At 39.0% G+C, this 72,089-nt stretch overlaps 3 protein-coding genes across 3 annotated transcripts in view; 2 read left to right on the top strand and 1 right to left on the bottom strand.

The window, feature by feature from the left end:
- Positions 1-8,116, top strand: part of snrpa1 (small nuclear ribonucleoprotein polypeptide A') — an 18,294-nt gene extending 10,178 nt beyond the window's left edge. The window contains exons 3-9 of the mRNA XM_038306825.1: positions 967-1,045; positions 3,890-3,936; positions 4,034-4,136; positions 4,213-4,292; positions 4,383-4,458; positions 6,379-6,472; positions 7,809-8,116. Coding sequence (XP_038162753.1) covers positions 967-1,045; positions 3,890-3,936; positions 4,034-4,136; positions 4,213-4,292; positions 4,383-4,458; positions 6,379-6,472; positions 7,809-7,957 — 628 coding nt within the window. The 3' untranslated portion in view covers positions 7,958-8,116. The remainder of the gene's footprint in view (positions 1-966; positions 1,046-3,889; positions 3,937-4,033; positions 4,137-4,212; positions 4,293-4,382; positions 4,459-6,378; positions 6,473-7,808) is intronic.
- An 11,632-nt stretch (positions 8,117-19,748) lies between these two features.
- Positions 19,749-64,582, top strand: LOC119797664 (mucin-2-like). The gene is made up of 50 exons (XM_038306832.1): positions 19,749-19,788; positions 19,875-20,133; positions 20,256-20,370; positions 21,715-21,799; positions 22,037-22,143; positions 22,623-22,833; positions 22,952-23,077; positions 24,546-24,663; positions 25,696-25,834; positions 25,982-26,092; positions 27,353-27,422; positions 27,884-28,021; positions 28,139-28,303; positions 30,347-30,441; positions 30,528-30,654; positions 30,744-30,999; positions 31,933-31,982; positions 32,075-32,184; positions 32,282-32,433; positions 32,598-32,736; positions 33,256-33,366; positions 35,122-35,298; positions 35,460-35,699; positions 36,172-36,328; positions 36,541-36,669; positions 38,399-38,546; positions 38,941-38,984; positions 39,090-39,293; positions 39,375-40,217; positions 40,650-41,141; positions 41,358-42,416; positions 42,588-50,321; positions 50,593-50,837; positions 52,374-52,545; positions 53,556-53,800; positions 53,892-54,075; positions 54,662-54,884; positions 55,876-56,048; positions 56,128-56,197; positions 56,753-56,874; positions 57,014-57,045; positions 57,128-57,296; positions 58,369-58,464; positions 59,250-59,290; positions 59,907-60,116; positions 60,438-60,533; positions 61,448-61,576; positions 63,703-63,742; positions 63,828-63,948; positions 64,232-64,582. Exons 2-50 carry the CDS (start codon positions 20,024-20,026, stop codon positions 64,431-64,433), a joined length of 16,332 nt encoding a protein of 5,443 aa, XP_038162760.1. The 5' UTR covers positions 19,749-19,788; positions 19,875-20,023; the 3' UTR covers positions 64,434-64,582.
- Positions 64,583-68,330: 3,748 nt separating this feature from the next.
- LOC119797671 (toll interacting protein) overlaps positions 68,331-72,089 on the bottom strand; it is a 17,966-nt gene continuing 14,207 nt past the window's right edge. Inside the window, exon 6 of the mRNA XM_038306844.1 lies at positions 68,331-69,327. Within this exon, the coding sequence (XP_038162772.1) occupies positions 69,104-69,327 (224 nt within the window). The 3' untranslated portion in view covers positions 68,331-69,103. The remainder of the gene's footprint in view (positions 69,328-72,089) is intronic.

Raw genomic sequence — 72,089 nt, 5'->3', positions numbered from 1 at the left:
AAATCGAGATACCTCTGGTGAAAAACCCAGAGGAGATAAAATCTACTAATTGGCATGTGTCATATCTATACACATTCATGATTTATCTTGTGTAGTATTGATTTCAAAATAATGGAAATTGGTAGTCATACTTATATGACATTGGTGCTTAGGAAATCAGTTTCAGTGACACCAAGGACTCAGCCATGTTGAAAGTGAGTCAACAGTGCCATCTGGTGAGCTGGAGAGAAACGGTTTGTTGCAAATGCACAACTAAGTCCTTCTGTTGTACTTCTGAGTAACAAAAGCTCTCAAAATGTGGATGTGGAGTAATTAGCTAAGTAGCATTTAGCTGTTGCTAATCTGCAACATCTCCCTGGAGAGGGACGAAACACTGCGGTTTTTCGTACAGTGTGAGCTGTAGCTGCGTGCAGCGATTGAAAATATCGCACAGTGTATGCCCGGCTTTAGCAGTGATTTTAAACAGGTGGTTCTGGTTGCTCCCAGAGGAATGTATGAACTTGGCTCCATAAAGGTTAACTCCACTTAAGCCTCCCATCTACCATGCTAATTGCTAGCATGTCTTTTTTTGTATCATGTTTAACATATTTGATCACATAATCACCAGTAATCTGTTACCATAAAAAAACCAAAAGTTTTAGCACGCCAAATTGTTTTACCAATGAAAACAGAAGAGCTTCAGAAATAAACTGTCCTTCTGTTGGAGATGCATTTAGATAAAACTGAATATTTTTGCAGTTTTAATTCAATTTAAATCTTGTTTCCATTTCTGAAACGATTACAGAGGGTTAAAAGAGTTTAAAAAAATTCCATTTACATTTTGATCCGCCTCTGGTCATTCATACACATTCGCCTGTAAAGCAGAGTTTATTACAGCCTCTTTGAAAATGAATCAAGAATGATGATGATGTCAAAGTGATGAAATGTGGACCCTTGTTTTGTGTTTCTCATCACGTGTTCCTGCAGTCGGATCGGGGAGAATCTGGAGCAGGCCCTGCCCAGCCTCAGAGAGCTGGTTCTCACCAACAACAACATCCAGGAGCTGGTGAGGCATCTTTCTACATTCTTCTGACTTTATTTATTTTAAAGTATTCCGGCCACAGGCTGGATTTCCGTCTCGTAGCGATTGCCCATTGGTAAAAAAAATAATAACTCGAAAATAGACTTTAAAAAAAAAAAAAAAAAAAAAAAAAAAAAAATCAAATCCCCTTTGTGTTTGTCAGCCAAAGGTAGCAAAGGAGCGCTCTGAAACTAACAGTATTAGCCAGTCAGGAGAAGAAGGCGGCGGGTCTTAGGAAAGGGTGTACCTCCTCCTCTCGTTTCTTGCTCAAGTCGCCAGATAGATTGTGGTTCAGTGCTGAAGTTCTACATGGAAAGTAACCTTGCGCTGTTTATAGCTCCATTCAACAGAGAGCCGTGTAAAAAGTCAAAAAAACAAATAAATGAAACTTTGGCTACGTTCACACTGCAGGCCTTGATGCTCAATTCCAATTTTGTTGTGAAATCCGATTTTTTTTTTTTTGCATTGCCGATCACATTTCCAAATAAGTCTCTGGCAGGCGCAGTAGAGGATGCTATGACATCACAGGCCAGCGTGTTCTGTGTTTACAGAAGTAAACATGGATGGTAGTGCCGGAGCGCATCTAGCGGTCTTTCCCAACCTTAAAAACTCAATCTTTTCTAGATGGTTAAACATAAATACTGCTCTCCGCATCATCGTCTGCCATGGTTGTTGTTTTTCTTGCCGCTTCTTCATAGCAAGACCCAGAATAGTGACCTTTGTCGGGTATTAATGGCGTTCAGGTCGGATGAATGCGACCTGGCCGTTCAGGCACAGGTCGCATTTGAAAAGATCAGATTCATATCAGATTCAGGACCACAGAGCAAAGCGGCCTGGGTCGCATTGGAAAAAATCAGATCTGTGTTGTTCAGACAGCCATGAAAAGATCAGATCCAGGTCCATATGGGCCAAAAAATTGGATTTGGGTCACTTCAGGCTGCAGTGTTAACGCAGCCTAAATGTCCAGATGGCTTTAAACTTCTGCTGCTGATGCTGTGGATGTTAATGATCCATTTGCAGTAACCAGTCATGAACTGGGAGGTTTCCTCTCTTATTGTCTTCCAGTCTGTCTGAGCATCTTGACTGGAAACATCCAGATCCTCGGTCTGTTTCCTGCCTCAGAGGCCAAAGGCACCAAGCAAATGTGATGATATAAAAGGGGTAGAAAGATATAAGTTAATCTAAACAATAGGGCTGGGCGATATAGAAAAAAAGCTTATCGATTAAAAAAAAAAAAATGCATAGTGATCGATATCGATAATTATTGAAAAGATTTGAAACCATATTTTATGTGCAGCTCTGCCTGGACTTTTTATAATATTGCTAAATGATTTAATTTTAATAAAGAACACAAACACAGACTTCCAATTAAATCTTTATTTAACCAACTTTTTTCACCATAACAGAATTGTTTTAAAGAAAAATAACTTAAATGTTATTAAATACTGACAAAGAATAAACTAAAGTGATCAGAAAAGTGACCAAAATAAATATAACAAATAAATAAATGGACGCCCCCCTCCCCCCGCCCGCATTCTTCTAAGCTGAACCTGGTTCAGCTTAGTTTCCTGCTTTTACCTGAGTTATTATTTTGAAGTTTCTGGCCCCTCAGCATTTTTCTCTCAATCGTTAGAACTATGTGGGAAACTGCCCAGAACTGAAAATATATATATATTTTCCTGAAATTCCCGAAGATTCCTCGGAGGACGACGCAGATGCGCGCCGGGGCCTACACAGCTCGTAGTCCTGCGGATGTGAGCGTCCGAGATGATAAAAAAAGTTGGTTGTGTTATCAGACTTCGTTTTCACTGGTTCCCTACACATTTTACAGATGACTGTGATTTGTTTTTTTGTCCGACTTGCCATGACCGAAATACTGCCAAACTGGCGAACTACAAAAACCCTTCTTTGAAACAATTTCCTCCGCCTCTCCTTGCTGCGACATCTTCATGTGCTCTGTGTTGTGGTTTGAGAGGGCGGCGCTTTGTGATGGCGTGCCTGGGTCCACGATTGTGATTGGTTGGGAGGAAGTAGTGTCTAGCATAAACCTACATGCTAGGCTACAATGAGAAGGAAGGAAAACTGCATTTTTTTTTTATCGAACTTTTATCGACCCGCTTTTTTTCTATTGCGCCACACGTCTATCGATCGATATATATCGTTATTGAATTATCGCCCAGCCCTACTAAACAATGTGTGTATAAGAAAAATATATCTGCAAAATCTGTTATATTCAACAACTAAACATACTTAGTTAAGCAACTTGTGCAAAAATAGCAATTAAAAAATAGAAACCTTATCAGATTTATAGTCCCCACCCTGTAGATATATTAGAATTTGTCTTTAAATTACAGCCAAACTCATTTACACAGTAACAGATAAAAACCTTTAGATAAATCGAACATCACCGCCTCATATCTCACTCAATAACCATTAAAACGGCTATTTTTATTCATTTCAGACAGAACTATTCACAAACTTTTATTATATTAAACTGAACTTCCAATATTCACCACTGTTCAGCCCCAAGTACCTGTTTCCTCTGATCACGGAGCAGCCAGCTTGCTTGGACTCTCAATGAATCCTGGGAATACCAAAGATAGAGAGAATACATCTGACCCCTCCTTCAAATCGGGCAAAAAGAAGGACCGTTTAGGCCACATAACGAGGAGTTTTCCAATCCGAACAGGCCACAGTGCTGCGTTATGACATAATTGGCCTACGAACCTGTCCTTTGGAGGACGGAGCCCCTAAATTCGAATTCAGCCTTAATCGGCTCGTATTTCCTTGTTTAACTAATCCATGTTCTCCGTATGTTTTCCTCCATAGGGAGACTTGGACCCGCTGGCCTCGGTGAAGACATTAAACCTCCTCAGGTATGGATCTCTGCTGTCATTCTAACGGCACTAACCCTCTGACTCCGCTTGGTTAGCAGCAGACTGACATGTTTCATCATCATCTGTGTGTTTTTAGCCTGTTAAAGAACCCAGTGACGAACAAGAAGCACTACAGGCTCTACGTCATCAACAAAATCCCACAGATCCGTGTGCTCGACTTTCAGAAAGTAAAGCTCAAGGTGAGTTTTGATGAGTCCAAAGGTCAGCGATGGTAGGGAGCATTCGGAATACCAACCTTTGTTTTGGATTTTCCAGGAACGGCAGGAGGCAGAGAAAATGTTCAAGGGCAAACGAGGCATTCAGCTGGCAAAGGATCTGGGAAGGCGAACAAAAACGTGAGATTGCTTTGGGTTGCTTCACCTAAAGGAGCCTGTTGGGTGGTTAGAGCTGGTAGATGGTTGTCTAAATGACATATGATCCTCTAGATTCACTCCAGGAGTGGCTGCACAGGCTGAGAAGAGGAGGACGGGACCGTCTCAAGCAGATGTGGAAGCCATCAAGGTTAGTTTGGTCCCATTCAGGTTTCTACACAATCTGCCAAAGTTTGGAACTTGATTAAATATGTGGAAAAATTGTTTCCAGCATTTTTATCTGCTCTCTAGGTGCCTTATTTAAAGTCTTTTCTATATGGAAATATTCAGGGTAAACAGATGATAATCAGCTTATTTGTAATTGCTGATTGAGGAATTATTGTTTTAAATTTTTTTCTTTCTGACTGATGACTCATGCTTAGGACCGTCTTTCAGGACTGTTTTGTAGCCGTCCACTAGAGGACAGCGCTGTTCATCCTTTAGTGACGTAACTAATAGATGCAGAAGAATTAAAACTAGGTTCTGAACAGAATCCAAACAGTTTGATGACTGATTGTAAATAGAAACATTTATCAAGCTCCTTCATCATCACTGCATAGCAGAGCAGTGTTTACTTCTCATGTGCTGCTTGGAGACTATGCATTTAAAACATAAAGACAAATAATTTTTTTTTTCTAACCAGAGTAGGATAGGAACTATTTCTGTCCAGCCCTTTAGGTTTCAGTATTACACTTAAAATGGATTTATCTAGACAGGAACGAGGAAACCCTGGAGAAAAAACACCTGAAATATCCAAAGAGTTTATAAAATTATAAACTCAAAATAAAATTACAATTTTGGTTGGGGGGGGGGGGTTGTTTTGATTTTATCCCCTGAGGCTCAATCAAGATAGGCTGCTGTTTTTTCCCAAGTCCCTGAAAGTTGATAGAGGACCTGATGGCAATAAACATTATTGGTTTTTATTCTGATGTTTCTCTGAGAACAATCAGAAACACCAGAATAGAAGCGGCACATGGTGTTTCTTTCACCACTGGTTGGTTTGCTCTTAGAAAGTAGAGCTAACCCTAGTTAGCCTCCCCCCCCCTTGACAGGAAGTGGCAGTAAAGCCTGACAGGACGTCAGAGTGACATACCAGTCTATAAATGATGCTGTCAATGGGGGATCAGAAGTCTCATATTTCTTTTTTTTTTACTGTATTTTTTTAAATAAATAACCCCCTTAGTTCCTATTTTATTTGAGTTAGTCAGTATTTAAACCAACTTTATAACCTCTTAAAACCCACCAGAATGCATGAAAATTCCACTGCTAAAATGTTTACCAATATAGACATGTTAGACATCATTGGAAAACTTAGATTCTCCACAATCCAAGTTCATTTTATGGACACAGCTAGCACCAAAGCGCAGTTAACACAGATATAACAGTATGTAAACATGACAAAGCAGAAAGCAAGCATGTCTTAAATGATGCAGCTTGGGCTGTGTTTTACTTAACAATTTTCATCTATATATTCAGAAACTCGAATGTGTTAGCTTTCAAATAACGTATCACACATGTAATTTGGACTTACAGTTCCTAAGTTGTTTGCTTTTCCATTTGGGTATGCAAAATAGGCGAGCATTTCCCAAAATGAGGTGGATATTAAGAGAATAATATAGATTTAAGTACATTGATAGGCTTCTTTTTCCAAATATAAAATGTTCTCCTGATAAGAGAAAACTCTGGTTATAAGAAAATAGCTGCATAAGAATTAATCTTTCATCAATCAATAAGATCAATCAACCTTGAATTAATTCACTAATCGATAATCAGCATCCCCTGTTCCCACTTTTAAAAAACTTAAAAAGCCTTGGAAAAAATATTTGCTTGATACAATTCCTGCTGAGGCTGAAGCAGAAAAGGGAAAATCTGAGAGCAAAGTTCAAACTCTATCTTCCTTCTAATTTTTATTGCTTAAAATCACCCAAATGAATAATGAAGAGAGCAGAAACCAAAATGGTGCTGAAGAACTCTGGATCGTAGAAGCCTGGTTCAGATTTTGTTTACTGGACTCCAGAATCATTTGGAGCTGAAATGATGCGACTGATGTTGTAAACGCCTGTTTTTTCAGAACGCCATTGCTAACGCCTCATCACTGGAAGAGGTGGAACGGTTAAAAGGCATGCTGCAGGCCGGACAGATCCCAGGACGAGATCCAAGACAAGGTCGGTGTTTTCCAGACACTCTCAACCTTTTTATAGAAATTGATCCGTGATTAAAAGGTTCCTATGATTAATATTCAGCTTCCATAGACTCAACAGTCCTGTTTGGAGCAGCTGTTATGTTTTTGTTCATTTCTCAGGTCACTTTTAGTTGTAGATTCTGACTTTATTAGAAGATAAACCATATTTTCTCTCTATATGTGATATAAATACAGTGGTGAACTGTAACCATACACCCGGACGAGCCAGATGAAGATTAAAAGGCCTGTGAACGACTCAAAAACTTAACCAAAATGGTTAAAGGTATAATGAAGGATTTTCTCGATTTTTCTGAAAAGACCCGCCCTCTTCACGTAAAAAAAAAAAAAAAAAAAGCACTGGAAAAACGATCTAGAAATAAGTAAAAATTTCTTGAATTAAGTGTATTTACCCTTAATTTGAGTAGCTAAATAAGATGATCTGCCATGAAAGGGCAGTGTGGCTGCAGGTTTTCTTTCCAACCCAGCAATGGCACACCAGACTCCAGTCATCTCATCAAGTCATCATGTTCAGATTGGACTCCCTTGATGAAATGACTGGAGTCTGGTGTGCTATTGCTTGGTTGGAAAGAAAACCTGCAGCCACACAACCTTTTCTGGAACCAGTTTGACACTCCTGGTCTAGAGTGTTAGGAAACGGCTGAATAAAGCCGTTTTTCAATCATGCCACACCGCCCCCCTCAGGACACTGGTTTGTGCATCATTTCATGGGCATCACGCTGCCGTGCGTTATGCAGAAGTTAGGCTGTCATGGGTCATAAGTTCCGGACTCGATATCAATACTCTATGTATACGACCAAAAATAAAAATACACAGAAAGTTCAGCGTCGGCCAGCGTTATTAGTAAATTCTGGGACATCGGGCATACGCTGGATAAATTGCCTAGGTGTGGCAGGATCCTAAGCAGGTCTTATCCTGTACATCCACAGTTATTCAGCTGATCTAGTGCAAAAAATAAATACATCATTCAGCCCTAGAAAGAGTCTTGTTTAATGTTAAAGTGCATTTTTAAAGCTTGGGAACCTTACATATTACCAGTATTTTAACAAAATATTCTTTTGATTTTATTTTTACTGGAAACGGCTGCTTAGTCCGCTCCAAAACTCTGACACCCTATTTGGTCTGTAGGGGGAGCTAGAGTCTATACTGGACATGGTTTCATGTAGATCTCGGATGGTAAATGACCTTCTCCTAACAGCTCTGTTAATCCATCTAAACCTGTCCTACTCACTCCACTAATGTGGAGCTGCATGATTTAAGTTCTAACAGATGGACTCATTTATCTTCATTTGTTAAATCAGATCCCAGTGGGATGGAGGAGGAAGAAGAAGAGGAAGACTACAACGGTGGAGAGGCACGTATGGAGGAAGGTTACGGAGATGGCATGAATAACGGGGCCCAAGGAGAGGATGAAGATATGGAGGATCAGCCACATGAAAACGTCTCCTGAATCCGTCGGTTTCTGTTCGATTTTCTTTCAGATTCTGTTTTTGCAAAGATGTGCGCCATTTTATTTTGTATATTGAATTTGATTAAACAGATTTCTTGTACTCTGAGTGAGATTACATTCTTTTGTTGAATAAAGTCCTGCTTTATTTTTCTCTTCAAACATCGCTGCGTTCTGTTTGACTTTTTATCCTCATTTCAGCAGCATTGACTGAATGTTTACTGAAAACTTCAGGTTCAAACTCCTGACAGGAGCGTTCACAAGTTGGTTTGGGACCAGGGCAGGGTTTAAAAAAAATAAAAAATACCTGAATCTATTGTCAAATTAATTCCTAAAAATTGATTCATACCAAAGATAGATTTTTTTTTTTAAATGTAATTTTCCAACAGCCATTAAAACACAGCTTTATTCATTTGTTGTTGAGAGTTAATTTTCAGTATTTTGCATTACCACACAGTCATGCTTTCAATACCAGTAATTGCCAAGTTTCTTTAAACTGTGTTAAAGTTGAGAACAAATTAACAAAAAATTATCTCATATATTTTAGTTCATAAAAATTTTTTTAATTTGTTTTTAATTACTGGGAACCTCAGTCCAACCGCCGCTCTGCCCCACCCACCTCACGTCCGAAATGCGGAGCACAGTCGTGTAAATGAGAGTATCTGGCAGATACTGAATGCAGGTAAATGTGTTTGTGTCAAAGTTTCTCTTCTATTTCTACTTTAAATTTTGTTAAAAGTGAAATAGCCACTTTTTTTTTTTTTATCTGTTTCTAAAAAGAAAATTGAACTTAAGATGCAGTGACCTTGGAGGATTTCCAGATGCTGGATGAGCTCATTTTATGGTTGAAGGCTTTTTTTTTTATCCAGGAACCACTTTTTACACATGAAAAACAAAAAGTTGTTATAGCCTTCAGTCTGAATAAGGCTAAAAAGTGGATAAAGGTGACCACTGTTCTTTAATGCCTTGCTCAATGTCTCCCCCTGCTGCTGAGGGATAACCACTACACCCTTAGTAGACATGGTAAGATGATCCTCCAAACAGCTGGATACTAAACTCCTGATGTCCAAACAAAGCAGAATTGGATGTAACCTGGGAGAGGCATGTATTTATTGTGTAAATGTTTGTCTACGTCAACTAATGATTACCTTTTCTTTTTTCAATTAAGTCATATTATGGCAATGTTTGGTGGTTGAAAGTGTTTGACTTAGACACACTTTGTCATTTTGTATACACAGTATATACAAAACGAAATTTTGTTTTGTGCAGCTCTCATGACATATCCAAAGTGCAGCAGAGATCAAATGTAAACATTGGAGAGAAAAAAAACATGGTACAAAAAAACCCACATTGATATGGAAGTTTGATGCAGTTTCTGAAATGATCTGGAGTTTTTTAAACATTCAGCTTTTTTTTTTTTTCAGCTTTTTGCAATTTTTTTAAGTTTCTTTCAATGTTCAGCAGTCTGATGGCAGAGTGGAAGAAGCTGCTGGACCTGCATTGAATGCTGTGAAGCCTCTTCCCAGAGGGCAGCAGGGAGAACATTCCATGGTGGGGGTGGGAGTGGTCATTGATGATGTTACGGGCTTGGGACACACAGCGCTGGGATGAAATGTCTTTAATGGAGGGAAGAAGAGCCCCCATGATCCTCTCTGCTGTTCTCATCACTCTTCTCACCTTCTTCCAGTCTGCATCGCTGCAGCCTCCACACCACACAGTGAGACAGTGACTCCTCCATGTTGGAACAGCAATGTGTGTGTATCTGTTCCAGGAGAGATATTCTTCCTTGTCCAGCATACTCGTAGTACTACCCATGATTGATATTGATGAATAGAATCCTGTTATTTTTTTATGAACCAGCAGAAGCAGTAAATTATATCCGCCCCCCTCCCTGTCATGGGAAAGTGTATAAACAGACTGTTTCCCATTAGTGTCCAAAAATTCAACAGATTTTTTTGCAACACATCAGAATAAAGAGTAACATTGTTAAATCTGAATTATGTTGTATTCCTTTAACGATTGTCTATTTGCTTTCAGCCCAAGGTCTATAATTTACAGAACCACATTTAGTTGTAAGCACAGAGTAGCTGCAAATGTTCTGAATTAATTCTCCACCAGATTTTTCACATCTAGATTTTTACTTCCTTAGCAACCATTGCCCTGCAAATCTAAGCTGCCACCTGACATTTGCAGCACTCGTCTGACTGGCTGTGTGTTTCCTGGACGGGGTCGCCTTTTACAGTTGCCTTTTGTATCTATGCTTCTATTTCTATGTCTGCTCTTTCTCCTTGAACCCCAGTCTGCCTCGGCAGATGGCCGCTCACACTGAGCCTGGTTCTGCTGGAGGTTTCTTCCTGTTAAAAGGGAGTTTTTCCTCTCCACTGTCACTACAAGCATGCTTAGTGTGAGGGATTGCCTTCGAGTCAATGAGTCGATGCAATCAGATGGTTTTCCTTAGATAGAAAACTTTGAATCAATCTGACTGGATGATCTGGTGAACTGTAAAGTGCCTTTAGATGACATGTGTTGTGAATTGGTGTTATAGAAATAAACTGAATTATAATTAAATTTTAATAGGTCATGCAACGTTTTGAATCAGGTGTGCTGGAGCAGAAACACATCTAGAATATGAAGGGGACTTGGGTTGGGAACCACTGAACTAGAGCCTGAAATCTCTGCCTATTCACTTTTATTATTAAAACTGCTCAAGTTCAGACAAAGCATTTAAAAAGAATAATGGAGACTTCCAATTATTCATAAAAAGGCTAACGTAAAAAACAATCTGATTAATCTTAAAAAAAAAAACAATTATACAAAATTAACTAATGTTTTAATCACTGTTATAAAATATAAGTCAATATGTAATGCTATGGTGAACAAAAAAAAGAAAAACAGGAAATTTTAAACTGAACTTTGACTGTTGCCATGGAAACCACCTCAGCTGACTGGATACTGAAATACACTTTTCCTTTGAACAACCTATTCATGTGAGTCTGGCTTTTCAATTTTGAATAAATGTACATGTACCAATGAAACATGAAATAAATGCACGACCCATTAAATGTCCCATTAGATAATCACATGTAGCATTTATTAATATACTCAATACTGTAATACAAAAATTTAAAATTCACCATTAAATTAGGAAAAATACATTATGAATGTGATCTTTACAACAAAATTGGAAAAGACTGCAATATTAAAAAAAATTTTTTTTTTCAAAATATAAAATATAAAAAAACTGGGGAAAAAATTGAAGACATAAAAGGTTATAGTTTTTAATTTAAAAGAGGATTCTTTTGTTCATTTGATAAAAAAACAACAGCAAAGTTATTCTCAAAACAGTTTTTGATCAAGATGTTTTTAGTCTAATTTCTGTATTGAATTGATTTTTATTTCCATTTACAAAACAAACTTTCAACATGTTTGCTTTCAAAAATAATGGAGCAAAGTTCAGTCGATTAAGTTTGTTGAAAGGTTACTCAGTCCTAACATAGTAACACATTGAAAGTGTTATGTATTATTTTTATATGCAAACAGATTAAACAATCATTAAATGTGCATAAAATTAAGAAAAAATTCTATAAGCTGATTTTTTTCTTTCCATATTATGTGGCATTATAGAATAGTTTACATACAAAGGGGGTGGAGGGGAGCTAATGATGTTTTGGGGGTCATGACATTGAAAAATTCAGGAACCGCAGCTCCAACAATCAGATTGTGGCTCTGGTTGGATGTTCATCCCAAACATCCCTGCCTTATTCTCTGGAGCTTCTAACATCATTGCCCTGCAGTACTATGCAGCCACCACCGTGTCTTATCCTGGGGATTGTGTGTTTATTGTGATATAATTTCTCATAAAAGCCAAAACATTGAGTTTTGATCTTACTGAACCAGAGTTTCTTCTTCAAAACATCAGAAAATCATCAACAGTAGAACAATAAGGTTGTTTCCAAAAGTAAATTACGGTCGGTCATCTTTAATTTTTAAAATAAACTGCCAATGGGCCATTGCCCTGTTTGTTTAAAATGAAGTGAATGTTATCTAAATGACAGCTGTGGGTACACGTGTTGGACTCTCCCAGCTCCACCTGTGGTAATACTTGACATTTAGCTGAATCCCATCAGTCAAGCATTGACGTTGGACTGTTAAATCTTTACATAGTGGCTTCGGCCACATCCTGCTCCCAGATGATCTCCTAAACCTTGGTATTTGCGCAGGACTTTAGAGATAAAGGGCTCAAAGAAGCACTGCTCAGAAGCCAAACACAGTATGGAGCTGATCAGAACATGCTGCCTTTAAGCAAGGCGGTACCACACTGCAAACATCCCCAAGTCAGGCCTTTCATCGTCTAATGGGTGGAGAGAAGAGGAATCCGTGAGGTTCCTGTTGAACAAGGATGTTAAATATTCACATTTAATCCAAGCTGATTTGTTATGAAAACTTTGTTTTTCACCACTCAGAAAATAAATGCCTGATACAAAATGAATGTTAAAGGAAAAGTCCGGTCATATTCAGAAATCAAACTTCTGAAAGTGCTTTAAATATGAAATGATTACATATTGTTCAATAAATGATAAGTGTTTATAATTAAGAATAATTTTCATTTGAATGTGCTTTACTGGAGGCATCCATGTTTGTCAAAGAACACTACTGCCACCTACCGGTTTGTGACGTCACGGTGAGGTATCGGCTGTTGATCAAGTCCCAGTGCTGTATCTCGTATTTTTCACAATGCGCTATTATCAAAGCCATCTACAAAATATTCTTCTTCCAAATGTTGGCTACATATTACGTGTTTTTTCTCTGGTCAGAAGTTCGATGGCAAATCCTCCCTCTTTAAGTTGGCAATCCAACGACGAACCCGTCCGATCTATTATAAAATCCAGCTGCCATGCACGTGGGCATTGTCAGTTTCACTATAGCTCTGGTGAATTTTAATGGTGAAGTCCTCTGGAAATCTTCAATAATTGTTGTTGATTGCAGATGTGTCAAGTACAGAGGTCACGGATCAGCGGACCGCGGTCCGGATCTGTACCCACCTGATTTAAAACATTTATAAATTACTGCATGTTGTCCCACAACAGCATCTAATTTCACTTGCGCCGCTTCTCCTGTAAATACGGTAAAGCCCTCCAGAGCGTCCGGCTCCAGGCCACACGTGATCCAAATGAGCCAATGAGCTGTTGTCAGTCTGGGTTGCTGCTGCTGCTACTTTTAGACACTGCAGGAAAACCTGTGGCAAGACGGGTGATGGGAAAGAAGGAGAAGATGATGAGAAAAAGAGAGCAGAGAAAGTGTGGACTGCTGGAAGAACTGCAGTGAACTGGTGGCAGAAAAGTGAAATGGTGCTCAAAGATGACCCTGAACATTTAGAGGATGTTTGGCTCAACCTGCTGCTGTGAAGCAGGATTCTCCACCATGAACAGAATCAAAAATAAATATGGATCCAGGCTTAAAATGAGCTCCTTGATATGAGCTCTAGAATGGCTTTGTCTCCATTCAAACCCAGGTTTAAAGCCTTGCAGGGCAGCATAAAGCCCACTGCGAACATTAAGACAGAAAAAAGAAAAGAAATAACGGTCAGTTCAGGTGTTTTATAAAATATGTGAATCAGGAAATTGTCTATGTATACTGAACTGAATGATTGTTGTTCTCTACTTCGAAATAAAAAACACCTTTGATTTTAAAAATGGAAAAATAAAAAATTTTTTAAATATTTTTTTATTTAAAAATTCAATGTATAACATGGATGCATAAACACCTCATTTTATTTCAGTGTTAAATTCTATTTAAAGTAACAGATTATAATTAAAAATGTCTCCGGACCTCTACTGGTTGATGATTTTCTTTATTCAGACCCCGCTGATTTTTTTTTTGTCCTAGAATGAAGGAGATGACTGATGAAGGCTCCCACAATCATCGTCTTGGTCTGAGAAGCAAGAACCCTCTCTATAATCTGTCCACATTATTAGCATGGGTCAGGATTCATCCTCCTGCAAATGTTAAAAATGAATTGAACATTTTTTGCTAAAATAAAATCTTTGAATTATATAGGCCTTTAACAAAGGTTTAAATAATATTACCTTTTTGTTATTATTCTTTGTTCCATCAAAACATATTATTTAGGTAGTGTAAGTGAAATAAAACCATTAATCACATTGGAAACTACATTTTAAAGTCATGTTAGGGAGTTAAAGCTAATAAGCCTGGTTTTGTGGGGTCAATAATCCATCTCTGAGCTTAATGATATGACAGGTTGTGATCGAACTCGCACCATGATGCTACCATCTGTCCATCCATCCGTTATCTATACCTCCAGGCCTTAGTGCTGGAGCAGTTCACCAGTCCATAAAAGAGCAACAAAGACACACACAACTATCCAAATACACACACATTTATACTCAAGAGAGCACACACTCCTACCCTAACTAAGCTGGAGTAACTGAAGACGACCATCAGAAGCACATGGAGAACAGGCACTATGCAGAAAAATGCGAGCCTGAGATTCAAACCGGAGACCTTCTTACTGTGAAACATCAGGAACAAACACTGGAAAAAACTAAAAAATTTTAAGCAAAAATACAAATATTATCACCTCACCAAAGCTGAACATGAAATTAGAAGAGTGCACCGAGGACAGGGCCTGGTTTAGCTGAAATAATAAATCAACCACTTCCACAAGTCCCAGTTGAGATGAAAACAAGGAGCTGAGGATGCAGAGCAGGAGGAAGGAGAGGAGAGAGGAGGAGGAATTTCAAGTCATCTCTTTCATCAGTCATTGTGGGGAGTGTGAGATCTGTAGGAAACATGTCAAAAGAACTCCAAGTGCTAAAATATCAGACTGTCAAACAATCTTACATTTATCTGGTAGGTAGTGGCCCGTTACTTATTATAAAAACAAAACTGTCATGAACGATGATAGAACTCTATGCTGTTTCCTGTCTTAGTCCTTTTGTAACTCTTGCTAAATCTGGTTCCCGCTAGAATCCTGATATTAATTGAATTCATTTCAGTTTATTTCTATAGCGCCAATTCACAACACATGTCATCTTAAGGCACTTAACTGTTCACCACATCATACAGTCAGATTGATTAAAAGTTTTCTATCTTAGAAACCCATCGACTCATTGACTTGAATGCAATCCCTCACACTAAGCATGCTTGTAGCGACAGTGGAGAGGAAAAACTCCCTTTTAACATGAAGAAACCTCCAGCAGAACCAGGCTCAGTGTGAGCAGCCATCTGCTGAGGCCGACTGGGGTTCAAGGAGACAGAAGCAGACATAGAAAAAGCAGCTGTAAAAGGCGGCACCATCCAGGAAACATGTCAGAGGATGAAGAGAGCAAATCCAGCCAGTCACAGTCAGAGAAACAGGACTACACTGAAAAACAGGCCGAGCTCAAACATCTATAAACAAAGGTGTTGATGGCAGCAGCACAGCTGATATTTCTCTCCAGGATGGAGTCACAGCCAAACTATTAGCTATGTTGCAATGCAGTGAGCACAGATATGTGTTTCAAGATGATAAAGTAACACATTTAGTGATGAAATGGTTCCACTGAGTTTTGTTATGTAGACTAGATTAGCATTGCTTCATGAAAAACGTACAGTGATGGGCTGGGCCCGGTAAATACCCTTAATAATTGAAACACAATGGGAGTCATTTTACCAATTTTGATTTTCAAATGCTTATATCTCTGGTGAAATCAAACCACTGCTTCTCTCTGTTTAGTACTTTTCCTAACATGGATATAGACTGTTTTGATGTTTAAAATGGAGGTCTTCAATAGGGGTTCTGTGACCCCTAGGGGGTCCACAGAGGTACAGCATGGGGGTCACAAATGTTTTGGTTGATTAGAAATTATTTTTATATTCCCCCTGACAATTTTTCCCACTAATTGAAATGTCTTTAAATCTACATTAACATGAATTCAACACACTGTAGTAAACAGATAAATCGAGGCAGAAGATGTCTTTCAGTCATCAATGCGCACATTCAGCGACACACTGGAGCTCTTTCAAGCTGGGCACCGTTTCATTCACAACACCTGTCCCATCAACCAGGAATCAGAATCAGAAATACTCTAATAATTCCAGGGCGAAATTACTGTTGTTACATTACTCCATCTGTAATAGAGTGACTATAGGACTAGTTTGATAGAACACAATTTCATACAATATATACTGTATAATTAGGGGGTCCCCATCTCGCCATCAGTGTGTGAGTCCTTGGTCTGGAAAATGTTGAAGACCCCAGGTTTAAAATATTAATTTGCACGGAAATATTTTACTGCGTCTTTGAATAACTGATACTGATGGAGCAAGTGGGATAAAAATTATGACGTTTGGTAGTTTTAGTGGTATTAAAATTCAATTCAGTTTATTCATATAGCGCCAGTTCACAACACATGTCATCTTAAGGCACTTTACAGTTCAACCAGATCATCCAGTCAAATTGATTCAAAGTTTTCTATCTAAGGAAAACCAGCTGATTGCATCGACTCATTGACTCAAATGCAGTCCCTCACACTAAGCATGCTTGTAACAACAGTAGAGAGGAAAAAATCCCTTTAAACAGGAAGAAACCTCCAGACATAGAAAAAGCAGCTATAAAAAGCAGCCCTTTCCAGGAAACACACAGCCAGGCAGATGAGCTCTGAGCCAGTTTTCATGTCAGAGGATGAAGAGAGTACATTCAGCCAGTTACAGTCAGAGAAACAGGACTACACTGAAAATCAGGCCGATCTCCAGCATATATAAACAAAGGTGTTGATGGCAGCAGCACAGCTGATATTTCTCTCCAGGATTGAGTCACAGTCAAACAGGAACAGACCAGATGAAGCTATGTGAGAAAAAGCAGAGAGAGAGCAAAGAGTTGGAGATTGAACTAACAGAACCTGCAGAGTGGGAGAATAGAGACATAATAATGCATAATTATGAAATAGGGGTCCCTATGTCCTCCAGCATTCTAAGCCTATAGCAGCATAACTATAGAGATAGCTCAGGATAATATGTCAGATATGCGACAAAGAAATGTTTACACTTAATATAAAAAAATATTTTACAGGTCTGTGCTTACAGGTCTGCAAAGTTCAGTCAAATGAATACCTGTTCCATTGACATCCCACATCATGAAGGTCCTAGAGAGAGACTTCTGTTGGTTCATCTGAGCTGGAGAACATGCAGAAAACATGTGAACACATACAAGCTCTGCATTCTGAGCACCGCTGAAACAAACTTGTTTTCTTATCTGATTACGTTCATAGATTAGCGGCCTTATTTATCACATCATTCTAAGTGGATGTTGGTTTCCACTAAGATGAGAATCACTTGACAGCAACAGAGGAAGTCCGAGGTTTTTGGATAAGGCAGATGTGTAACTACAACCTGCTGGAGTGGGAAACCTTTATTCTCATAAAATACGCAATACATGTCAGTCAGCTACCTCTGTTTGATCAGTTTGAAACTGGAAAAGTAAGCAAAGGAGACATAATGTTGGCATAATCTGTTTTTTCAGTCAACATCCTTCCAGTCCTCCCACTCTGGGTCCTCTAAGGTCACAGTTTCTTTTTACCTAACCGAACAATCCCAATGCATAAAGCCTTATTTGGTGGAATGATCTCAGTTAAATTAAGTTTTTAATAATGAAAACACATTTTGTCCATGGTGACCTCAGCAAAAGAGTCAGCATGTTCTGATTAAACCAAAGAAGTGAATAAATGCTACCGGATGAAGATCGAGATGTACATTTCAGCTTCTGCTCATTCCATCTTCGCTTTTGTCACTTAATCCTGGAAATAAACAGATAATAATACAAATCGTAACATTATTATAGTGTTAATACATAGTTTTTCTTTTGCCCAAATATTATTAGTAATAAGAATTAAATTGCCCAATTTAGATAATATTCAGAGAGTGAAAATTATGGCGTTACTTCTGTTCCATTTTTGCTGCAGGCAAAAAACGCGTTTTGTAAATGGAAATAAGAAAATAATGCAATCTTATATCAAATCAAATAAAGTTTTGAGAGCAACTTTGCTATTTTTCTCATATTTTAGTATCAGGCATGAAATCAGATCTAAGGGGGGAAAAAAGCTAGTTTTCTCAAAAAAAACCTTTTTGTAATCAAGCAGTTTTTCCAAGTTTTATTTCTAGATAGTTTTTTTAATGTCAAATGAAAAACGTTCACAGAATATCATCAGCAGTGGAAATTATTTAAATTTGCTCTGATAATTCTGTGGATTAGAGGGAACACTACATTAAAAAATAGCTTGAAGTTGATCTAACAAACGAGTTGAAACTTGTAATTTTGATAATTCAGATAAGTCAACTGGGTCAGAACCGTCCAAACAGTCCAGGTACTGTAGTTACCTCAAGCGCTGCCTCACATTCTGAGGATAGAATAATGATGCTTGAGGGAATGTCAACAATTTCATTATTAATACACTAATTCTATTCATAAATAATCCCATAAAACTTTCCTGCTGACCACTAACTGTCTTCTAATTAACCTTAAACTTTTTATCTAGTGAATATCGGCTTTATTATTGTATTAGAAAACTTCAGGAGCTCTAAAACTGTGTTTCAGAAGCACAGATATTGTTTCCCTCATGCTGTTGTTCATATACTGGGAGGAGTAAATCAACTTCGTCTCATTTCTGTACCAGGAACTCAGACGTTTCTGCATGTGATCACAGAGCCTAATGCTTTGCACTGCTTTAAACATATTGATTGTCCAAAATTTTTTAAAAGCAAATACCACGTAATAAAACAACAAGAAGAAATTTAATGTTCTGCAAATTAATTTGATTCAGATTATGGAGGATTATAGAAGACAGGACTATGGTTTCCATCACTGCCTTGTTGAATCTGCTCATTCCCAGAGGTTCCCAGTTGTTTATCAAAGGCTAAAAAAGCAGTAGATGTTACTCAGAGTCAAACAGGGTGTAGATGCAACGTATGTCCTGAGCAAACAGCTGAGTAGCTCAGCTCCACCTTGGCTGGAATATTATAAAAGGACTTGTCCTCCTGATGGATTCTGTCATAGAGCGAATCCATCGGACCAAAATGGGGCCCCAAGGACTCCCGCAAACACTGTGGTTGGTCTACCTGGCGCTGCTGGTTGGCTCCCTGTCTCAAACTGGTAAATAAAACGTTTCACAGCATCACCTTTGATGTAGTTTAAAAAATGTTTATTGTTGTGAATTCAGCAGCTGAACTGGTTCAGGTTCCTGATGTAAATGTTTGTCTCTCAGAATGTCCTTCTTTCTGAGGAGCTAATTTTCAGTTAGGTCCTAATTAAAGCCTTTGATAGAAGTAATTTAAAGGTGTAATGAAGGATTTTTGCGAATTAAAAAAAACAACAATGCACATAAACAACCCCATACCCGCTCCCTAGAGGGAACGTATATGAAACGTGTGTGAGAGCGCACGCTCGTGCACGCTCGTGCATGCTCTGTTTTAAAGTTGCTGTTAGCATCACTCTTACAAGCTGATTTTCTGAAGAAGATTTGCAATTTTTCCACTATGTAAAACGTACAAATCTCACCACAATAACTGACAATTAGGAAGACCAGTTATTTTGATGATCCACCTAAAAAAAAGAACATCCCTCCACTGTACCTTTAAGAGGAAAACTGTTGAAACTGAAGTCTTTTGAAACTGGTTCAAATCCCTCACAGAATCCCCAGTTTGATTAAACCATTTCATGTCCTTCACTAAAATCAAACTAATGCATAAAACATGCATACTGGGGTCAGTTATTCAGTTATTTCTTCTTTCTGCCACAGTTTCTACTGTCACTTCTATACAAACACTGGATCTGAACTCAGGTAACGCTGCAAAATACCAACATTTTCTGATTCTATAGACGTCTGTAATTATTTACTGATTTGTCGAGGTTTTTTTTTCTTCCTAGCCAACACGTCTCATTTGGACCGAGTCTGCACAGCCTGGGGCCACTATCACTTCAAGACCTTTGATGGAGATTTCTTCCAGCTGGCCTCCACCTGTAACCATGTGCTGGTCTCCCTCTGCAAAGGAAGCTATGAGAGTTTTAACGTGCAGATGAGGCGCAGCCTGGTGGACAACATTCCCACCATCGGCAGCATCACCATGAAGCTGGATGGTTCAGTGGTGGAGCTCTCCAACAGCTCAGTCATTTTTAACGGCCAGCTGTAAGTTCAGCCCACTGACTCCACATATTAAACTACTTATAAATAATATAATAAATCATTTATTATTTTGTCTCTTTTAGTTTTTTTTAATCCTGATCTTAAATCCTTCCTCTTTGCTGCAGGGTGTCTCTGCCATTCGTTGCATTTGGAGTGACCATCAAAAGGACCACATCAAGCATCTTTGTTGAAGGGAGTCTTGGGATTAAGGCTGTCTGGAACCTGGATGACTCCTTAGACGTATGAAGGACACAAACACACCCTTATAAATCAGATCTGCTAATAATCTAAATCTTTTTCCACAACATAAAAATTTTAAAACTCCTAAAAATTGTGAGGTGAATTTTGTTCCATTATTATTCTAAGCAGAAACACATTGAGTAAGCTGAAATTCTAATTTATTTCTCATATTCTAAACCAAAAAAAATATAGTTTTTATATATCTTATTTTTTCAAATTGTATTTTTTCACTTTTTTTGTTACAGATTTAACATTATTTTTCCAGGTCACATTTTAAAAATATTATTTTTCTTTTTCTACGGTAAATGGTATTTACAGGTCACATTCTTTTTATTTCAACCTCAATACAATCTCTTGCTTTTGATGTACAGATTGACCAATACTATATGGTTTCTAATGTCTGTTTAGACCAATAGAAATTTATCTTCTCTCCTTACTCTTGAAAAAAAGCCCCAAGAATTGAAAAGAATGTGATCTGAAAAGTACGATTTGAAGAGAAAACAATTCAAAGAACTCGATCTAAAAAACTGAAACAAAAAAATAAAAAATGTAAAAATATTAAATCTCGTTTATAAAGTTTGACAAAAATATAAGAATTATAAAAGTTGAAAATATCAGATGTGCAAAAAAATTCAAAAACATTTTTTTGAAACAGACAAAAAAATATGTATTTGCAAAAGTTACACTCAGAATTTTTTTCAAAATTTTATTCCAAGATGGCATTTCTTTCTAATTAAAAACCGTGTTCTATGTGTGCAACAATAATGGAACAAACTTTACTCCATAAAAATTCATTCCTCCTGAAGACACAGATTTTCCTTATCTGTCTAGATTTTTGCAGATGGATAAAAGGATTTATTTTTTTGCAGCTTTCTTTTTTTTTTTTAGTAAGTTTGTTTCCCTTTAAATGGTTCCTCGTCCTGCAGGTTGAGGCGGTGGTGCAGTGTTTGGATTGGTCAATGAAATGTGATAATTGAGGTTTTAACCATCAGTTGCTGCAGGTTGTGTTGGTTCAATCTAACCAGAACATCCTCCAAACTCAACTCTGCATCTAAACCTATAAATATTTGTCATAATAATGAGATAAACAGGCTTATTAATGCTCTAAGTTTTATGGTCAAGAAGTAGATTACAACAAAGGACCTAAATCTCTGCATTATGTGACCAATATTTGCTCTAGAAACTTTTCAAACCAAAAACTAATCTTTGTATCTGTGTAAATGTGTTAGGAGGCACATTGCTGTTCTAATGTGAGCTTTACACACATTTCTATAGAAAATATCATGATTAAAATACTGACATGAAATCTAAAGATTTATTTTCTTATGTTTTGTGTCTTTTCAGATCGAACTGGATGAGAAATATCAGAACCAGACCTGTGGGCTGTGTGGGAACTTTGACAAGATATCCAATGATTTTATGAAAGATGGTACGGCCATTTATCATAATATTACAATGAGAAAAGCTGATTATTCCTCTGCTTTAAGTTCTCCTTTCTGCTGTCAGTGATTTTAAATGTGTTAAAATGTGCCTGATGAGAGACAAAGATCAGCTCTGGTCAACATAACCAGTATAAAGCAGCACTAGCTAAATGTTCTTTAATCAAACTCAATTTGAGGATCTTTTTCTGTAAAGGCTCTGTTCATCTGACTGTGTTGTTTTGTAGGAGCTGTGCTGTCTGTGGTGGACTTTGCTGAAATCTACAAAGTAAACGGGCCCACTGAGACCTGCGTGGAGCCAGACCTCAGCCCAGTCCAGAGCTGTGGGGACCAGGTAAACGTTCATAAACCCCAAACTGATAATATCTCAGAATTCTGACTTTTTTCTCAGAATTCTGGCTTTAATCTCAAAATTGTTGTTTTAATCATCTTCTGCGCTTCGATTAATGAAAAAGCATCACCGGAGACCCGGTGAAAAGTCAGAGTTTGGAGAAAAAAGTCAGGATTCTGAGATTAAAGTCAGAATTTTGAGAAAAAAGTCAGAATTCTGACTTTTTTCCCATGTTAAACTCAAATCAAATTTAGAAATCAGTTAACTTTTTTATTTTTTCAGTGGCCCTAATCCTCTTCTGTAGTTTTTTGTTTGCAACATAACAAAGCAAATTTCCCTCCACATTTATTCAGGGTTTCAAACCTTTTTCTGTCCATCAGGCACTAGACATCCCTCTTTACTAGCAAACCTCCCTTATATGAGTTAACCCTCCTTTAAGCTGATGGAGCCTCAGACTAAACTACCTTTTCCTTTTTCCCCAGCTGCTCTGTGAGGAGACCTTCTCCAATGATCCGTTTAGCAGCTGCCAGAACCTTCTTGATGTTGAATCATTTACCAAAGCCTGCATGGCTGACATGTGCAACTCAGAAGAAAACACAGACGCCATCCTCTGTAAAACCATCTCAGAGTTCTCCAGACAGTGTGTCCATGCAGGAGGAAGCCCCCAGCCATGGAGGAACCAGACGTTCTGCTGTGAGTTCATGTTTTCCAATTTAAAGACCCTCCTTTCTTCCCTTAAATCTGTTATTTCAAGTCAGGATTATTTTCCCCATAAATAAGTAAGCATAATTAAACTGACCTGTTCTCACAGACAAGCCGTGTCCGTTCAACATGGAGTTCATAGAATGTAGCAGCCCGTGTCAGGACTCCTGCTCCAACCCACAGGCCAGTCAGACCTGCGACTCCCACTGCCACGATGGCTGCGGCTGCCCGCCCGGTATTTCCACACTCATTAGGTCACATCAAGGTTCCCAACCAGGGGCCCCAAAATGAACACAGACTGATGGCGCCATAAAACTACATAGAAGTACTTGACTATTTTTTTAGTAGCAAATAGAAACTACAGTCATTCATCCTTTTTAAAAGATATAATTAGAAAACAGAGTTTAATTTTTAAATGTATTTTTTAACTGATACGACATTGAATATTTTAAACATGTATCAACTAAATTTAAAAAGTCTGATTTGATTTTTGACCCTCTGTATTTACAGTAAAAGTGTTGCGTAGTTTATCGTTTTTTTGTTTCAGCTGCAATAGCAATGTGCAAAAAAAACCTGTAGTGCAAGAAAAACCACAAAATCAATATAAAACAAATAGCTTTGATGAATAGATTTTTTTTTTTTGAAATTTACAAAAAAAGATGTAATTAAATCAAACAATAAGATATAAAACGTTTTTCCCCAAAATGGATGAAATCAAAGTTTCTTGGAACCAGATAGAAAGTAAAAAGATTTTAAAGTAGAATAATTAGATATTAAAAATATTGTAACTATATGAAAACTTCTTTTGTGTATCTGTTCCTATATTAATATAGATATCATTAAACATTAAGAAAAGAAACATAAAACAATAAATTGTTCTTGGGACCTCCCCTAAGCAGTCACTTTGTTCACTCATGCATTGGGCCGTCAATGATCACAATGATTCAGAAAACCACCTCAGGACCCTGCAAAGGGTCCCAACCCCCACTCTGAGAACACCTGGGTTGCATGATGCATATTAAGGAACATGCAGAAGGATTTCTACATATGGGACATGCAAACTATGCAAAATACGGCTCCAAACTAATCCTATGCAACCAGTTTAAAAGATATGCATTCCAGTCTGAGTTTGCTGGAGGTTCTAGATCAAGCATTGGCCTCTTTTGTGTTTTCTGCTTGAAAAAAGTATTGAATAAAATACATTTTTCTGATTTAGTCCTTTAATAAAACACAGCAGAATCATATGGTTTTGCCTCACTATCAAAGTAAAGTTTTTACTCCCAGAAGTAAATAAAAGAATAATTAAAAATTCCTTTATTTATAGACCAATGAAATAATGTAATGTAATATACATTGTGTAATGTGATGTAATTCCCACTAAAACTCATGGATATAGGATAAATGGTATATTTAGAGAACAATGGAGGAGATAAAATGGGCTTCTGCTGTTTTGTAAATGTAACTGAAAAGCATCTGTAAATGAAATTAATGTTGTTTGCAGATTCAGTATATGAATAAATCGTAGTTTATGGCCAGTTTTTATTAGATTTACTTTTTATTGTATTATTGCCTGTTATCTGCTCCATTAAAAATATTGTTTTACATTTATGTGTTTTATGAAGGACCTAAGGAAAGCCAGCTGGCTGTATAGTTCAGCTAATGGGGATCTGAATAACTAATGAACATATCTGTCCTCCCTGCAGGAATGGTGTTTGATGACATCGGCGGCACAGGATGCATCACAGCTGATCAGTGCCCATGTGTGCATGGGAAGCGGATCTATCGGTCCGGAGAGTCCTACTCATTCAACTGCAGATCCTGGTAAGCTGGGATAATGTCTTACTTTATCAGGACCAAATATGGTGGGAAATACAATGATAAGATTCAAAACCTAGATTAGCTGTTTATTGTTCTATATGTGACTCCATATTTGCTTTGAAACCCAGCTGGGTAAATATCTGCAGATGTCATAGCCTGAATTAAACTCTAATAACAGATGGGAATCGTTTTCTGTTCAATACGTCCTGGAGCTGCTCACCATGTCCTTTATGGGGTGAGCTTTGTTCCATTATTGTTGCAAGAGAAGCACATTTTGTAAACTGAAGTAAAAAAAAAATTTTTTTATACTGAAATTTTACACATGAGAAATAAAACTTTAAAAAAAAAGTTTGAAAAAAAAGAGAGTGATATTGCTCTTTTCTCAGCTTTAAAAAAAAGAAAATTTCCAGTTTTGCTTTTTCCAATTTTGATGCTTACAAATTCTATTTGTTTACAAAATAAGTGATTTACTGATTTATATTTTAAAAATTTTTCTTTTCCAGTAAAATTTTTCTCACATTATTTTTATATTGCCTATTTTTTATTTTTTTTTTTCAGATTGAGTTTTATAAATTGCATTTTTTTTCTTTTCATATTGCTTTTCACGGATCATCTTCTCTTGTTGCTAACGACCAGCAGACCAAAAGAAATGTATCTTAGCTCCTAAGTCCAGAGGAACGCCCGCCCCAGAGATGAAGAGAATATGATCTGTAAATGCAATTGGAAAATAATAAAGTTTGGAAAAATCTTTCTGAATGAAAGAAATAAAAAGAATAGATATTTTTTGGAGAAATTAAAAATAACATAACAAAATAAATGCATTATCTGCAAAGAAATGTCTGAAAACTCGAACTTGAAATTATATTCTTTTCACACGTCCATTTACAAAACATGTTCTTTGCAACAATAATGGAACAGAATTCATTCTGTAGTCGATTAGGATCCAATAATCTAGTGAACCACAACTAAAGGAATGCTGTTTTAAATGAACGCCTGTCAGGAGAGGTGGAATTAAACTGTGTGTGTTGATAACAGCGTTTGTCAGAGCGGCCACTGGACGTGTGCAGAGGAGAACTGCTCAGGAACCTGTTCGGTGGAGGGAGGAGCTCACATCACCACCTTTGATGGAAAAATCTACACCTTCCATGGAGATTGCTCCTATGTTCTGGCAAAAGTAAAAAGCTTAATGGCTTCTGTATATTTAAATGCTGATGTTTGGATTTGTTTCATAATAAATGCACACTCCCCTACCCTGATTTAGGTGTGTGGTAACTGTGACTGGTGTTAGCCCTGATGCCTTTGGTTTGAATGTGTGTTGCAGCAGAGTGACGGCTCTTTGTACACCGTGCTAGTGGACCTGGTCAAATGTGGTCTAACAGACAGCAGGACTTGTCTGCGAGCTGTTACTCTGGCTCTGGGCAGCAACGCCGTGGTAAGCCTTAGACACCAACACATAAACGCCACAATATTCAAGACTTGTGACCAGGTTACCTTGGTTACATCTGACTTTAAAATAAACCTCGGTTGGACAGCAAGGAATGCCTCTAAGATCATCACTGAGAGGTGATAATTACAAGTTCAGAGGAGAGCGGAAGAAATGAGATGTGCAGGAAGGAGCTGAAGAGAAGAAACAATTATATCAAGACTTAGATTTGGGCACACAGGATTAAACAGTACTTTATTCAAAATAGGTAAACATAACATTGGTAGGTGTGAATACTGTGAGTAATAAGAGACAATTGAAGATGTAATGGTACACTGTAAGAAGTATGAAAGGAAAAGGAGGGAAATTGTTCAAAATCTGAAAAAATAAAGAATACACTTTGATTTAATAGAAATCCTTAGAAATAACTGAAGAGATAAGTGTTATGTAATTGTTTTCCATTATCTTAGATTAATCAATTGAGAAGATCTGAATCTTATTTTGATTTTGTTGGTTTAATTTTGTTAATTTTATTTTGTTGGTTTTGTTTTGTTTATTTAGTTTTGTTCAGTATACGTAAGTAAGTAGTAGTCATTCAGATCCAGACTCCATATCAGTCGGTGGTGGTAATGCACCATTTTGATGCGAGCCAACCTCAACCCAATAAAATCCCATAAAGAAGAAAATAGGTCACTATGAGGCGCCGTCACGTTTGCTCACTCTGGTATTTTCTAACTGATTGACAGCTTTGCTGACCTTTGATATTATATAGTGTTGGACCGATACCGATACCAGTATCGGGCGGGGCCCCAATCCGGCACTGAGTAACAACAAATAGGGCACTGATACCATTTTGAGAGCCAAAAGTTAATTCAACTATTGTCCCCCATTCCAGGTAGGCAATAAAAAGTTCTACTTCACTTTGTATTAGTCTTTTTCCTGGCAATAATTTTACATCCAAGTAGGATGCAATTCTTCATATATAAACACACACATCAATTTCAAACAGATGGTATCAGAATTGGTCAATACTACACAGCCAGTGATCGGTATCAGAGCCAAAAAATGGCATCAGCACCATTATATGTACTAAAAATAAATAAGCGTAATTACCAGAGCCCCCCCTGAGAGGAGTAGATCCATTCACATGAAGGTTTAATTGCTCAGCTAATTTAATCAAAATATTTGTTTGTTAATATGGCATTCTAGTTTTGAATATTTTTTTTAAAATGCTAATCATTTAAAATGTGTCTCATCCTAAAATACCAGGTCATCAAAATTCAAGCATCTGGACAACTTTATGTCAACAACATTCTCTCTCAGCTACCATTGTTTACACGTGAGTATATTTTAATATTACTCTCCATTCAACATAACTTGCTGTGTTTTTTCTCATTGACTTTTATTGGTTTCCAGTCATATTTACCTCCTAACCCTGACAATAACCATTAGCAGTGCATGCCTGACCCTAATCTTAACCTACATTTATTCGACACTTTAGTCCTAAACCTTGCAAATAGCAAAAATGGAAGTGAGGACCAGCAAAACATCCTCACTCTCTTACAAATGGTCCTTGATTTGACAGTGAAATTGTAAAAACGCTCCTTAGCTTGAGCTGCCATTTAGTGTGCAGCAGCATGCTTGCCAAAACTTGCTGACATGTGGTCAACTTCATAAGATAACTGATGATATGATGGAATGCCAGAGAACGTAGAAACTGGAGAAAAAGTGATCTTGAAGAAATTAAAGTTGTTGGGCGTGTTGTTTTGATGCTATCTGTTGGCGTTCTGGTCACTGCAGCGGAGATGAGCGCCTTCAGGCCGTCGTCCTTTTATGTGGTATTCAGCACCAAAGTTGGAATCCAAGTGATGGTCCAGCTGTCTCCTGTCATGCAAGTCTTTGTTTCCGCTGATGTGTCACTTAAAGGAGCCACGTCAGGTACATCTCCACATTAAAGAATCGTTTCTGACATTCCAGCTGGGGACTAAGCCTAACTGGATCTTACTGACATCTTCTGCCATCAAATGCTCAGCAGTGTCCAAAAATTCTCCACAGGATTGTGCGGGAACTTCAACAACATAATGAGTGACGACTTCCAGGGGATCAGTGGACTTGTAGAGGGAACCGCTGCAGCATTTGCCAACACCTGGAAAACTAGAATCAGCTGTCCCAACATTGTGCAAAACTTTGGAAATCCTTGCAGCCAGGACATCAACAGAGGTACAGATAATTCCTTGCACACAGTGTGTCCTCTCTCCATACCTGATGCAATAAATGGGTCTTTGACAAATCTCCCCTGTCAAAGAGAATGAAAGAATGAGAAAGAATGAACACTGGAAAAACAGGCCCATCTTCATCATACTGAATATATTATGGAAGTTGTTGATGGCAGAAGCCCAGTTAATGCCTCCCTTCAGAATGTTGTAAGAGCCAAACAGAGCCAGACCAGATGAAGCTACTATTGCAATAAAAAGAAAACATAATGTTCAGGTATTAAATATTGGAGAATTGAAGAATAGATCCCCCCCAAACACCAGACGTCATTTAGACTTTTGTTTTTTTGGCTAAATCTGGTCAATCCTTCTTGATTTAGTCCAAAAATTATTTTTGAAAATTCGGCTGCATTTAGTGGGTCTGAATTTCTCCCACATTAGTCCAATAATAGACATTGAAAAGACATTGCATAACCAGTTTTCTAAGTTTTTTTCAACAATCTGAAAAATTTTCAACCAAATGTAGATGCCGTCTGGACGTAGTCATGTTATTTTCAAACATTTTTTGCTCGGTGGGGAAATAGAATTGAGCAGGGAGAGGAAAAGTGTCTCCTCCGCCAGCCAAAGTCTATAGCAGCATTAGCTTTCCTCATCACTGAGGATTATATGCTTTGCTCATAGCCCTAGAATCTCAGAAAATTTAGCAGTATGAGTGGCACCATCCATGAGATACTTGCTACTGGGTAGCATTCAATATTATGCTAACTCCGCGGTTCTCAAAGTGTGTGGCGCGACCCACTGGTGGGGAATTGAGACGTGACAGGTGGGGCGCGCCAAGTTCCGGTGTGTGTGTGTGTGTGTGTGACTATAAATGTAGAATGTGTGAGAGCAAACTGTCCTTATAGCTGTATGTTGCCGCTTTTTAGACCAATCAAACCCACAAAGTAATCATTACTAGCCTACATGTAGTCTAATTAAAAGAACATTAGATATGAGAAAAATTTCCCCTGGAACTGAAGTGCCAAAATAATGATTGACGTGACGTCGGCATATTATTTGTAACAGAATAAACTTTCGCGCCCCAGTGTTGCCAACTCAGCGACTTTGTCGCTATATTTCAGACCCCTCCAGCGACTCTTTTTCAAAAAAACAAATCTAGCGCCTTTTGGAGACTCTTACGTGAAAGCACGTATCGTTCCTTTTCTTGTCCTCCAGCGGCAGGTGCTGCCGTGGGGCGCCTCCCCCGTCCCAACCCCGTTCTCCCCCGCTATTGCAGGAGTCCCTATCAGCGCTGCAGTCAGAGCAGAGACACAGCATGTTTAACTTTTGCGTCCAGACTGCAAATAAAGCGCACATGCGCCGGGATTGACGGCGCAGGTTGATCATAAATAACTGAATTTGAAATATTCTATCTTAAATAAATAACGGCGTTTGATTCACACAGCCACATGTTCATGTTTCTGGTTAGGAGTGGAGAGCGAGTATCCACTCATCGGGCAGAGAGCTGTGTGCATTCTTCTTCCCTTTGCCACATCATATCTCTGTGAGATGGGCTTTTCAGCTGCTGCTTCAATGAAAACAAAATACAGATCTCAGCTGAACATTGAGCATGACTTGAGAGTGGCAGTATCAAGCCTGCAACCCCGTTTTGAGAAACTGCAATGCAAAACAGGCTCATTGCAGCCACTAATGCAGGGATAAATAGACCTGTCTTGCCAGATGGATTTCACTTCTTTTCTTTTATTAACAGATTGCAGAGTGGCACTTTAATTTTTTCTATCTTTGAGCTTGATACAAATTTTGACACAGCTGCATTTTTATTTTCTTTATTTTTGAGCTTGCTGTTATTTGATGTAGATTTGTATTTAGATACTACTTGTTACTTCAATAAAATTGGAACATTTTAAGATTGTTGAATATTTCATTAGCATTGTGTTGGGGCGATGGGGACAGGCGGGGCTTGAAAATTCCCCCTTGTCCAAAGTGGGGAATGACAGAAAAAGTTTGAGAACCACTGTGCTAACTTAATTTGGGCATTTTTGTGTTTCAGAGACATATGCACAGTACTGGTGCTCCAAACTGACAGATCCTGTGGGAGTGTTTGCTCCTTGCCACTCTGTTGTCAGCCCCAGCTCATACAAAGATGTATGTCTGCAAACTTAAGGAATTGACCACATTTACAACCATTTAACCATCATAGATTCATCCATGTCTGCTATGTGTTTTAACAGAACTGCATGTACGACAGCTGTAACTGTGAGAAAAGTGAGGAGTGCATGTGTGCTGCAGTGTCTTCGTATGTCTACGCCTGCTCAGCAGCAGGAGTCCACATCAGAGGCTGGAGAGAAGCCATCTGCGGTGAGGGAAACATCAGAGAACATAGAGACACAACAGCCTGCGTGGTAGATTAGAGTGTTACATGAGGTTTTCCTTTTTTTAATACACAGGAAAGTTTAGCCAATCATGTCCAGAGGAGACAGTTTATGATTACAACATGACCTCCTGCGGTCGGACATGCCGCTCCCTCAGCCTGGCAGATTTCTCCTGCCAGGTCAGCTTTGCCTCTGTGGACGGCTGCGGCTGTGCTGAGGGAACCTACATGAACGAAGAGGGAAAGTGTGTGTCCAGTGAAAGCTGTCCCTGCTATGATAAGGACACCTTTATCCCCGCTGGACAGGCTATCATTAAAGACGGAGTAACATGGTAAAATTTTCATTTTAGGTTTATTTAAACAGCATTAACAGATCACCGTTTATCATCAAAGATCAAAGGGAAAATTACAACCAAATCAAAGACATCCCATTAAAAAATATTGGCCCCTGTATTATGTTGCTAACAAATAACATATTTGGTAAATGAAAATTTGAAGAAAATGAGATCCAAAAATGAAACCTTGAAACAAGAAAGTTGATTAGGCCAGCTGAAAAAATAAAAAAAAGTTAACTGATTTTTAAATATTATTTCAGTTTAATATGGGAAAAAATCTCAAATTTTCTACTTTTTTTTCTCAGAATTCGGACTTTAATCTCAGAATTATGACTTTTTTCCTCATAAGTATGACTTTAAACTCCGAATTGTGGATCTTAATGTAGATGGGCACCATGAAGGAAGAGATGTGGGAGCACTCAGCTTCACTGACAAAGATGTGAGTTGTTTGGGAGGGCCAGTAAGACACTGGTGGAAAATGTTGGGATTAGCCGACTTTTTACGTGCCCGAGGGGTCCCTGGTGATGCTCTTTCATTAATGGAAAAGCAGAAGGTGATTAAAACACGAGAGCTAGTCTCTAAAACAAAAATGGCTATGGCTTAATGTTAACATGTATGTTAGCTGTCAGAATTAAGTCAGAATTCTGAGATTAAAGTCCGAATTCTGAGAAAAAAAGTCAGAATTCTGAGATTGTAATCAGAATTCTGAGAAAAAAGTCAGAATTCTTAGAAAAAAAGTCAGAATTCTGACTTTTTTCTCATATTATACTGAAATAAAATTTTAAAATCAGGTAACTTTTTTTATTTTTTCAGTGGCCCTAATCCTTTTCCGTATTGAAAAGCTTCTTATTCAAATAAATATTTTGAGAATTAATTAGATGTTAATTTCAGATTTCATGTGCCTCATATCTATTCCACCTGTTCTCACAGTGTCTGCAGACATGGAGCCCTGAGCTGCTCAGGAGGAACCATGCCACCGAGTAGGTTTGATGTGAATTTGGGGTTTAAATGAAGGTTATAAAATCCATAATCTCCAGTTTTGACATCTTCTTCACTTATTAAAACCTTCCAGCTTCCACATCATGTGCTGCCCCCATGATTTATTTGGATTGCTCCACTGCTCAGCCTGGGACCAAAGGGGCTGAGTGCCAGAGGAGCTGCAGCACAGCGGACATGCTTTGTGTAAGTAGAGCTAATTCTTTCAGCTCAAAAAGCATTGGATGTAAATCCACCAGCATTTTTTTTTTACCTGACTCTCCTTCACGCTGGCCACCGACAGATCAGCACAGGCTGTACGTCCGGCTGCGTGTGCCCAGATGGCCTCTTATCAGATGGAGCAGGAGGATGCATCAATGAGACAAACTGTCCATGTGTTCACAACGGACAGGTCTACCAGCCGGGACAGACTCTGACAGTGGACTGTAACACCTGGTATGTAACAGGCGTCTGTGATTGTGGGGCCTGTTCTTTCTCCTTAAATAAGTTTTAAACGATGCTCCATCACCATTTAGAGCTGTCATCAAAGACTCTCATCTGCCTCTGACATGATCAGGTCTTTCCTTTGATTTAATTCAGATTTCTGTTTGTCATCACAGTTCATGTAGTGGAAGAAAGTTCACTTGCACCAACAATGTGTGCAATGCAGTTTGTGGGATCTATGGAGATGGTCATTACATCACATTTGATGATAAAAGGTTTGACTTCAATGGAGAATGTGAATACACGCTCCTCCAGGTAAGGAGCCTTCTATATCTGCGTTACCTGCAACACATACACACAGGCTTTAGGGTCCGGTTCCCTATAAATTGTTGATTGTCGCCCCCTAGTGGTCTTGTGTACTCTTACATGGTACTAGTATTTAGCTTTCTTAACTAGCAGTTGTTTTTGCTACCTGCAGTATTTTTCCTCTGCATGTATTCTGTGGGTTAATGTTAGCATCATTTATGTGTTTGCAATGTGTGTCTCTATTATCTGTGAAAGCAGCATTTTTGTTTTGAACATGCTTTCCTTATTTTATTGTCTCATTTTTGTGTTTGCAATATTCTTTGTATTTGCTGCACATTTCTATAAAGACATTTTTTTATCATATTTTTTTTTATTATTATTATTTTTCTTGCAGTAAAGGTATCTCCTAACCCAACAGAATCATTAAAACCCTTTTGACTGTATCAGTGAAATATTCTTTGTTTTAGTGAAAAGAATCAAACCCAGAGAGGATGCCCTGTGAGTGGATTTGTTTTTCTTCTACCTCAGGATTACTGCAGCCCTGGTCAGGGAAACGGTAGCTTCAGTATCATCACAGAGAATGTTCCATGTGGAAGCACAGGAACCACCTGCTCCAAGAACATCAAGATCTTTCTTGGGGTAAACTCACCACACTGATGCCATCTACACCTGTCATCTGGTTCCACCTGGTGACCAGGAACGGTTTAGAGCAGATGTTTCCAAACTTTTCCCATGCAGTGACCCCCAAACACTGTCAGCCTCCAGCCTGGAGGCTGACAGCTGACACTTTTGCAAAATGACAGTCAGTTCAACAAGAAATGTCAAGGAAAACCACATTTTTAATTTCATTCTATTTTTTTATATTACATTTTCTTTTATGTACAAATATTAACAAAAAATAATATTTCTTACTACTTGTCTTTATTTCTTGGGTTAGCAGCCTGCATATAGTTTCCCACTAATTAGCACACTGGTGGTGACGAACCTTTTCCTCATATTTTCATATGAGCTCATATTTTCCATATTGAGCATCACTTTTAATTAAATCTGGGATTTTAATCACTCCTTGAGTCATGAGCTGTACCATCATAGCATCTAGCAATCTAACAGGGGCTCTACCAACTAGATCAACACTAGAAATCATCTTGCAGCTTTACAAATTGATAATGTGTCATAAAATTAAATCCAGTCTTTAAGATGTTAAGATATAAAATCAATACCATTACTATCCAAATTTATATATATTTTAAGACAGGTTATATAAGTAAAAACATTATAATAATTGAACTTTATTGATCTCACACAAGAATTTTACCTCTGCATTTAACCCATCCCCTAGGGGAGCAGTGGGGTTAAGGGTCTTGCTCAGAGACCCAGAGTGAAGGCTGTGGGGATCGAACCAGGTTCTTGAGTCCTTCTTGGAGCAAAAGCGCACTGCTCTAACCACTAGGCCAGCAATCCCCTAAAAAGGAGTAAATATTGTAAACCGGGTCAACAGTACAAACTTTTCAATTCATTTAATAACTGAATAAAAGGCTTTTAGAGCTTTTAACAGCCACATCAATTTTGTGGAGTAATGCCATAGTGAAATACGGCTGCAATAATTGATAGATGTAGCCGTATGAATGTAGTGTAAAAAAATCATAGACTAGATGAGTAATTTTCTCTTAAAATAAGTGCATTTGTTCTTGGATTGAGGAGATAAAAGAGACATTTGCCAATGGAACAAGACAATTTACATTTAAAATAATAAAACACAATTGCTTTTTCTTATTTCAAGTGCATTTTATGTTAAGAGTAAAAATACTAATTCCATTGCCAGATCACCTCATTTACCTACTTAAATTAAGGGTAAATACACTTTAATTTAAGAAATTTTTACTTATTTCTAGATTGTTTTTCCAGTGTGGCATCTGAAAAGATTATTCGAAAAGTGAAAATTGTTTGAAGAAAGTTAAACCAGATGTAAAAACACTGACAATCTCGCTTTAACATCACTTAGAGAGAAAAGTGATTTTACCAATAACTTTTTGATTATTATTTTTTTATTATATTCTACTAAGAAATGCTGGCGGTTCCTCCACTAGATTTCAAGACACAAATGACTGTGGTTTTATTGAATGTTTATCATTGTTTCTAGATCAGAAACACAAAAGTGTTTGTTATTCCTCCATGTTTCTTCCTAAAGTTTTGATGCGTTTCTAATGGAAATCAATACATTGAAACTGGTTGATGGGTTTCTGTCTCCCATTGTTCCCACATTCCTCCCCCAAATTTTAAATAATATAGAAACGTCAGAATAGGAAATAAAATTAATGCACCATTTATAGTGATTGCAGAATGTTTAACATGTTTTGTTGTTTTTTTGTGTGTTTTTTATCCTTATGTTTAAAGGATAATGAATACCAACTTAAAGATGAAAGTTTCCACGTGGTCAAAGGAAACATCAAAGTTCTCCCTGCTTCAGTTCGGAAAATGGGCCTTTACCTGGTGGTGACCATCCAATCAGGACTTGTTGTCACGTGGGACAAGAAAACCAGCCTTTTCATTTCCCTCAGCCCAGAGTTCCAGGTAAGAACTAGAGTCTGTATGTTGAGATGTTTATTTTTCGGTCGTCACTTTAGATTTGTTACGTGTGGATATTTATAATTAGCCTTTCTTTGGATTTTTTTCTCTTTTAACTAAGTTTTAAAATTTTGTTGGCCTCTTTTCGTTTAATTCCTTCCCTCTAGGGTCAAGTCTGTGGTCTTTGTGGGAACTACGACGGCAACAGTAAAAATGATTTCAAAACACGTTCTCAAGAGACAGTGACGGATGTTTTAGAGTTTGGAAACAGCTGGAAAGTGTCTTCTAGCTGCTCCAATGCGCAGCTTCCCAGTGACCCCTGTGCTTCCAACCGGTACCGAGCAGCCTGGTCCCAGAAACAGTGCAGCATCATAACCAGTGGCCAGTTTAAGAAGTGTCATTCCAAGGTAACACTGAAATGGATCTATGTGGACATGAGTTAAACCCAGTGATGCTACAGATTAAATGTTTTTTCTTCATCTTCATCAATAAATGCATGATCAGCCGTGTCTAGATTATTCCAAAAAACTTAAAAAAACAATCCACTGGACTTTGTTTCCAAGTTTGGAGATGTTTCACTTTCAAAATAGTGTTGAGTTCGAGGCTTTATAGAGTTCACCAACAAAGCCTTGTTGTGGCTTAGAAACCTGCTAATTTAACCAGAAGAATGGGAATGGAGGTCGTCTGGGTTCTTTGTTAACCTGCAATACCGTCTATGTCTCTGAAATGGGGGTAACAAAGTCCAGCAGATTGTTATTTTTAACTTTTTTGGAATGACTATGACCTGGATGACTGAGAATCTTCACCAGCGTGTGTAAATTATATGATACGGATTAGAATGAGACTGACTGCAATTCTCAAATGAACTTTATGTTTAAGGTTGATCCCGGCCCGTACTACGATTCCTGTGTGAGAGACTCTTGTGCTTGTGACACTGGGGGTGACTGTGAGTGTTTCTGCACCGCTGTGGCCGCCTACGCCAAAGCTTGTAATGCAGCTGGGGCCTGCATCAGATGGAGAACGCCCAAGATGTGCCGTAAGTTTGGACATCAACGCTGCTGCAACGCTGCACTGACACTTCTGGAGGCAAAACCAAAAACAACATTTTTTAAATTACTATTAGATTAGTTAAATTTTTTCAAATCACATATTTGATAGTCAATTTGAAATACTTTAACTGACACAATAAATCTTGTAAAGTCGATCAAATACATATTTCAATCTAACTGCATGTTATTATCATTGTAGCTATTTTCTGTGACTACTATAACTCCGATGGTGGCTGTGAATGGCATTACAAGCCCTGTGGAGCAGACTGCATGAAGACATGTAGGAATCCGTCCGGAGACTGTTCCAAGCTCATCAACAATATGGAAGGTAAACATTTATTCAGCATTTAACCTTTTCATAACATGAGGACCCAAATTTGGGTCCTCAGCACTCGCCCCAAGATGGTTTTTAGACCTGTAACATATTCTCTGGGGTCTTGCCTTTATTTTGATACCAAAACAATTAAAATAAACTCTGTAGTTCTTGAGATATATTCAATTCATTTTGGGCATGTTATTTTCAAGCATATTTCTCGAAAACAAGCAACAGAACTAATTTACTTTCTTAAATCGTATTGTTACGTGTTTTAAATAGTCATTTATACTGTATTTTTCTTTCATCAACATTTACTCTTTCATAGTAAATGTTAATTCATTTTCCATAATAACTGATTTTCTCTATAGACCTACACTTATTATGCATTTTTCTGAATTTAATACATTCAAATTATTATTAAATTCAAATTTAATAAATTCAGGGTTTTTTTTCTGTTGTTGTGAGATTTGCTTAACCTGCGTCCTTAGTTTAGCTTCAACGGGCGCAACTGTATTAATTATTTACTGCACTACATTTTAAAGTTGATGACAATAAAATTCTAAATATGAATTGTTTGGAACGTTTACAAGAGAAAGCCTTATCTCTAAAAGGATATGGCATAGTAACTGAGTCTTGCACAAAGTATAGTATAGAAATCAAAACACTTTTAGATCCGTGTTTTTGGCATTCATGACACAAAAGAAGAAATATCTACTGAGACAAAAGAAGAAATATTTACTGAAAGCCAAACCAAGCATGTCAGGCATGAAATCCATTAACTTTTTGCATAAATACAAACACACTCTATAGTCAACTCTATCAGCCATTTCTCTCACAGTTAAAGCTTTATTTAGAGATGAAAGAAATATAAAACACTGGCTAAAAGCTGGGGACACGCACGTGTAATCTGTTTAGAATTCAATGCCATTTCTTCAGTTTGCGAATGTCTTATTAGGGTTGAAACAATTAATCAGATTCATCGTGATTAATTGAGTATTGAAATAATCGTCAACTGATTTAGTAATCGTTTAATTGTTAAGTGGAGAATATAGAGACTCTAAAACATGTCTTTAGCTGACTGAGCGACTCACTTAGAGCAGTAATTATACCACAATTGTGGAAAATAAATTAAAATTTTGCATTTTGGATAGAAAACATTTTCGTCTGTCAATATGCTCCGTCCAGAACTCCACAAGTGGATAATTTTGAGTTTCACCCGGTTTAATTTTGTAAGAAATCTTCTTTAACGCACATTTTGCTATCTGATTATTAATCAAGAGATGAATCGATTTGCAAAACAATTTCAGTTTCAAAAACCAGTTTCAGCTCTCATGGTTATCTGGCATGAGCCTTAGTGCTGACCTCTGCCTTCAGTAAGAAGAAAACAAGTAAAAGTTCAGTTCCCCCCTTAGAGTTCCTTAGAGTTGTTTTTACTGTGGGATCGATTCTGGGACAAAAAAAGCTGTGAGGTAAGAATTAGTAGCCTGGAGACAAAAGGAAATGAGTCAAAATCAGTTAAATCCAAGATGAGTCACTGACTGGCATTTAGCAAAAGAATTAATGACAAATTACTTTACTACTTGACTGTTAAGCTTTGAATGATCTAATGCCACTGGGATGATATTTAGTGAAACAGAGTCTCTAACATTGGGTGATGCATAGAAACATCATTAGGAGAACATCAACTCCTTACTTTTCTATCCATCTCCATTAAATAACATGTTATTTTTGTATTACATAGGCTGTTATCCAAAGTGTCCTCAAATCAAGCCATTCTTTGATGAAGACACCATGAAGTGTGTTGCCTGGGACCAGTGTGGATGCTTTGATGACAAGGGGACCCATTATTGCCTAGGAGAGCAGGTCCCATCCAAACCCTGCTACACATGGTACGTCTCTTATCAAAATCATTATCCTATTCTCTTAAAACCTTAACTGCTGCATCAAAACAGAGCTACTAGCTTTTATGAAATGTGTGCTTTCTAAAACATTTGCATTTCCAAATCATATTAATCTTTATGACATGGTTTGTGTTTGTCATTTCAAGTACCGGTACTTTTTTTTTTTTAAAGATTGATAGTTTACCCCAATTAGTGGGTAGGATTATAACTACATATGCTTTATAAAGACTGTTCTTTCCGGAATAGCTCATTTTAATATTTAACTCAGTTTTACTGTGTTACCCACGAATAGTTTGAAGATTAAAATCTGAGGAAAATGTATGTTTCATTGTATTGTTTGATGATAACTATACAATTAACATAAATGTTCTAATTGTTAAAGCTCCTGTACATTATCTGGGATAATATGCGACTACAGCGTTAATTGTGAGTATAAATCATAACTGATAGGTTTCAGCTTGCCAAGAAAATGTTTACAATGTAAAAGTTTTTTTTTATTTGAGTGGATAACACTATTTCTTTACCCTACAGCTTGTACATGTACAGTTAATGGAAAAATTTACAACTATGGTGATATCATCTACAATACCATAGATGGTCTGGGAAATTGCATTACAGCTGAGTGTGCAGCCAATGGAACAATATCAAGAAGCATGTACCAATGCACCAATACAACAACGGCTATGCCTTCCACATCTCCATTTACATTTAGCACAGCTCAGACCCCCACACCAGGTATAAGACCAAGCTATAGAGTTGTAAAAGTTGGCAATGTGTTATTATTTGTTTTCTTATGTATGCCTGTATGTTTTTAAGCTGCATCAAGTACAAAAGGAGTTACAACACAACCAGGGGAAACAACTGAACAAACAACATATGCTACTACAACAGTAACTGAAACCAAAACTACAGGAAACCAAACCCATAGATCCACAACTGCGTATGTAGAAATGACCTTTCCTGGAAAAACAACAGTGGAGATTGGAACAACAACACCTTCAAAGGTTGGCACAACAGGCCCAGTGACTGGCTCTGTAACAGAAATTTTAGAGACCACAACTACAGTACCAGGAAGCACTACAAGAGGCCAAGAAACACCTGTTACCTCTAAACCTTCTATTGTTACTAAAATCACAACAACACCTTCCGGAACCACTGGGGAAACAACAACTAAAGCTTCTGAAGCAACTACAACTCAAGGTCAAGGAACCAGTGTGGGTACAAGAAAGCCTGTTCAGACTACCACTGGTAAATTAACATTCTCCACCACAGCAGTTTATGAAGCCACAACTTCAGTCCCTGAGGGAACAACAAAACGCAGCGAAAGTACAATTGTATCATCAAAGCCCTCTCTTCTTACAACAACTACAAAAGGCCTGTTCAGCACAACCCAGAGAGCAACAACTGAGTCTGCAGAAACCACCTTTGCAGGAACAACAACAGTGGAGATCGGAACAACAACACCTTCAAAGGTTGGCACAACAGGCCCAGTGACTGGCTCTGTAACAGAACTTGTTGAGACCACAACTGCAGTACCAGGAAGCACGACAAGAGGCCAAGAAACACCTGTTACCTCTAAACCTTCTACTGTTACTAAAATCACACTAACACCTTCCAAAACCACTGGCGAAAAAACAACTAAAGCTTCTGAAGTAACCAGTGTGGGTACAAAACAGCCTGGTGAGGCTACCACTAGTCAATTAACATTCTCTACCACAGCAGTTTATGAAGCCACAACTTCAGTCCCGGAGGGAACAACAAAACGCAGCGAAAGTACAATTGTATCATCAAAGCCCTCTCTTCTTACAACAACTACAAAAGGCCCAATCAGCACGACCCAGAGAGCAACAACTGAGTCTGCAGAAACCACCTTTGCAGGAACAACAACAGTGGAGATTGGAAAAACAACACCTTCAAAGGTTGGCACAACAGGCCCAGTGACTAGCTCTGTAACAGAACTTTTAGAGACCACAACTATAGTACCAGGAAGCACAACAAGAGGCCAAGAAACACCTGTTACCTCTAAACCTTCTATTGTTACTAAAGTCACAAAAACACCTTCCGGAACCACTGGGGAAACAACAACTACAGCTTCTGAAGCAACTACAACTCAAGGTCAAGGAACCAGTGTGGGTACAAGAAAGCCTGTTCAGACTACTACTGGTAAATTAACATTCTCTACCACAGCAGTTTATGAAACCACAACTTCAGTCCCTGAGGGAACAACCAAAGGCAGCGAAAGCACAATTGTATCATCAAAGCCCTCTCTTCTTACAACAACTACAAAAGGCCCAATCAGCACGACCCAGAGAGCAACAACTGAGTCTGCAGAAACCACCTTTGCAGGAACAACAACAGTGGAGATTGGAAAAACAACACCTTCAAAGGTTGGCACAACAGGCCCAGTGACTGGCTCTGTAACAGAACTTTTAGAGACCACAACTATAGTACCAGGAAGCACAACAAGAGGCCAAGAAACACCTGTTACCTCTAAACCTTCTATTGTTACTAAAGTCACAAAAACACCTTCCGGAACCACTGGGGAAACAACAACTACAGCTTCTGAAGCAACTACAACTCAAGGTCAAGGAACCAGTGTGGGTACAAGAAAGCCTGTTCAGACTACTACTGGTAAATTAACATTCTCTACCACAGCAGTTTATGAAACCACAACTTCAGTCCATGAGGGAACAACCAAAGGCAGCGAAAGCACAATTGTATCATCAAAGCCCTCTCTTCTTACAACAACTACAAAAGGCCCAATCAGCACAACCCAGAGAGCAACAACTGAGTCTGCAGAAACCACCTTTGCAGGAACAACAACAGTGGAGATTGGAACAACAACACCTTCAAAGGTTGGCACAACAGGCCCAGTGACTGGCTCTGTAACAGAAATTTTAGAGACCACAACTACAGTACCAGGAAGCACAACAAGAGGCCAAGAAACACCTGTTACCTCTAAACCTTCTATTGTTACTAAAGTCACAAAAACACCTTCCGGAACCACTGGGGAAACAACAACTACAGCTTCTGAAGCAACTACAACTCAAGGTCAAGGAACCAGTGTGGGTACAAGAAAGCCTGTTCAGACTACTACTGGTAAATTAACATTCTCTACCACAGCAGTTTATGAAACCACAACTTCAGTCCCTGAGGGAACAACCAAAGGCAGCGAAAGCACAATTGTATCATCAAAGCCCTCTCTTCTTACAACAACTACAAAAGGCCCAATCAGCACAACCCAGAGAGCAACAACTGAGTCTGCAGAAACCACCTTTGCAGGAACAACAACAGTGGAGATTGGAACAACAACACCTTCAAAGGTTGGCACAACAGGCCCAGTGACTGGCTCTGTAACAGAAATTTTAGAGACCACAACTACAGTACCAGGAAGCACGACAAGAGGCAAAGAAACACCTGTTACCTCTAAACCTTCTATTGTTACTAAAATCACAACAACACCTTCCGGAACCACTGGGGAAACAACAACTAAAGCTTCTGAAGCAACTACAACTCAAGGTCAAGGAACCAGTGTGGGTACAAGAAAGCCTGTTCAGACTACTACTGGTAAATTAACATTCTCTACCACAGCAGTTTATGAAACCACAACTTCAGTCCCTGAGGGAACAACAAAACACGGCGAAAGTACAATTGTATCATCAAAGCCCTCTCTTCCTACAACAACTACAAAAGGCCCGTTCAGCACAACCCAGAGAGCAACAACTGAGTCTGCAGAAACCACCTTTGCAGGAACAACAACAGTGGAGATTGGAACAACAACACCTTCAAAGGTTGGCACAACAGGCCCAGTGACTGGCTCTGTAACAGAACTTGTTGAGACCACAACTGCAGTACCAGGAAGCACGACAAGAGGCCAAGAAACACCTGTTACCTCTAAACCTTCTACTGTTACTAAAATCACACCAACACCTTCCAGAACCACTGGCGAAAAAACAACTAAAGCTTCTGAAGCAACCAGTGTGGGTACAAAACAGCCTGGTGAGGCTATCACTAGTCAATTAACATTCTCTACCTCAGCAGTTTATGAAACCACAACTTCAGTCCCTGAGGGAACAACCAAACGCAGCGAAAGTACAATTGTATCATCAAAGCCCTCTCTTCTTACAACAACTACAAAAGGCCCAATCAGCACAACCCAGAGAGCAACAACTGAGTCTGCAGAAACCACCTTTGCAGGAACAACAACAGTGGAGATCGGAACAACAACACCTTCAAAGGTTGGCACAACAGGCCCAGTGACTGGCTCTGTAACAGAACTTGTTGAGACCACAACTGCAGTACCAGGAAGCACGACAAGAGGCCAAGAAACACCTGTTACCTCTAAACCTTCTACTGTTACTAAAATCACACTAACACCTTCCAAAACCACTGGCGAAAAAACAACTAAAGCTTCTGAAGTAACCAGTGTGGGTACAAAACAGCCTGGTGAGGCTACCACTAGTCAATTAACATTCTCTACCACAGCAGTTTATGAAGCCACAACTTCAGTCCCGGAGGGAACAACAAAACGCAGCGAAAGTACAATTGTATCATCAAAGCCCTCTCTTCCTACAACAACTACAAAAGGCCCGTTCAGCACAACCCAGAGAGCAACAACTGAGTCTGCAGAAACCACCTTTGCAGGAACAACAACAGTGGAGATTGGAACAACAACACCTTCAAAGGTTGGCACAACAGGCCCAGTGACTGGCTCTGTAACAGAACTTGTTGAGACCACAACTGCAGTACCAGGAAGCACGACAAGAGGCCAAGAAACACCTGTTACCTCTAAACCTTCTACTGTTACTAAAATCACACCAACACCTTCCAGAACCACTGGCGAAAAAACAACTAAAGCTTCTGAAGCAACCAGTGTGGGTACAAAACAGCCTGGTGAGGCTATCACTAGTCAATTAACATTCTCTACCTCAGCAGTTTATGAAGCCACAACTTTAGTCCCGGAGGGAACAACAAAACGCAGCGAAAGTACAATTGTATCATCAAAGCCCTCTCTTCTTACAACAACTACAAAAGGCCCAATAAGCTTAACCCAGAGAGCAACAACTGAGTCTGAAGAAACCACCTTTGCAGGAACAACAACAGTGGAGATTGGAACAACAACACCTTCAAAGGTTGGCACAACAGGCCCAGTGACTGGCTCTGTAACAGAACTTGTTGAGACCACAACTGCAGTACCAGGAAGCACGACAAGAGGCCAAGAAACACCTGTTACCTCTAAACCTTCTACTGTTACTAAAATCACACCAACACCTTCCAGAACCACTGGCGAAAAAACAACTAAAGCTTCTGAAGCAACCAGTGTGGGTACAAAACAGCCTGGTGAGGCTACCACTAGTCAATTAACATTCTCTACCACAGCAGTTTATGAAGCCACAACTTTAGTCCCGGAGGGAACAACAAAACGCAGCGAAAGTACAATTGTATCATCAAAGCCCTCTCTTCTTACAACAACTACAAAAGGCCCAATAAGCTTAACCCAGAGAGCAACAACTGAGTCTGAAGAAACCACCTTTGCAGGAACAACAACAGTGGAGATTGGAACAACAACACCTTCAAAGGTTGGCACAACAGGCCCAGTGACTGGCTCTGTAACAGAACTTGTTGAGACCACAACTGCAGTACCAGGAAGCACGACAAGAGGCCAAGAAACACCTGTTACCTCTAAACCTTCTACTGTTACTAAAATCACACCAACACCTTCCAGAACCACTGGCGAAAAAACAACTAAAGCTTCTGAAGCAACCAGTGTGGGTACAAAACAGCCTGGTGAGGCTACCACTAGTCAATTAACATTCTCTACCACAGCAGTTTATGAAACCACAACTTCAGTCCCTGAGGGAACAACAAAACGCAGCGAAAGTACAATTGTATCATCAAAGCCCTCTCTTCTTACAACAACTACAAAAGGCCCAATAAGCTTAACCCAGAGAGCAACAACTGAGTCTGAAGAAACCACCTTTGCAGGAACAACAACAGTGGAGATTGGAACAACAACACCTTCAAAGGTTGGCACAACAGGCCCAGTGACTGGCTCTGTAACAGAACTTGTTGAGACCACAACTGCAGTACCAGGAAGCACGACAAGAGGCCAAGAAACACCTGTTACCTCTAAACCTTCTACTGTTACTAAAATCACACCAACACCTTCCAGAACCACTGGCGAAACAACAACTAAAGCTTCTGAAGCAACCAGTGTGGGTACAAAACAGCCTGGTGAGGCTACCACTAGTCAATTAACATTCTCTACCACAGCAGTTTATGAAACCACAACTTCAGTCCCTGAGGGAACAACAAAACGCAGCGAAAGTACAATTGTATCATCAAAGCCCTCTCTTCTTACAACAACTACAAAAGGCCCGTTCAGCACAACCCAGAGAGCAACAACAGAGTCTGCAGAAACCACCTTTGCAGGAACAACAACAGTGGAGATTGGAACAACAACACCTTCAAAGGTTGGCACAACAGGCCCAGTGACTGGCTCTGTAACAGAACTTGTTGAGACCACAACTGCAGTACCAGGAAGCACGACAAGAGGCCAAGAAACACCTGTTACCTCTAAACCTTCTACTGTTACTAAAATCACACCAACACCTTCCAGAACCACTGGCGAAAAAACAACTAAACCTTCTGAAGCAACCAGTGTGGGTACAAAACAGCCTGGTGAGGCTACCACTAGTCAATTAACATTCTCTACCACAGCAGTTTATGAAGCCACAACTTTAGTCCCGGAGGGAACAACAAAACGCAGCGAAAGTACAATTGTATCATCAAAGCCCTCTCTTCTTACAACAACTACAAAAGGCCCAATAAGCTTAACCCAGAGAGCAACAACTGAGTCTGAAGAAACCACCTTTGCAGGAACAACAACAGTGGAGATTGGAACAACAACACCTTCAAAGGTTGGCACAACAGGCCCAGTGACTGGCTCTGTAACAGAACTTTTAGAGACCACAACTATAGTACCAGGAAGCACGACAAGAGGCCAAGAAACACCTGTTACCTCTAAACCTTCTATTGTTACTAAAATCACAAAAACACCTTCCGGAACCACTGGGGAAACAACAACTAAAGCTTCTGAAGCAACTACAACTCAAGGTCAAGGAACCAGTGTGGGTACAAGAAAGCCTGTTCAGACTACTACTGGTAAATTAACATTCTCTACCACAGCAGTTTATGAAGCCACAACTTCAGTCCCTGAGGGAACAACCAAAGGCAGCAAAAGCACAATTGTATCATCAAAGCCCTCTCTTCTTACAACAACTACAAAAGGCCCAATAAGCTTAACCCAGAGAGCAACAACTGAGTCTGAAGAAACCACCTTTGCAGGAACAACAACAGTGGAGATTGGAACAACAACACCTTCAAAGGTTGGCACAACAGGCCCAGTGACTGGCTCTGTAACAGAACTTTTAGAGACCAAAACTATAGTACCAGGAAGCACGACAAGAGGCCAAGAAACACCTGTTACCTCTAAACCTTCTACTGTTACTAAAATCACACCAACACCTTCCAGAACCACTGGCGAAAAAACAACTAAAGCTTCTGAAGTAACCAGTGTGGGTACAAAACAGCCTGGTGAGGCTACCACTAGTCAATTAACATTCTCTACCACAGCAGTTTATGAAGCCACAACTTCAGTCCCGGAGGGAACAACAAAACTTAGCGAAAGTACAATTTTATCATCAAAGCCCTCTCTTCTTACAACAACTACAAAAGGCCCAATCAGCACGACCCAGAGAGCAACAACTGAGTCTGCAGAAACCAACTTTGCAGGAACAACAACAGTGGAGATTGGAACAACAACACCTTCAAAGGTTGGCACAACAGGCCCAGTGACTGGCTCTGTAACAGAACTTTTAGAGAGCACAACTATAGTACCAGGAAGCACGACAAGAGGCCAAGAAACACCTGTTACCTCTAAACCTTCTATTGTTACTAAAATCACAAAAACACCTTCCGGAACCACTGGGGAAACAACAACTAAAGCTTCTGAAGCAACTACAACTCAAGGTCAAGGAACCAGTGTGGGTACAAGAAAGCCTGTTCAGACTACTACTGGTAAATTAACATTCTCTACCACAGCAGTTTATGAAGCCACAACTTCAGTCCCTGAGGGAACAACCAAAGGCAGCGAAAGCACAATTGTATCATCAAAGCCCTCTCTTCTTACAACAACTACAAAAGGCCCAATCAGCACGACCCAGAGAGCAACAACTGAATCTGCAGAAACCACCTTTGCAGGAACAACAACAGTGGAGATTGGAACAACAACACCTTCAAAGGTTGGCACAACAGGCCCAGTGACTGGCTCTGTAACAGAACTTGTTGAGACCACAACTGCAGTACCAGGAAGCACGACAAGAGGCCAAGAAACACCTGTTACCTCTAAACCTTCTATTGTTACTAAAATCACAACAACACCTTCCGGAACCACTGGGGAAACAACAACTAAAGCTTCTGAAGCAACTACAACTCAAGGTCAAGGAACCAGTGTGGGTACAAGAAAGCCTGTTGAGACTACTACTGGTAAATTAACATTCTCCACCACAGCAGTTTATGAAGCCACAACTTCAGTCCCTGAGAGAACAACAAAACGCAGCGAAAGTACAATTGTATCATCAAAGCCCTCTCTTCTTACAACAACTACAAAAGGCCCGTTCAGCACAACCCAGAGAGCAACAACAGAGTCTGCAGAAACCACCTTTGCAGGAACAACAACAGTGGAGATTGGAACAACAACACCTTCAAAGGTTGGCATAACAGGCCCAGTGACTGGCTCTGTAACAGAAATTTTAGAGACCACAACTACAGTACCAGGAAGCACGACAAGAGGCCAAGAAACACCTGTTACCTCTAAACATTCTATTGTTACTAAAATCACAACAACACCTTCCGGAACCACTGGGGAAACAACAACTAAAGCTTCTGAAGCAACTACAACTCAAGGTCAAGGAACCAGTGTGGGTACAAGAAAGCCTGTTCAGACTACTACTGGTAAATTAACATTCTCCACCACAGCAGTTTATGAAGCCACAACTTCAGTCCCTGAGGGAACAACAAAACGCAGCGAAAGTACAATTGTATCATCAAAGCCCTCTCTTCTTACAACAACTACAAAAGGCCCGTTCAGCACAACCCAGAGAGCAACAACAGAGTCTGCAGAAACCACCTTTGCAGGAACAACAACAGTGGAGATTGGAACAACAACACCTTCAAAGGTTGGCACAACAGGCCCAGTGACTGGCTCTGTAACAGAACTTGTTGAGACTACAACTGCAGTACCAGGAAGCACGACAAGAGGCCAAGAAACACCTGTTACCTCTAAACCTTCTACTGTTACTAAAATCACACCAACACCTTCCAGAACCACTGGCGAAAAAACAACTAAAGCTTCTGAAGTAACCAGTGTGGGTACAAAACAGCCTGTTGAGGCTACCACTAGTCAATTAACATTCTCTACCACAGCAGTTTATGAAGCCACAACTTCAGTCCTGGAGGGAACAACAAAACGCAGCGAAAGTACAATTGTATCATCAAAGCCCTCTCTTCTTACAACAACTACAAAAGGCCCGTTCAGCACAACCCAGAGAGCAACAACTCAGTCTGCAGGAACCCCCTTTGCAGGAACAACAACAGTGGAGATTGGAACAACAACACCTTCAAAGGTTGGCACAACACGCCCAGTGACTGGCTCTGTAACAGAACTTTTAGAGACCACAACTATAGTACCAGGAAGCACGACAAGAGGCCAAGAAACACCTGTTACCTCTAAACCTTCTATTGTTACTAAAATCACAAAAACACCTTCCGGAACCACTGGGGAAACAATAACTAAAGCTTCTGAAGCAACTACAACTCAAGGTCAAGGAACCAGTGTGGGTACAAGAAAGCCTGTTGAGACTACTACTGGTAAATTAACATTCTCCACCACAGCAGTTTATGAAGCCACAACTTCAGTCCCTGAGGGAACAACAAAACGCAGCGAAAGTACAATTGTATCATCAAAGCCCTCTCTTCTTACAACAACTACAAAAGGCCCGTTCAGCACAACCCAGAGAGCAACAACAGAGTCTGCAGAAACCACCTTTGCAGGAACAACAACAGTGGAGATTGGAACAACAACACCTTCAAAGGTTGGCACAACAGGCCCAGTGACTGGCTCTGTAACAGAACTTGTTGAGACCACAACTGCAGTACCAGGAAGCACGACAAGAGGCCAAGAAACGACTGTTACCTCTAAACCTTCTATTGTTACTAAAATCACAACAACACCTTCTGGAACCACTGGGGAAACAACAACTAAAGCTTCTGAAGCAATTACAACTCAAGGTCAAGGAACCAGTGTGGGTACAAGAAAGCCTGTTCAGACTACTACTGGTAAATTAACATTATCTACCACAGCAGTTTATGAAGCCACAACTTCAGTCCCTGAGGGAACAACCAAACGCAGTGAAAGCACAATTGTATCATCAAAGCCCTCTCTGCGTACAACAACTACAAAAGGCCCGTTCAGCACAACCCAGAGAGCAACAACTGAGTCTGCAGAAACCACCTTTGCAGGAACAACAACAGTGGAGATTGGAACAACAACACCTTCAAAGGTTGGCACAACAGGCCCAGTGACTAGCTCTGTAACAGAACTTTTAGAGACCACAACTACAGTACAGGGAAGCACGACAAGAGGCCAAGAAACGACTGTTACCTCTAAACCTTCTATTGTTACTAAAATCACAACAACACCTTCCGGAACCACTGGGGAAACAACAACTAAAGCTTCTGAAGCAACTACAACTCAAGGTCAAGGAACCAGTGTGGGTACAAGAAAGCCTGTTCAGACTACTACTGGTAAATTAACATTCTCTACCACAGCTGTTTATGAAACCACAACTTCAGTCCCTGAGGGAACAACCAAACGCAGCGAAAGTACAATTGTATCATCAAAGCCCTCTCTTCTTACAACAACTACAAAAGGCCCAATCAGCACAACCCAGAGAGCAACAACTGAGTCTGCAGAAACCACCTTTGCAGGAACAACAACAGTGGAGACTGGAACAACAACACCTTCAAAGGTTGGCACAACAGGCCCAGTGACTGGCTCTGTAACAGAAATTTTAGAGACCACAACTACAGTACAGGGTAGCACGACAAGAGGCCAAGAAACACCTGTTACCTCTAAACCTCCTACTGTTACTAAAATCACACCAACACCTTCCAGAACCACTGGCGAAAAAACAACTAAAGCTTCTGAAGTAACCAGTGTGGGTACAAAACAGCCTGGTGAGGCTACCACTAGTCAATTAACATTCTCTACCACAGCAGTTTATGAAGCCACAACTTCAGTCCCTGAGGGAACAACAAAACGCAGCGAAAGTACAATTGTATCATCAAAGCCCTCTCTTCTTACAACAACTACAAAAGGCCAGTTCAGCACAACCCAGAGAGTAACAACTGAATCTGCAGAAACAACTTTTACAAGTACCACATTAGGTGTTATAACGGGACAGTTACACTCAACAAGAGGAGTTACTGATGCTTTGGTGAAAAACACAACAACCATAACCACACAAAACCATTTAATAGGCACAACCATTATCGCACCGTTAACAAAGACACTTCCTGGAACTGTAACAGTTTACCAAACTAGATCCACTATCCAGACAACCACAGCAAGGGTCCATTTATCTTCACCACATTCGACAGCATCGTGCATGTGTATTGTTAACGGAACATCTCATCAACCCGGTAAGTCTTTTCTGTTTTAATAATGTTTGATGTGTATGTATATATATATATACATTTTATGTTCATTTTCTGTTATGCTGCATCACTCTAGATGTTTTGTGATTGTTTATTTCGAAAAAAGTCGTTTTGATGAATTGTTTCCCAAATATTCCTCTCAAATTGCCATTTTTTAAGTATTTTTAATACTTTTTAAAAAACTTTGTTATCAGCATGTAATTTAGCAATTTCCATTGCATGTGCTCAACCTTTCTCCGTAATCTGTTTTACACAGGGGACCTGTTATACAATGTTTCTGATGGCCTTGGGTGGTGCTACAGTGCATATTGCAATGCCTCTTGTAAAGTTGAAACACAATCCACCCCTTGTCCAACATATATACCTAGCACTACTGCACATTCCTCTTCTTCACTGTTCAGCACAACGAATGCCCCTATTACAAGCTCAGTACCCCTGTCCACAACCAGAGCAGCATCTACAGCTATCCAAGTCTGCTATGATGGAAATGTACCCAAACAGGTAAGGCATCAATATATCTTCCATATAGATAAGTGGTTTATCAATAATTGGCTCCAAAATGATCTAACAGTCAGAACCCATAAAGGAAATAGTACAACCATACAAAAACATCCAGATCTTAATCAATTGGGTTAGGAAGACTGTATTGTATGAAGTTTTGTATGAAGCATACATAGATGTCTGAAAATGGTAAACAACTACCGCCCTAAAAATATAACTTTTTTTAACCACTGATTTTAGACTACTTAGTTTTCATGAAAATTATACAACACAAGTAAATTAAGCTCTACAACAGCTCTGAAGTCAGCAGGTCCTAAATACAATTGTTTGTTAAACGTGTAGAGGTAATCTTTTCTAGTGAAGCCACTGTTACATTTATTACACTCTTATGCATTTTTTGATTTATTTACATAGCAGAAAAAAATTGCCTCATTTTTTATTTTTTTTAATCTCACCAAAAAAGAAAATTATGTCAAACAGTGCAAACACTTTTGAAAACCAAATAAATATCTCAGATTCTAGAAACCAGTATATTGACTGTAACTGTAGAAAATTAGGGCTAAACCATTTGAAGCCCATTTTCTCCCACAAGCATTTTAACCACATTTTGTTCGATGCGGCTATCATTTACCAAAACTGTGCCAGATGTATTTTGTACCTCATAAAGGGGAATCTGGTCAAATTAAATCATAAATGCTTTATTTAAAAAGTAGTGCTTTGCACATACGAGAAATTAGTTTGGTGATGAGGTTGTACTTTAGATAAGAAAACACAGAGTTGACATAAATTCAGGAATATAAAGACTTGGATTAAACAAATGTCAGCTATATATGAACAGCATGGCATGCAACAGCATTATAGCAACAGCATAAAATTAGATCAGACAAGTGCCGATATCAGTTGTAGGACTTCTGCATCAATAATGGTATTTAGTCTGTTTATCATCAAAATCCACTGCTGTACACAGCATTATGTCGATTGAAGTTCTGTAACCTAAGAAGAATATTACTGTCTTGAAAAAGGTGTTACAAAGGTGTTACTATAAATCCTTGGAAAGTCGGATTTCTCTATATTTCTCTATATCAAACATTATGGATTTCAACAAGATGATGGGTGTCATCTGTAGAGCTTTTTTAAGACTCAAAATATGTATAGGAGCTGTAAATGTGCAAAGGTGGTGCTCTAAAAATGTATGCATCTTTCGACAATTCCTCTTTTGAGGATTAAAAGCTCAATGGAATTAAGAAAAGTCTGTTTTTTTAAGTTTAATAGCATAGTTTAAACACCTGCCTTGGCTGGGCTCACCTGTAAGCCTAAGCTATGTTTTAATGAATTTTTATTGCATATTGTTCTTATCAAGAAATACTAAATATTACTAATTAATAGCTACTCCAAATATAGTGGCACTATACTTCAAATTGGGAACAGGATTATGTTATTTCCAGACCCAGACATTCCTGTCACTTGGTTCACTTCCCTCCAGTGATAAATGGTAACCAACCATTAGGTCATTTTTAACATCTCCTTCCCATACAGAACGGAGAATCCTGGGTGACTAAGAACTGCATGACAGCTACTTGCACAGAAGGCGAGATAACAGTCACACCTGTGGTCTGTCCAAACGTAACACAACCCATCTGCACCAATGGGAGGAAACCTGTCAAGATCTATGAACAGAATGGATGTTGCTTTCATGAAGAGTGTGAATGTAAGTTCAGTGTTTAATCATCCACGATGTCAATAACATTTTTGCCGTTACTCAATTCACTAGAACGCGAGTACGGACTCGTGTCCTCGCCAAGTATGTTCTTGAGAAGAACACAGGAAAGTCTGGACTCTGGGACAATGGGAGCTTGCAGAATAAATCTGGGTCAATTGAAACAGAAACATACTCCTGACATCACCACACACTCGGCTCGTCTGGAGCTGCATTTCATCTCCTGTTATTAATAGTCTCTAGATAATAATAAATTCAGACTTTTTACATTTAGAGGGGGAATATTAATGAACACAGTCAGATAAACAGAAATCAAATGAATATTTTGCCAAATAAAACAAAAAAAATCGACATCATAACCAGCGGTCCTTCACACACAGCTATGCAGAGTGAGGGCTGCTGCAGACGGGTTAACTTTAGAACTGGCTGCCGTTATCCTCAGAGCTCCCTTGTTGCGGCGGTCCTCTCAGCTTTCGAACATTTTTTTTAAATTACACATTAAATCAGTAAGTTGGATATATAGTGACGCTTAAAAGTATAATGATCAAATGATCTTAAAACGTACTTTTGTTGAACAATGGCAACTTTTAACTTAATACTCTGAGCTCTGTGAGCGCTCCATTGAAAGCTGCTGCTGCCGCAGTGCATGCTGGGACAGCTGTCAATCTCAAGAACGGACAATTCTGTTCTGATGCATGCTGGGAAAAGGCGAGGGAGGGGCGAGAACAACATCTGGGGACTTTGTCCGTTCTCGGTCTTCTGTTCTTGTGAATTGGAACAATGCTAGGGCTGAGAATGATGCATTTCATGAACACATGAGAACGCACAAGTTCACATATTGAGAAACAACCTTTGTCTGACTAGTGTGGGGATTTCTTTCTTTGCATGTAGTGTTCAGAAGCAGTACACATGTACCTTTGATCCTAACTTTGAGTAGAAACACCTGAACACGTCAGATTCCTCCATACTCTTGCTCCATGACATGCCTCCTCTTCCTGCAGGTGTTTGCAGTGTCCTGAGTGGATCCTACTACACTACTTTTGACGGCCAAATGTACAATTCCCAACAGAACTGCTCCTGTTACTTGGTTAAGGAGATTATTTCTAAATATAACCTGACCATCACAAGAAGCAATGAGTGTGATCCTACAGACACCACATTCTGCCCTCTGACTCTCACCATCACCTACCAGTCATTGGTGATAGTTTTGACTCAGATTAAGAGTTCAGGAACACCAACAAATGTGGTAAGTAGCAGTTTAATCTCAACGAGTCCAATTAAAAATTTTCTGTGAATTTCACAGCCGTTCTAAATGTGTTTTTCTTTGGGTTCTCCAGGTCTATGTAGACCAGAAACGCATATATCCAGCCTATAGCAATTCTGTCCTGCTCCTGTTTGGCACAGATATGGAGATCAGTGCAGAGATACCAAAGATCAACACAAAAATCATTTTTAGGGGCTCCTCCTTCAGCATCGACCTTCCCTATTCACTGTTTGAAGGAAACACTGAGGGACAGTGTGGTAAGATATCAGTCTGTTTAGTTTATCATTTTACAGTCATAGTATGAGTTAAAAGGCATTAGATTAGAGTGGAAAATGATCATGTCTTGTAAACTTAAACTTATAGGATTTGATTACAGTTATTTAGTTTAACAGCTATTCAGAATGATCCAAAGATCAGGGATTCTCCAAGTGTACGATGATCCAGTTTAGCAGTGATTTCATATATACAGCCTTTGCATGCTGGTGTTACGCCATATTTTGCGAGCAATCATATATTGTGACTAAAGGGGGCGCTACATGTATTTCACTTTAAATTTCTTTAGGTTTAGGAATTGATTTATTTATTTTAGGGTTTTATGCAGGTGAGGATTCTCAGTCACCCAAGTCCCAGTCATTCCAAAAAAGTAAAAAAAAACATTCCACTGGACTTTGTGTTCAAGTTTTAAGACATTTCGCTTCCAATCCAGGAAGATTTTTGAATTCAGAATGTAAAAATTTGAATTTTTTGACTGTGTTTAAGTTTTTAATTGAGGACCAAGTTCTTTCAGTGGGGAATGATGAAAAGCAGCTGTGCTCTGCCTCTAAACGCTGCCTGTTTCTGTAGGCACTTGTGACAACTCCCCGGCCAATGACTGCCGTTCTCCAAACGGACACATTGAAAGCTGCTCAGAAACTGCAAGACTGTGGACTATCCCCGGAGCGTCCTGTCCCACTCCCAGCCCCACCTCACCTGTTACCACAGCAACACCTGTAACTTCATCACAGGGGCCATTCCCAACCACACAACCCGCCTGCAAACCTGCCATCTGTGAGCTGCTTAGGAGCAGGTTAGGAAAGCTGCAACCCAGAAAAATGTCTTTTCCTTATGGAGGGGATTTAGATTTGTCATTTGTATAAACAGTGTATACAAAACAAAATTTCATTTCGTACAGCTTTCATGACATTTGCATTTCTTAAAGTGCAGCATTGATCAAAAAACAGTGTAGGAGAAAAAATGTTGTTCCATCATTGTCACAAGGAAAGTGTTTTTTATTTTAAACCTGAAAATAGTAAAATCCAGAAATAAAACTTTGAAAAATATTTTAATTTAAAAAAAGAGTTTGAAAATACATTTTCTGTTTTAACAGATTTTTTTTTATTGATTTTTTTTTTTATATTCTATTTTGTCAAATGTTATCTTTAATTTTTTTTTACAGGTTCTATATTTTGAGATATTTTTCAAATTTCTATTTTTACAGATTTTAAACAAATTGTTGTTTTTCAGATTATTTTCATGAATCCCATCGTCTTCCTTTCTAGAGACAGGCTTTTTCTATTGGTCTTTACGGACATTAGTTACAATGTTTCTATTGGTTATCGGTGCGTTTGTGTTGGGCTAGAAGTGAAGGAAAAGTGAAATCCTAATCCAAAAAAAACCAAAATCTGTAAAAGAAATTATATAAAAAAAAAAATAAGAATTACAAAAATTTGAGAAAGCAGCTAAGTTACCTTTAAATCCTTGTTTTGCTTTAAAATGTTTATAAAGATTTCAAATCTGGATTACATTTTCTTTGCGGATTTCCATTAGAAACCATGTTCTTTGCTTTCAGTAACAATAAAATAATAAAATTCCTCCACACCTTACATATATTTTTATTACAAGTGATATCGTCATGCTTTAGCATTATGTGAAGTTTTATGCATTAAGTTGTCTTGTCAGATTCTTCCTCTTTTCCACATTTATCATCTTATTAACGTATTTTGAAGTGCAGGTTTTTAGAATCTCTACCTCAGACTGGTTCCTCTGTTCTTCTAACATGCATCCATTTTCCCCTTTAGCCTTTTTGCACCGTGCCACACCTTAATTTCCCCTGAATCATACGTGAAAACCTGCACCTATGAAATCTGCAACGGTGGAAACGACACCTGCTCCAGCCTGGAGGCGTATGCTGCTGAGTGTTCCAGCGTTGGTGTTTGTATCGACTGGAGGAATTCCACCGGTGGACTGTGTGGTGAGGCCTTCGGTTCTCAGTGGGTCTCATCGGTGGGAAATCTGCAAAATCTTCAAATTAACATCACTCTCTCTTTTAGAGCATAGATGTCCGAGCAACAAAATCTACATGGCATGTGGCCCGTCAGTAGAGCCCACATGCAATGACAGGTACAGCCAACATTTATTCCCATTGCTGCATATTTATCGTTTATTTTTAGTTTGCTAATTGTAGTTTAGGCTGCTCAGTGGGGCACAGGGTAGCACTGCCGCCCTGCAGCAAGAAGGTTCTGGGTTTGTTTTTATCGACTAACATTTAAAAATTCATGCATCTCAAAAAACAAAATGCATCTCAGTTTTTATATGCAATTACCTCATCCTCTTGTTACACCTCAAAGAAACTGACTTCACTCAGTTTTATTAAGGGACAGACGAGTAACATGGGCAGAACCTGTTTTTCTTATTTTACCTGGTAAAACATTCTACATTGATTTCCCCATTTTCCTTCATATTCCATCATTTTGCTCTGTTTGCGGATCGACTAATGAATCCAAATTAAGTTCCTTAAGTCAGTTTTTACAAACTGAGATGCCAAAAAAGAGATGTGAATATTTCATATGAAGCGAAGAGTAAGACAGAGATTATGTTCAATTCCTGAAATAGTTAACGGAAATATAGAAAGTAATCACACCCCTTTAATAACCTTACTTTGAATTTATCCCTCAGATACAACAGGAAGTTTCAGGCAGATGCGACATCAGCTGCTAACGTCACCAAGGAAGGCTGCTTCTGTCCGCCGGGCACCACGCGGTTCAACTCTGTGTATGACACATGTGTCACTTCCTGCGGTGAGAAAATACTTCAGTGCTCTCAGGGAATGAAAACATGACAGGAGAGACTGTTCTCCTTATGTCTGTTTGAAGAGTTTAAGCTATATTTAACTCAAACTTCATCCTCTCTGTTTACTTCTCTGTGTTTTCCTCTCAGACTGTGTTGGACCAGATGGAAAACCCAAACAGGTGAAAAGCTTGGTGCATGTCTCAGTGTGTACCAATAAATGCATATCTGAGGGTCTAAAAAGGCTCATTTTCCTCCCATCAGCCTGGTGATACATGGACAAGTGAATGCAACACTTGCGAGTGTGACGGCGATTCGATGAGTGTCCGCTGCGAGCCTGTGAAGTGCCCTGAGGTCCAGAGCCCCAACTGCAGCGAGCCCGGCCAGCAGCTGATCAACAAAACAGAAGGCTGCTGCACAACACAGAGCTGTGGTCAGTGTCTGTGCCGGATAGAACATCCCTCAACCCCACAGGCATGATTCTGTGCTGAGGAGGGAATAAATGCGTAAAAATACACAATTTTACAATAACTTTAAAAGGTCCTGGAAACTTAGAAATGAGACCAACACACAAACAGGAAAAAACATGCAAAAGAAATGCAGCAAAGGAGAAAAGTTTTAACTTAGGAAAGTCTGTTATAACAGGCTGATGACATGAAACTCCTGAGAAATGTAGAGTCTAAATTAAGTTCAGCTAGAAGCTGGCTAGCTCAATTGGTAAGTCACCCGTCCTGCAAGCCTGGGTTCATATCCCAGGGGGGTGGGATGAGCTGCCAGTGTTGGTACTTAGGCAGGACCCTTCACACTAATGCCTGCTTTGGGGGAATTGTTGGGCATTAAGCTTGGAATCCTGAGGTTCTGAGTTCAAGCCCCACTCCCACAGACTGCCACTCTGGCTCCCTAAGCAAATTCTCTTAACCCCAAACTGCTCCTCAGGCGCCACACAATGGCAGCCCACTGCTTCCCAAGAGGACAGGTTAAATGCAGAGAGTTAATTTATTTGCTCTGTGCTTGTGACAGTGTAACGACAGCAAAGCAAAAATTATTAATAACAGATTCACGTTTGAATTATTTTTTTAATTTTACCTAATTTCCTCTAATTAGAGAAACTGTGAGTCTGGATTGTAATATGAAAGACAGAACTAAAGATTAGGGTGATGGCATGGATGCTTCAAAGGCAACCCAGAAAAACCAGTGGACATTTGGAAAAACATAAAATGCAGATTTTAAAATGTGGGCAGGGATGTGGTTTCAGCTTTCTAGTATCTGTAACTCATTCCAGAGCAGTGACTCTGGTTCTCTGATTAGGGATCAAACTACCAGGTCCACAACCCACGTCTGAATGGGTTTTTTATCTGCATCTGACTGGGGTTTCTCAGCAGTGAGCCCCAAGAACTGAGATTTCATAGAAACTGATTGAAAGTCTGGTGCCTTTGATTTTTGACTGTTGTGGTCATGAAACATTATGTTCACAGGTTTCAGGTAACTTATTTTGTATCCAACAGAATGTAACTTGAACCTGTGTGCTGCTCCTCCCTCCTGCTCACTGGGCTTCCAGCTGAACGTTGCCAACGGGACCTGCTGCCAGTCCTACGAGTGTGGTGAGCGACTCTAACCTCCTAGCTACTCTAGTCCCTCTAAAATCTGCCGCAGGATGGTTAAAACGCAACAAAAAGCTCAGACATGATGAAAAGACATGTATATATTTTATGTCTTCTGGTTTAATTCAGAATTATTGAGTTTTGCTGTTAATTTTCTACATTTCGTGTAAGATTTATAGCAGATACCTACAAAGAACATACAGGAACATCGAACATTAATAATTACACTTATATACAACATCGAAGGGCTTTACAGAATATTGATTCCCCGATACCTGGCTGTGCAGTATCGGCCAATACCAATACCATACCGATTGATGTGTTTGTGCATATATGAAGAACTTTATACAAGTTGGATGTAAAATAATTGCCATTATGGCTTTATCACGCTGCTGCCTACCTTTGTGAAGCAAAAAAAAAAGACTAATACAAAGTGAATCCATTTGAACTTTTTATTGCCTACCTGGAATGGGTGACAATAGGTGAATAAACTTTTGGCTCTCAAAATGGTATCGATTCCCTATTTGTTGGTACTTGCCGATACCAATACCACAATTTTAGCGCTGGAACGGGGCCCTTCAAAAACATTTTTTCATAAGAACCAAAACAACAATCAGTGAAAGGAGGTTAAAAGTCATTTTGCGGTAAAATAATTTTTACGCTCAATTTATTCAATGTAAGTTAAAGCACAGTTTGGGATATTAGAACTGGATCCTTCTATCACCTAAACACGATGACTGGAAACATCATTTATAACCAGACTCGTATGTTTTTTTTGTCTGCAGTTCCTAAAGGTGTGTGTGTCTACGACATGACTGAGTTCAAGGTGAGGACATCCAAAGAGATGCATGAATAAGAACAATTATGTCAATTTGTTCAGTCGGTTCTGACTTTCGTGTTTATTTTTCTCTGATAAAACTGAATCTATTCAAGCCATAATTACCCATTTGTTTTGTATCATCTTTGTATGAAATCCTTATAGAAATACACACTTCGTTGCATTTAAGCTCTAAGTTTTCATGTTTTTTTTAGTATATAATAATAGTATAATAATACTTTATTAACACTAAAAGATTCAGCGTAATCATCACAGCGATTGGTGGATGTAAAGGTTGCAGCTTTGAAACTCAGTCTATTAATGTCCCTGAATCCAGAATCGGATAAAAATGCAGATGAAAAATTTCCCCTGAAAGGTACAGTTAGGTCTAAATAAAAAGTTAGATTCTCAAGAAATTTTTGAAAATCCATCTTAAGTTTGGGACTTAAAAGAAAATATCCTAAATTGTGAATTTTAAAGAAATTTGTTGCCTTAAAATCTTGATTTCTGACAAATTTTCTTTCTTTTCTTTTTTTTTTATTATATAAATCGACCCTGAACCTAACTAGAACACTGCAGAGTTTGATGCTGTGGAAAAGCTAACAGGATTTATGTGGTTTTACAGCCTGGTGCAAAGATACCGACACCTCAGCAAGCATCAGAAGCTCCACTGGAAGAACCATCAGTAGCCAGAACCTCTTCAGAAACAGTCCTGAATGGCTCTGATACTCCTGCACCCTGCCAGGAGTGTTACTGTGGTCCCAAAACAGATCCCACCACCAAGCTCCATATCATCACATGCACACCGGTGCTCTGCAACACCAGCTGCTCTCAAGTAAGATGACTCAGCAGAAGTCACTGTTTCACACAGTGGCAGAAATGACCTCGACAGTTTGGCTCATAAACCCAATAAAGATGGAGGAGAAAACTTCCTGAGGCTGCATCACAGGACAGGGAGGAGCTGCTGCTCACAACAACACAGAGATGCAAGAATCAAGCTCAATACTACTTAATACGATTTAGATACCATAATTAGAAGCTTAATAAAGTTGGTTTCACAGGATATATACCTTTTAAACCTACCTGGTCTTATAAAGGTAGTTTGATATAAGTTGGATCAGAGACCATAACACCATCCTCCTACTTCTGTCTGCAGGGATTTGAATATGAGACCAAGGCAGACGCCTGCTGCGGGACATGTGTCCAGAAGAGCTGTATTTTTACGTACGACCAGAATGTACATGTTATTGAGGTCAGTTCATCAAATGTGTTGTTTTTTAAATTTTACATATGGAGTGAGGTCTGTGCCGATATTGTTGCAAAAGCAAAGCAGCCTTTTTAGATTAGAATTTTACATAAGATTAGACAGATTTATTTTGTCATTTCATGAGTGTATTCAAAAAGAAATTTAGTTTTAAACAGCACTAGACAATTTCATTTTTCTGAAGTGCAGCCTTGAAAACAGTAATAAATATAAAATAGTAATATAAACATATGACTGTATATTTACAGTTCTAACATATTTTTTATGTGAATAAAATAACAAATTTTACACAACAAAAATTAAATGAAATGTAATTAATTGTTGTGTAATTGAATCAAATGGTATTTGTCTAGAAATGCAATCTGGTGATTAAATTTTGAAAAAGATTTTTAATCCAAAAGGCTTTGAGAGACAATTTGCATATATATATATATATATATATATATATATATACATACACACACACACACACATAGGCTTTTTGTATCTCTTTTCTAGATTAAGTTTTATGAATTGCTTTGTTTACTGGGGGTTGAAGTGAAAAATATGCAATCTACAAACTCAATCTAAAAAAAAAGAGAAATTTGAAAAAAAAAAAAAAAAAAGAGAAAATATAAAATCTGTAAAATAAAATTTTAAAATATTTTTCTAATTAAAGAGAATTTGAGCAAAGTTACTTTTAAAAGTTTTTTCGATCAGGAAGTTTTTTCAAAGCTTCATTTCTAAACCTTATGTTATTTATTTCCATTTAAAAAGCTTGATCTTTGCTTTCAACTAAAAAGAAACTAAATTCAGTCCTTACATAAAGTTGTAAACTTGCTTAGCAGTTCTGCTATTTTTATTAGATGGAAACACATTTGGACCTGCTTTTCCTGATTGGATTGCTTTTTGTTTTTGCACAGGTCAACAGCACCTTTGTGCCTCCTGGTGACAAATGTTTGCAGTACACATGTGAGAAGATCAATGGCCAGATTGTGATGAAGGAAACAAAGACCACCTGTCCTCCCTTCGACCCGCTGGACTGCGAACCTGTGAGTTTCATCCTGTGAAGATTAAATATGGTTCAACTTCCCATCAGATCTTCATAGACTATTAGATTTAATCTTGCTTAAGATCATGACACAGGATCTGAACTCATAGTTGTACTCACAAATGGGATGGCGGTGTTCTGTCAGATGAGCATACCCGTTCAGACCAGCATACCCATAGTTAATACCTGTTAACCCCTTTAGTCTATCCCTTTAGTTTTGCATAAAATATAAACTTTAAACTACCTTAATGGGCTTGTATCCTTTTAGTCATTGTGAGAAAGGGGCTTCTCCACCCCCAGCTCATGTCAGGACTGGCCCTCACCAATAAAGGTTAAAGAAGACGGAAACTAGGCAACTGAAAATATCGTGAAGACGGGTGCGTATTTATTTACAGTGCGGAAGTGAGCATACAAAAATATGAGAAACAAAAAAACTGAATAAACGCAAATGAAAACCGGCCTCAATCAGGCAACACAAAATATAAACTATAACCAAGACTTTAAATACAAACTTCCTTGCACTTACTTTTCCCTTAAACACAGCCTGGCATCAAACATGTGTTCAGCTCACCCTCTCTCTCTAGAATGAAAAAGCCCTGCCCTTTTAAAAGGCTTACAATCTCCAACTTACATCTAATTGGCTCAGAAATCAACCAATAGGAAAATAATGTTACAAAAAGTATTAAAAACACATTTTTAAATCCCCATACAAAATATCATAATATTCCCAAACCAACAATATAAATACTAGAAATGACACAGACAATATTTACACTCATACATGTTTGCAATCCAACAATACAATAATATTTTCCCCAAAACATTCAACTTCCGGGTGCCAAAAGCTCTCTCCACTGCCAGATCAGTGTATAAGAACTTTGGTTCCGAGAGGCTCTGGTTTCCTCCCGGACCTAATTGTTGACGCACCAGAATGTGAGTAGAGCGGAATGTTTGAATGTAACGTGGGGGTTATTGCAATGCGTGTGGATTACGGTGTCGAGACAACGGGTACCGCGCTGCTCGCTAAGATGGTGAGTAACTGAATGTTCGGACCGAATGTACATACTATTTTGCGTGTGTGTCATCTCGCGCTAGCCGCGGTAAAGAGGAAACTTGTAATGAACAAATGTTTGGCAGGCTACAGGTGCTACGTGCGCATGCGCATGTGTGTGTGTGTGAATGAGAGTGTCGGCGAGTGTAGGTAGTGGTGTTTCTGTGAAAAATGTAGTTATGATGTAATTACCATCCCTGGTCATTTTTCACAGTCATGCACAAATAAACTAAAATAAATTTAATTACTTATTTTTCCGTGTTTTTTTAAGCGTATGGCGTTCTGACCTTAAATAGTTTTGTTTTTTTACCTGACTAAATGGATACACGCCTGATGAGGTACTTTAAAGTCTATTTTCCGTACAAAACTAAAGTGATGAACACAAATCTGACGTCTGCTGAGTCATCTTTGTTTATAGTCAATACGTCTGCATTCGAATTGACTATAGGTGTGCTGGTCTGACGGGGTATGCTCATCTGACAGAACACTGTCTCTCACCGTTTTGGACGCTCTCACTAATACTGACAGTCTGGATGTCATTTATCTACCAAAGTCCAGTTATTAACGAGCATTGCTTTGAAGGGTGCAGCCTGTGGGGATGAACTCATGATGCTGAATGGCTGATTGAAAAATTGCTTTTCTCTCATGTTTCAAATATGCTCAACTGAAAAACAACCTAGATTCTATAACCTCAGAGTAACGTAAATATCTGAAGTCTTAATGCCATTACAATTTTTATTGGCTTGATAAACGTTCCTTATTTTGTATGATCAAATGTCCCGTTTTGCTTCTAACAATAATAAAACTGAGAGCGAAAAAAATGTTTTAGGAGACTTAGAGGTTCGACTTAAAAAATTAGATTCAGGCATACTTCCTGTTAATTTAGGGTTACTATATAGTCGACTGGTGACGAGAATCCCCTCCTTTACAATATGTGATGGGTCACAGAATAAGGTATAACATGAGATACTTTATTACTCAAAATGAAAGGTAATGCGCACAGGAAGCTCTTTACCTTCCTCTATCCTTTGCATCCATGCCACACATTCTAACCCCCCCCCCCCTTCTTCATCTAGGGAACCGAGACAACTGATGCCAGCGGCTGCTGCAAAACCTGTAAGTTGAAGCATCATGTGGAAATGTGCCACATGGCAGCTGGGTGTCTAACATGACGGAGTTTAAGAGCTGTTATATGTTCCAGGCAAACTGCAGAGCCTCTGTAAGGTGGACAGCAAGCTGACCGTCATGGAGGTGAATGGCTGTGTGAGCGCTGAGCCAGTTAACGTCACATCATGTGCCGGACGCTGCAAAAGCTCATCTATGTAAGAATATCTGCCAATATTTCATAGATTTGAAGGGTTTTTTTTATAGGGGGGTGATTTAAACTGATGCAGCAATAATGTTAAACACTAATCTTTAACATATGAAATTTTGCAAAAAAAATGTATAGCTTGATTGTTTGAATGCCTAAATTCATGTATTTGTCAGCTTAATAAAATAATTCCAGGTAACAGTTTAAGTGTTAGTAATATTATTGCTTAAGGAAAGAAGCCTATTTTAGATGGTGAACCAGTACAAAACATGTTGATGTTTTTATGTCTGCAGATACTCAGCAGCAGCTAACACGATGATGCACCACTGTGAGTGCTGCCATGAGGCCAAGACCAGCACAAGGCGTCTGGAGCTGACCTGTTCTGATGGCTCCAAAGTCCAGCACAGCTACACCCATGTGGAAACCTGCCACTGCAGCAAAGAGGAATGCCCAATCAGCAGCACATCTAAACCCCAGCGCCGCCGGAGACGCTGACCTGTCACAAGCTGACCATAAATCATGCAACCTTTCCAACCTGTTCTTATGTATAGTGCAATGTGCTCTTCTACAGGGTCACTGTTAGAAATAAAACTCCTTCTGTATTTCTCTGTCTTACAAAGAATAAATATATATCAGCAAAATTATCCCTTGTGTTTTGAACTTTTGTGGGAAATGTGTTGAATAAAACAAGCAAAGTTCTAAGCCAACCTGAAACTAGATCTATAGCAGCTGAACTTTACACTGCAGTTAAATAGGGGAGTAAAGATGTAGTAGAGGCCCTCCAGCACCACAGGGTGATACAAGCAGTCAGTGGTAAAACATCAAAACAAGACGTTTAAACAAGAAATTCATATTGATTAAAATGACAAAGAAAAAGTGAGGGATGTGTTTTTTTAATTTGAAGTGGAGTCTAAGATGGTTAGAAAGACAAAAAAGATGTACTCAAGTAAGGAAGTCATACAAAATTAAGAGAATTTAAAAAGTAGTTCTGAGTAAACTAGTTAATTATATTTATTATATATATAGTTTAACACATTTTCTAAAATGAAGACAACATAAGAACATGAGTCTAATTACTGGTTGTGGGACAGACCACTTAACAAGATAGCAGCGTCTCACTTTATTAATGAGCTATAAAGTATAAGTGGGCGGAACCCCGGACACTGCAAAAAGTCCTTTTTTCTTCCAATAACTGCATTTTTCTTTGATTTGGCAAGTACGACAATTTTGCCAATAGAATAAAATGATTTCTGTCTAAAATTAGAAAAAGCTTTAAGTGCATAACATGTAATTACCTTATTTCAAACATACAATTTCTTATTTCATTGCCAAATTATCATGTTGACCAGCTCAAATAAGGTGAAATGCTTATTTAAGATCAGTGTTTACAGTGTATGTACATGTAAATACATACACCTGCAGGCAGACATGATGATATGCTCAGTACTACTTCAACGGACAGTGATGCAGCACACACAGGTCTAAAGAGAAAAAAAACAACCCTTAACAGCGGGGGTGGACTCAGGTTTCAGGTCTCAAAAACATTCAATACAGCAATAGTTGATTCCTTCCTACTATCATAATCCTCACCGCCATGCAGGGGACCAAGACATCCTGCCTGGTCAGCCAAGCTAACAACGACCCTAAAAACTCCCCTTTCAAAGGCATAGACCAGTATGGAGTGTTGCAGGCTAACAAAGACCTCAATGACTCCCCGTTACTCAGGTGGGGACCTGTTCTTGCGGGGCTACTCTATAAAGCTTGGAACTCAACACTAATCCAGACATTTTGAAGTGAAAAAACTTCCTGGATGGGAAGCGAAACGTCTTCAAACTTGGAAAACAAAGTCCAGTGGATTGTTGTTGTTTTTTTTACTATTTTCAAATGACTATGACATGGACTGAAAATCTTCATCGCGGCTATTATAATAATACTATTATAATTATTAGTATATTATCTACTTCCAAGCAGGAGTACCCTGTGGAAATAGAGGAGCTCCACGGATAATGGACCCAAGTCGGATTAAACACCTTCCTGCTGAAACAGTACTAACAATTGCAACATGCTGGAGCTCCATCAAAGTACAACTCCTGTTCCTTTAAGAGATGTACGTCCGCCCTCATGTATTTGAGAAGTCCCCCTATCGAAGGCTTAAAGGGGAACCTGGAGGAGAGGGTGAGTGCTGGGCATGGTCTCATCTGTGATTGACACACTGGTGCTTACAGCGACAGAAACATGGAGAGCAGAGCGACCCCAGCGATGAGACGGAGCGGTAGATTCTCTCTCCACCTTCTTCACCGCACTGCAAAAGCTAAAATCTAAGCAAGTTTATTTTTTAAAATCAGTGCTTCTTCCTTGGTTTTGAAGAGGTTCAACAATTTATCAATAAAATAGGATGATTTACATTTAAAAGGAATAAAAATTATATTAAATCCATAATATACAACCATCTTATTTAATTCAATACAATTCAGTTTATTTATAGAGCGCCAATTTAGAACACGTCATCTCAAGGCACCTTACAATTCACCAGATCATACAGTCAAATTGATTCAAAGTTTTCTATCTAAGGAAAACCAGTTGATTGCATCGACTCATTTACTCTTCAGCAATCCCTCACACTATGCATGCTTGTAGCGACAGTGGAGAGGAAAACTCACTTTTAACAGAAGGAAACCTCCAGCAGAACCAGGCTAAATACCAAATTCTGCAGATCATCCTGTTTACCTGCTCAAATGAAGGGAAAATTGTGACCCAATGGCATAAGAACACACATTCCCTGTACTCTCAATTTTAATGCTAGCACTTTTTTCAAATAATTTTTTTTCTTTAAAATTAATGGGGTTTTATCTTCAACAGCTTTTAGGTCATGAGACTGACTGACACCAGACTGATATCTGCCGCTATCCTCCTCAGAACGTGGAGTTGGACCGTACTCGGATCAAAGCAAGAAGCTCTGGCAGCGAGCGAGGCAGAACAAGACGGAGTTCACAGACCGTACCCGCTCTGCAGCAAAGAGTGCTAATGGCGGGAGATTGGAGCAGGATAGCGGTAGATATGACCCAGATGAATGGCTGGGTCTAGCTCTGGGGTCTAACCAGGAGAAGACTGGACTCCAAGGAGACTACAGCACTGTGGGGAGAGATAATCTTTGAAAGCTACATGAGAAGGAATAAAGAATCATTTAGCAGTGCATCTTGTTAAAAGCTAAATTAAAGCTGCTTTTTTTAAAAGCCACTCACAAACCCTTAAAGAGCAGCAGCTACCTCAGCTCAACATTATCTCTGTCCTCCATTTTATGGGAAAAAGCTTTATTTCACTGCCCTCTTATTTAGTCATTAGTTGTTTTTTTTCTGTCTTTAAAGACACACCGCAGACTTTTACCCCATTTACACTACCCATGAAAAAACGATCCATGCTGAGACCGGTCCGAGCTCGGATCCGTTTACCAGGCTGAGCTTGGTTCTGACGAGCGTTTACACATCACGCTATCTCGGTTCCTCGACTCCTCGCCTCCTAGTGACGATCTGCGGTATTACTGCCAGTATTGAAGGAGGAAATCAAGCAGTTGGTGGCGGTAATGCACCAAAAGTTGTTTGCCAACCGCCATAAAACACAAGACAACGAAGAAGGAGGGAATCAAGCAAATCAAAATGTTGCGTGGAGAAGATTTCGATTGTTGTTTATAGTTGTTTCTTCTTCTTCTGTTTTGTGTTGGTTGGCAAGCAACTTCCGGAGGGACATTACCGCCAACTACTGAAATAGGGTGTGAATCGGGATGTGCAGCCAGACGGAGATGACGCGTTCTGCTCATGCGCTCTTGTAATCAGAGAACCGAGCCAGGGAAAAACCGAGCCGAGCCCACCTCTGGAACCGGTCTGCAGTTAGTGCGATCCGATTGTGTCTAGCTCGGTTCAGTTCAGTTTGCTTTCCATTTACACACGATAAGTTATCTCAGTTACTGAGCTTGTACCGGTCTCGGCACGCTTTTTCAAGGGTAGTGTAAATGGGGTATTTGTGACTTAAAGAGTTGACGCATGAGTTATTTTAAATAATTCTTCAGGCCAATATACAGCGCTTGACACTATCAATGCTAAGAGCGGTCCTCCATCGCCCGGCTTTAATTGTTGTCCAAACCCTTTTGAATCTTGCAGAGTCCTCTTATTTCTGGTTCGCATCTTTTGCTAGCTTCCATGTTTGCAGGCCGCTGCTCTATTTGCTCACATATTTAGAAACAGGGAGGTAAACAGTGAACTAGACTAACGCATTAGTGATGGAGAGGACCGATCGTTTATAGGGAGACGGTGAAAATGATTGGGTTAAAATTACAGTAAATCTCTTAACTTTTTGGTCCTTAAAATAAATAAAAAAAAAAACCCAGAAAACTTTAAACATCTTGGCCTCAAAAGCTTTATTGACAAGCTAATAATTAATTGAAGGAAGACCTTCAAAGTCACACTAGTTTCAAAAACTGACGTTAATGTAACAAGCCACTGCACACATATTTCAATATTTTATATCAAAATAACTTTAAAATACTTAAGCTTTTAAGATACATCTAAGAAAGTTTTAGATTTTTTTTGTTTTAAACAGACGAAATTTCCTTTACATAAATCATTCACCTGAAACTTCCTCATCATAGAGATTTCTATATAATTTATTCCATAAGACTTTTCATATAGCTAACATTTAATAGCTAAACATGAAGGGAACACAGGGACTAAAAACACCAAACAAACATCAGAGTGACTCACTACAGCTCAATCAGTGCAAATCAAACCCTGGGTTATGGGGGGGTGTTGGAGTGGTTGGGGGATTCTACTTAATTAACAACAAGGTATATAAGTGACAAACAAACCTGAAGCAACACTTACAGAATGGATCAAGTTCTACTTCTCTGCCTGGCTGGTCCCATCATTGCAGTACTACAGGGCTGTGTACAAGTACGAACCGTGTACTTCTTCCTCTGAGCTGTTTGGGTAATTTTACTGAGAGGAAACAGGCCTTTGATCAGCAGCTCGTGGATCAATTAGGATCTCAGGAATAATGTTTCTTTGGGAGAGCTGAGTGTGTGCATGTGTAAAGCTGCAGTCTTCTCTCTCTAGGCGATAGCTTCCTCCCTGCCTGCTTGCATTCATGCATGTTTGTTTGCTGGAACTGTGTGGTTAGAGTTCCTCCGTCATCTGCAGCAGAGAGTTGATGGCAGCATCCTTGTCCCCCTGCTGCGCCTCCAGCACCGTGCGAACCACCTCCTTGTCCAGGTTGGGGAACATGTCCTGAAGAGCCTGCAGGTCCTCCTCGCTGCACACCGGCCCTTGGCCTCCCACCCCCGGCATGGTTGTCGGTACAGCCATAGGTACAACGCCCTGGTTGTAGACTCCAGGCACTCCTAATGTTGACACAGACAGACAGTAGGAAAGCAGTTCTAGTTCATAATTTATTTTTTTATTTAACCTTTATTTAACCAGGAAAGTCCCATTGAGTTAAAGTAACTCTTCTTCCAGGGAGTCCTGGCCAAGAAGGCGGCTTAAAAAGTTACATTAACATAAAACCACAGGAGACAAGACAACCACAGCTACATATCATCTAGGCAAAATTAAACACAACACAACAAGATTGGGCATACACATACAACCAAAAAGCAAACAAGGCATCCAATCAAAAAGAGTTGCATCTGTCAGTTAATGATGATTTTAACAGGTCTTTAAAAGAATTTATGGATGGAAGTACTTCAAGATTTAAAGTGGCTTGAAGTTCATTCCATGCTTTAGGTGCAAATGATGAAAATGCTGTTTTTCCTAGTTCAGTTCTTGTAAATGGAGTATGTAAAAGTATTTTTTCTGATGACCTAGTCCTGTAAGTACTATCTTGAATGGAAAGTAAATTAAAAATGTATAAAGGTAGTTTACCCATAAGGGCTTTAGCAATAAAAGTCAGTACATTAATTTTTCTCCTCATGTAAAGAGAAGACCACTGTACAGTTTCATAGAGTGCAGTGGTGAGTCCTAGCTGATGCACCTGTGATAAAACGTAAGGCAGAGTGGTACAGTACATCCAGTTTTTTAAGTAAGAATAAACTGGAGTGAATATACAGTGTATCCCCATAGTCAAGCACTGACAGGAATGTGCTCTGAACTAGCCTTTTCCTCGCAAGATAGGGAAAGCACTTCCTCATTCTAAAGAAAAAACCCAACTTTGGTCTAAGTTTCTTACAGAGGCTCTCAATATGAACACCAAAGGACATCTTATCATCCAACCAGATGCCTAAATACTTGTAAGATGATACTCCTTCTATTTTAGTGCCATCTTGTTTTGAAACACTAATGTTAGGTGAGGATCGTGAATGTGTGAATGTCATTGTTTTAGTTTTTTTAGCATTCAGTACCAACTTTAATTCAATAAGAAATGTTTGTACATGATTAAAAGCAGACTGCAATTGTGCAAATGCAGCATTCACTGATGAAGCTGTGGTGTACAAAATAGTGTCATCTGCATAAAGATGCACTTTTGCTGTCTTCAGGTCCTTACCCAAGTCATTTATATAAAGAGAAAATAAAATTGGACCCAAAACTGACCCTTGTGGGACCCCCATTGTAACTTCTAATGATGTTGAGGTATAGTTATCAATTACAATACACTGCGTTCTATCATTAAGGTAATTTGAAAACCACCGTAGTACAGTATCACTAAAGCCTATTCTTTGTAATCGCTTCAAAAGAAGATCATGGTCCACTGTATCAAACGCTTTAGAAAGATCAATGAATATTGCAGCACAAGACTTCTTATTATCTAAAGCATTCAAAATGTCATTTGTGACTGTGGTAACAGCTGTGACTGTACTATGACCTTGTCGAAAGCCAGACTGCAATGGGTTTAAAATTGAGTTCTCAGTTAAAAAAAGTTTGAGTTGCTCGTTTATAAGAGATTCAAACAGTTTGGCCAGCACAGACAATCTAGAGATTGGGCGATAATTGTCCAATAAGGAAGGGTCTCCACTTTTCAAAAGTGGGAGGACAAAAGCAGACTTCCAAGATGTAGGTATGGTACCACTACATAAACTAAGATTAAAAATTGAGGCAATAGGCTCAGCAATCAAGTTAGCAGCAGTCCTAAGAAAATACGGTTCAATCTGGTCAGGCCCAGCAGACTTTTTACAGTCTAGTCCTTGCAAAGCCTTCTGAACTTCATAAGCAGAAATACAGCTGAAATTAAAACTATTTGGACTCATATTTGGATCTGGAACAGTAATTGTAGGCCTATCTCTGCTAACATTTGCTGGAAGAGTTGACTGAGTAGCAATTCCAGCATTGATGAAGTGCATGTTAAAAGTGTCTACCATATGTTGTTTATCCCTAATTTCTCCCTGACTAGTTACAATATATTCAGGGATAGTGGGAGGTGGCACATCGCCTGATGATGATTTTATTGCTTTCCAAAATTTCTTAGGGTCATTGAGATTTTCTTTTATTAAATTAAGGTAATGCTCATTTTTTGTACTTTTTATTATTCTTGTGCATTTATTTCTTAATACCCTGTGTGCAACAATTATTGCAGGTCATTAGAATACATTTAAACATTGCTTCACGTCTCTATACTTCATTCTCAGTGTGGGTTTAAATCACCTGTAGTTCACTAAGCCGGCTGCAGAGGGCAGTATAGAGGCAGTCCCCCAGAGCACCCAAATGTTTTCATTAAAGGTATAGGGGAGGATTTGTGTGAAATTTTGAAAAGAAGCTCCTCCTCACTTCAGATAAAAATGAACATGCACCCGCATGCGGCTCTTTAGCGCCCCCTGTTGAAGCGGTGCGTGGTGACATGTATGGAAAGCTGTTTTGTCCAAATACTCATGATTTCTAACACATAGACAACGTCAACGGCACGTATTTTACGCGTTCTTTGCACGTTTTTAACGTATTGTCTTCGCTTTTTAATCTGTCACACAATTAATGCATCAAGAACACGTCGACTACGCGTCAATTACGTGTCAAGTACGCTTTGCATATTAGTAGAGTATGGCAGACTGTTTTGACATGTATTAGCTTGACTACATATGTAATATAGATGTCTCAAATGCATTTCTTCCTAGTCTAAATGAACATTTCATATATCTGAAATGTAATTTTTACTAGTAAACATGACATCACATTTCTC

Source organism: Cyprinodon tularosa, unplaced genomic scaffold (genome assembly GCF_016077235.1).
Source record: "Cyprinodon tularosa strain WSP-4 unplaced genomic scaffold, ASM1607723v1 ctg593, whole genome shotgun sequence".
In the NCBI taxonomy this organism is placed as follows: Eukaryota; Metazoa; Chordata; class Actinopteri; order Cyprinodontiformes; family Cyprinodontidae; genus Cyprinodon; species Cyprinodon tularosa.
The sequence above is the reverse complement of the archived record's forward strand: the minus strand, read 5'-3'. Positions and strand labels throughout refer to the sequence as shown.

Coding starts and splice junctions, on each gene's coding strand:
- LOC119797664 (XM_038306832.1), top strand. CDS start 20,024: ATGAGGCGCAGCCTGGTGGACAACATTCCCACCATCGGCAGCATCACC. Junction 28,304..30,346: donor CAGCCAGGACATCAACAGAG/GTACAGATAATT, acceptor TTTGTGTTTCAG/AGACATATGCACAGTACTGG. Junction 30,655..30,743: donor CTGGAGAGAAGCCATCTGCG/GTGAGGGAAACA, acceptor TTTAATACACAG/GAAAGTTTAGCCAATCATGT.